The sequence below is a fragment of the Momordica charantia genome (genome assembly GCF_013281855.1).
Source record: "Momordica charantia cultivar OHB3-1 chromosome 8 unlocalized genomic scaffold, Mcharantia_2.0 BLBB01000008.1, whole genome shotgun sequence".
Lineage (NCBI taxonomy): Eukaryota > Viridiplantae > Streptophyta > Magnoliopsida > Cucurbitales > Cucurbitaceae > Momordica > Momordica charantia.
Window position 1 is genome coordinate 19734807 of NW_028275166.1, and position 72089 is coordinate 19806895.

The following is a 72089-nucleotide window of genomic DNA, read 5'->3' on the forward strand; positions in this document are numbered from 1 at the left end:
TTTTCTCCATTCCCTATAGATCGATGTCGAACACTCCCACAAGCGTGTTCTCGGTACCCAGAGGATAGCACAGAAAGTCTATTGGTGGTGTTCGTTGGTTAATCCATTGAAGAAAAGTTCTTCAAAGGTAAACATTTTTCCCCTATATTTCATCTTTGAACCTTTGATTTTGTGTCTCAAAAATGATGAACAAAGATCCGCTTCCGCTAAAGTATCCTAGCTCGTCTTGCTTGTATTTAGAGAATTAGGCCTCAAAATCGTAATATGTTCCTTGTTAAATTGGAGAACGAGTTATCTAGTGAGTTAGAGAAGATATTTTTACAAGAAGAAATAACTTGGTTCCAAAGATCTAGATGTGAGTGGATCTGGTTTGGTGATAGAAATACAAAATTTTTCCATAAAAGAGTCATCATTGCTAGGAAAAGGATTCGTATAGATTCCTTGAAGGATAGTAGTGGAAGTTGGGTAACAGAGGAAGAAACACTGAGAAATTTAGCCTTTCAACATTTTAAAAATCTTTATGGCAGCCAAGATCTAGGGGGGGTGTTATCCACGACAACTTCATTCCCTTCCCTCCCTGTGGATGCAAATGAGAAACTAGTCAAAGAAGTTTCCTTGGATGAGGTCAGAATTCAATGTTCTCCTTGGGTGCCTTTAAAGCGCCTGGTCCAAACGGATTCCAAGCCGTCTTTTATCAGCAAAATTAGGAGCTTGTTGCTCCTTCAATACTAGAACATGTTAGAGATATTTTGGAAGGGGGAAAAACGATTGACAAGGCCAATAACACTTTTATAGTTCTAATACCAAAAGTGAAACACCCTGAATCGATTCTTCAGTTCCGACCAATTAGTCTTTGTAACGTTTCTAACAAACTTGTTACTAAGCTGATTTCACTACGATTGAGAGAATATTTAGGAAATATTGTCTCCCCTAACCAAGCTAGTTTTGTCCCGGGTAGGCACATCCAAGATAATATTATTGTAGCCCAAGAGTTGATTCATACAATGGACAAATTAAAAAGAACTAAGAAGTTTATGTTAGTTAAGGTGGACTTAGAAAAGGCTTGTGATAGAATTCTTGGAGCTTTCTGAACGAAACTCTTGAGCTAGTTGGCATTCCATCCAAGTTAAAGAATGCTATTATGGACTGTGTATGCTCAGCAAAAATGCGGGTTCTATGGAATGGGGAGCCTACGGGCGCTTTTAAAATGCATAGAGGGGTTAGGCAAGGGTGCCCTCTATCTCCTTATTTGTTTGTGTTGTGTTTGGAAAGATTATCACATTGTATTTTTGACTCTGTTAATACAGGTAGATGGAGGCCTATTCGGGTAGGTAACAGGGGACCGATGATCTTTCACCTAATGTTTGCGGATGATATATTATTGTTTGCAGAGGCCAACTTTCAACAAATTGAGGAAGTGAAGTCAGTTCTAGGAAATTTTTGTAATGCTTCAGGACAAAAAGTTAATAATTCTAAAACAGTCATTTATTTTTCAAAAAATGTTCCATATGAGGCTCAACAACAGATAGCAGAAGTAGGAGGGTTTAATGTTACATCTAATGTTGGGAAGTACTTAGGAATTCCAATTATACATGGAAGATTTAGAGCATCGGTCCTTCAGGACATAATAAACAAAGTTAATCTTCGTCTTTGTAACTGGTTTGCGGCTTCTCTATCTTTATCAGGGCGCTCGACATTAGTTAAATCGGTCCTTCAGGATTTGCCAACATATGCTATGCATATTTTTAAGTTTCCAGTAGCAGTTTGTAACAAACTTGACCACATTTGTAGGAACTTCTTATGGGGGCATACCGCTCAAAAATCTAGAATACACCTTCTTAATTGGAATTTGGTCACAAAGCCAAAGTTTGAGGGGGAACTTGGATTACACCGATTTAAAGAATTTAACATAGCTCTGATTGACAAAATTGGCTGGGGGTTAATCAGCCGACCAAACGATCTTTGGGCTGAAGTGCTCATAAATAAGTATAAAGGAAGGTAGAGGGATGGGTGGAGCTTGGTTGTAAAGCAAGGAGACTGTTGGCTCTGGAATTCTTTAGCTGGAGCATGGAATGAAATTAATCGTTGGATGGGTTGGGGAATTGGGAATGGTTGTACAGCTAAATTTTGGTTAGATAGATGGGTCAATGGGGAATGCATTATAAAAGCTATGGATGGGAGTGATGTTCCAGATTTTGAAAGAAATAGACCTATTAAGGATTATGTTTTAGAAACGGGAGGCTGGAATTGGGAAATCTTTGCAAATAGAGTTAATCAATCAGTATCGTTAGCTATTGCAAGTATAAATCCGCCAGATGAGACAATCAATCTACCTGATCACCCAGTTTGGATTGGTTCTAGGAATGGGGACTATTCGGTGTCAGTAACATATAAAAATCTGCTATCTTTGGAATCTTCAGTTTCAGAAAACAAAATATGGAAAACTATTTGGAATTGGGAAGGACCATATAGAATATGTTTTTTCTTTTGGCTTGTAGGGCATGAAAGACTCCTCACTAACCATGAAAGGTTTAGAAGGCATATTAGCATATCGGATCATTGCTCGTTTTGCCCACAATTGTCGGAAACATTAATTCATGTGTTGAGAGATTGTGTTATTGCCCAGAAAGTATGGGCAGAATTAGTTCCCGTTAATTTCTCTAATAAATTTTTTAATTGTGACCTGCAGCAGTGGCTTTTGATCAACCTGACGGAGACACCGATTGAAGATTGGCCAAAACTTTTTGCGATCGAGTGTTGGTTACTTTGGTCTTGGAGGAACAAAGTTATTTTTGATCCAACGTCAAAATGGCCAGAGAACCCAGCCACAATAGTTCAGAGGACATCGGAAAGATCTGGCCAAGCTTAGAGTTTAGCCATGCCACTTTTGAGAAAGCAAAAGCGTCGGTGGGTGGATATTAGTTGGAAGCCTCTATCAAGAAATTACTGGAAATTGAACAGCTTATGCAAATCCAGGAAGGGCAGGAGCAGGTGGGGTAATCCGGAAGTCTGATGGAAGCTGGGTGAAAGGTTTTCAACAAAACCTTGGTTTTGCTACAGCAATTACAGCAGAATTGTGGGGAATACAATCTGGGCTTGAGCTTGCCTGAAAGTTGGGTTGTAGAAAACTTCATATGGAATCAGACTCAGAAATTGCGTGTAATCTGATACGCAAACACACTCAGCCCACGACATTATTAAAGCCTTTCCTTTTGAAAATTTTCCAGTTGATAGATAGGGATTGGGAAGAATCGATACATCATGTTTTTAGATAAGCTAATTACTATACAGATTGGCTAGCTAATAGAGCCTGTAATTGTAACGCCCCGCGTTACTCAGGTTAGCTTGCCTCGAGTTCCGGGAATTTTTTTTATAACAAATTAGATTTTATTTATTTAGTTATTTATTTATTTCATTTTATTTTGTTTTATTTGATTCATCAGTTATCTTTATTTAATTTAAGTGTGGCATCTCGGCTAGTGTGTATTGTTACGGAATTAGTGGCGAGTTAGTAGCGTGTAGTTATTTATCAAGTTATGATTTAGTACGGATTTCCGCTATGTGCCACTTGTTTTGGGTCATTGGGCCATTTACGAAATTATATTATTGACTTGTTTTAAAAGAGGGGTTGGGTAAGTGGGCCTTAAACAAAAGGAAAATGACCCAAGCCCAAAGGAGCTAAAGTTGTAAAACAAAGAAAAACCCTAGCCTTATTCTTCCTCTTCCTTCTTTTCCCTCTCTTGTTGAAGCCGCCGACCACCCCCCACTTGGGTTCCTCTTCTCCGGTGAGCAACTCTGTTCGGGCGACGCGACGGTAGCGGCGACATCGAAGCAGCAGGTGCAGCGTCGGGCTCGGGCAGTAGCAGGCGGCATCGGGCAGTGCAGCAGCAGCGCCGGAGCAGCAGGCGGCGTCGGACAGCGCAGCAGCAGCGTCGGGCGTCGGACAGCAGCTGGCGTGGGCGTCGGGCAGCAGCAGGTGGCGGCGCGTGGTCTCGGGCAGCAGCAGGTGCGGCTGGGCGGCGCGTGGTGGCTGCTCACGGTGTTTCCCTTGATCCGACAAACTCCAACGACTCGAATAGCTTAGATCCGGGAAGCCCGGTAATTTTCTTTGACCCACCCTTGTTTGAAGTTAGATTTGGATTACCCACACCTAAACGAAATCGATTTGGAATACCCACACCTAAGCGAAATTGTTTTGTAGTAACGGACATCAAATCGAAGCCGTTGGAGGTCATTTTGGGCGTTCTCGCTGCTGTAAAAACGTAGACAGCAGTGTTTTGGGTGGCATCCGGTGATTAACCTCATCCGTTTGAAGCCCGATTTACGCTACCCACCCCTTTGCAAGCTAGATCTATTTTACCCACACCTACACGAAGCCGTTTTGCGGTAATGAGACCCGTTGAACCCTCTTAGAGTTGTTTTCGAAAGCTGAACAGTATATTTATGTTGCTGTATTTTTCTGTCTTTGTGCGTAGGTGTGAGTTCGACGCAAACTTAAGGACGTGGTTGGGTAAGTAGCACCAGGGGGCGAGTGCGTGTGTTATCTAGCGTTAACGGAATGGTTTTGATGCTGTTTTTCTTGTTAAAATAATTTAATTGAGCATGTAGGGATTGTTAGTTTGATTGTTGCCGTCTTTCTATTATTGAATACTTCTGAGGAAACATGCTTCCTGTTTCTATTTGTTGTAGGTGACTAGTAGGTTCTGAATGGTTGTAGTTAGAAGTAACTGGCTCATGACGTTTTGCAAATGTGATGTAAATGAAATGCTCGCGTTGTTAAACTGATAATTTAGTTTATCTTGTTCTGGTTGTGAGTTGTGGATGTATTTTGTTTATTACGAGGAAAAGCATGCTTGTGAACGGTGCAGTGATTTAGAATGTGGGAAACTTACCTGTAGGTGGGCATGGGTGGGTTAGTGAAGTGGTGAAGGGTGAAGGGTGAAGGGTAAAGGGACGGGTTGATAGTCCGTTATCTATGGGTTCTGACCTGAAAATTTCATATAAATCGCTTGGAGGTTCAAGCCTTGAGTAGTGGCCTTGGGGATAAATGACAAGGTCGAACGTCAAATTTCTGTAAACGGGTATTGGGGTCTTGGGGATAAATGTCAAGGACCAATACGCTGGGAAGTCATCGGTACCTTGGGAATAAACGGCAAGGACCGGTGCACAGTTCAGGCCTTGGGAATAAATGGCAAGGCCGAACGTCAAGCTTCTGTAGAGGAGTATTGAGGCCTTGGGGATAAATATCAAGGGTCAATGCGACTCGATGAGTTAGACTTGAGGGATAAAAGTAGAGTGGCGTTTGCGAAGTAGTGGTGCTTGGCCTTGGGAATAAATGGCAAGGTCGAACATCAAGTACTGGAGAAGGAGGAGGTACGGTGACTTGGGAATAAATGTCAAGAGCCGTCATGCCTCGAGAAGTTAAGCGGGGAGTAATACAGGGGGGTGTAGAGGAAGGTTTAGTACCATGAGACAAGGGCTAGTGAATCATGGGTTGTGGTCTTGGTAGTTCCGACGCAAGGTTGTTGCATGTAAATGCCTAGTTATTGTTTGCTATCTCTCACTGCTTATTTGATTGCCTTGCTATCGTTTTATTCTTTATGCCGTGATTGTGAGTATGATTTTTGTGTTAGATAGGAAGTGCTACTTACGGAGTACCTTATGTACTCATCCCCTCTTTTACCCTTATATGTTTTCAGGTGCGAACAGGGTCGACCGCGGTGATGACGTGGAGAGAGCTTGACCGAGGAAGGATCACTAGCTTAGTTAGTGAGGATAGAGGGAAGGGTCGTTGAGTACGAGTAGCATTGAGATTTATGTTATCGCTAGGTGTGAACCGCGAAGGAAATTTTGTATTCTTTAGAACTACTTTTGTTTGTTATGGATGTTGCTGGTAAACGCGTCACTATTGTCGTTGGAGTTTAGGTGTACGGTTGTTTTCATTTGTTTAAGAAGTTTTGCCACTGAGGCGAATATGAGATGTTGATGTTTTTAAATTGCCCACGGAGGGTGAAGTCCTGACAGTTTATGACATTTATATTTCCGATAGAACGTATGAGAGTCGAAGCTTTATTTCATTTAAATTATTTTCCCAGGGAGTTGTTTATCTCGTGTTTAGAGTTAAGGTTAGCCAGGTGAATTGTTTAACGTTGCCTAGGATATTATATAAAATCCTGGGGCGTTACAGTAATCTACCCGTAGGATATCACGTGTGTGATGAGCCTCCAAGAGGCATTCTACATCTGCTGATGGCAGATACATCTGGGGTCGCCATGCCCCGTCTTATAAACTTTGTGTAGCATTATTGTGTTGGGTTTTTTTGCCCTGCCTTATGTTCGAAAAAAAAAGATCTGCTTCCGCTCCGGGATTCACATCCCATTAATTGGTATCAAAGCCAAGTTGATGTTCTGATTTTTTGGGAACAAAATCGGTGTTCTTTGTGGGTGTTTTCCTATTTTCGAAATATGGGTTTGCGGGTTGGAAATTTTTCAATTTTTGGCATGTACATAGCAATTTACTTCTTGATTTGATCATGTAATGGCTCGGTGTTTTGGGCATTGTGTTTCTCTATCGAGTCTGTAAGTTCGGGTCGCTCGAAAGCTATTCGTGGCGTCGGATTGGGCGAAAAGTTGCATAAAACAGCGAATAAGACGAAGCAGACCCCGCAGGCAGCGCAATGGCACTGCAGGGACAGCACACAGTGCCACAACGCTGCATTTTTTTAGCCGTACTTTTAGGGTTCATCTTTTAGAGTTGTGAGATAGAATTGCAATGTATTGAGAGAGAAAGAGAGTTGAGACATTTTTTTAGCCGTACTTGTAGGGTTCATCTTACTATTATATTTATAGATAGAAAATCCTAAGACCATCAAGATGTCTTATCCTTTTTAATATAGGATATCTTTTCCTGAATCTAGGGGAAATCCCAAGACCATCAAGATATCTTCTTCTTTTGAATTGTAGAAAATAAGGATTTTTCTCATCCATAACATTAGCCCACACTCTCAAAATACATAGTATTAATTTTGAATCTTTATCCAACATTAACGTATATTTATATAATGTATCAATATACATTATATACATTCCATCATATAAACTCATTGTATAGGATACCCCCACTTGCATGTCCCTACATGAATGACCTGAATAAAGTTGTTTGTAACTATTACAAAGTGGATGTATCCATAGTGTTACCAGAATAAGATACCCAATCTTATCCATGTACTATAGACCATTTAGGTTATTACTGAAACATTATCCACTTGTATATCAAATATATATTGTATATATACTGTATATCAAATTATTTTTGTTCAATTAAATAACATTAGATCTTAGTTTATTGGAATACGAGTAATGCAAAGAAACAATAAAATAACTTTTATTAATAATAAATAAAATGTTTACAAATTACAAACTCATGAGTTCATGGCACTAAACCCAACAATATCCTACTTGTCCTTAAACGAGTGGGACGTATATAAGTATTACAATAAACTAGGGCATACAATATACCCAATGACATCTTCCACTTGCCCTAGACTAAATGGTACATGTCTCGTAGATCTAGATTCTCTAGGTGACCATCGAACACTTTAGCCGTGAGAGCTTTTGTAAACATATTAGTAATATAGTGTAATGGGTAGGGACATGTTTGGAACAACTTCCAAGTCTATCAGGAACTTCCAAAGCTAGACAGATTTTGGTGTATATGGAATATATACTGTATATGAATTATATAGTGTATATCAAATATATAACTTGTATATCCATTATATACTGCATATCGGTTACATACTGTAACAGTTACATAACGTAACATCGGATGTTAGTTTATTGGATTTGGGCTAGTGCAGTTCTAAAAGAAACTTCAATAACACCTTTATTGAATAAATATTTCTTTTACATTTACAAACCATGAGTATAGGGCAGAAAACCCAACATATGCGCGCTATAGGTCTTAAATGTGCGACGGTGCTGTCATTTTGGCTGGATTTGGTGTCAAATATAATCATGACAAAATCTCTCTTAAATCACAATTACAAATTATTTCATCTATTTGACTTTTCCGTGGTAAGGAAATCTTCAAAATAAAATTAGCTTCCTCCTCACAAAAAATTACACGTACAATATTTGTATTCCATTCTCCTTCATGTTGCAAAAGGCACACAAACAACATTATTCGTCATTTCATTTTGCCATCTACAGCCCTTAACAAAGAGATCTTTGTCCCCATATTATACTCCTCTAAACATAGGAAGGATGTGTCCCTAATTGAGGTCTCATGAAGTTTTCATGGGCAAAATATTTTCCCCTCATAACTTTAGCAAGCAACTCGTTGAATCGTCTTGATTTTCAAGTAATCCCCAATATTGTTTTGTTAATATTGCTTGGTTGAAGATGCTTACATCTTTGAAATCCATCTCTCCTTGCTCATTCCCTGTGCACAACCTTTTTCAACTCCTCTAGTAAATTTTGTTAGTCTTACTTGAAGAGCCCCACCAAAAATTTGCACAAATAGATTTTATATCTTTGCACAAATTCATAAGTAGTTTAATGCAATTCATTGTGTAGTTTGGAATAGCTTAAGCAATAGCCTTAATCATAACTTTCTTTCCTCCAACAGAGAACATTTTCTCCTTCCAACCCTGTAGAACATTCCAAATTATTTCTTTAAGATAATTAGAAATCTAGCACCTATTTCAAGAAATTTGAGATGGAAAACCCAAACATAGCCCCGAGGAGGATGTGAACGGGATCTTCAGCTCACCCCTAATATGGGTATTCCTACTTACCATGTAGGTGGACTTCTCAAAGTTTATCAACTGACCAGGACCTTTTCGTAGGTGTGTAGAATATCCTTTATAGTGCACCAGTCTTTTTTGGTTGCCTCGAAAAAGATAGAGTTATCATCTACAAAAAAAGTATATATATATATGAGTTATAAAAGGACAATGTTTATTTATCTGCAAACCTAAGTAGTTTCATGAGTGTTCCTCTTCATTTAAGAGAGCAAAGAGCCTTTTCGTGCAAAAAAGAAATAGATGGGAAGATAAATGGTCTCCTTGTCATAAACCTCTTCTTTGGTTAAATGTCTATCTCCGTATGCCATTAAGAAGAATCAAAAAACTAACAGGTTCAACACAGCTCATGATCAACTCAAGCCATCTGCTAAAAAACACCATCTTTTCATCACTCCCTATAGGTAACTCAACTCAATCCGATCGTAAGCTTTGCTCACATCCAACTTCATGTCTACCATCCCTTTTTTCCCTGTTCTTCTATTATTTAATGTGTGTGCATCTAAACTCAGTCATAGCATTATCCATAATTAGTCTGCTCGAAAAATAAGCTAACTAAGTATGTGAATAACCTTTTCGAGAACTCGTTTAAGTCTGTTAACTAGGACCTTTGCAATTACTTTATAGACTATGCAAAGACTAATAGGCCAGAAATCTCTCATGCACGTAGGCTCCGTCCTTTTGGGGTGAGAGCTAAAGTCTTCAAAGCTCCATTTGACCGTTTAAGAACTTCAAACACATATTTATCATATCACGACTCACAATGTCCCAATACTTATGGTAAAACATCGCTTCGTAACCATATGGTCCAGGTGACTTCAAAAGGATGCATAATTTAAGAGCCACCTAGGTGACATGTGATATTCAGCGACTCTGCTTGGTGTTGTTGAAAGTGGTTTATCAGTGACGTGGTCTTATCATCGTTGAACGTTTAAAAGACGTGCTATTAGAGACGTTCTCAGCGACGAACCACTAGATGTCACTAAAACCTTTTAGCAACATTTTCGGGTTTTCAACAACTCTTTCCTCGCATCTCTGAAAACATATTTTCTTGTAGTGCCTCTATTTCATCCTTCAAAAAAAATTATTATTAAAAGTGCATTGTCCTCGTTACTTATTATTGTTAAGCATATTTAAAGCAACCAACATTTGAAGCAACGAGTTTGTTTTTTTTTCCCTTTATTTTTATTGTTAGAAATTTGTACAATTTGTGTTTAATTACCATGATAGTTTTTTATAGTTTTTAGGGGTTAATGGACAAATGGTGTTTGTTGGACACAACTTTAAGGGTAGTGGTCTTTTTAGTGGTTTACTCTAATAAAGTTTTCATTTTTGTAAATCAAAATTATTCCTTCCACACTTTCTCTCTTGCTTCCATTTTATTGTTCTCTTAGCTTTCATTAAATTCCCTTTCTTTGTTGCTTAACTCGAAAAATTTAATTATTTCCCCGTACACTTTCTTTCTTCCATGCATTCTATTGTTCCTTTAGTTTTTCATTGCATTCCTTCCCATGTTACTTAATTTAAGAAATTTTCTTTTTTAAATAATCAAATTCCTAAACCAAAGGTAAAGAAAGGACTACGCAAGGGAAGATAGACTATTTCCTTGTGAGGTGTTGGAGATATTACATTGAACTCGCTTCTCTATTTGGAAGCGAAAAAAGAGTGTGGAAACCTTTTCTAAAGAATTATAGTACCTCATTTAATATAATATTGAAATTTCGTAAGAACACCAAGGCATCTGAAAGAGGTAGTCCTAACGCTACACATTTAGCTTGAAAGGATAACAATCTATCACTTAGTCAATCTGAACATAACTTAACTATTTAAGATACTTATCTCAATCTGAGAGTTGTGAGCTCGAGTCCCACCCTCATATGTTGTACTAACCAAAAAAAAAAAAAAACTAGCACTTGAGTCGAAGAATGGTCTTCACGTATCATCATTGGAGTGTTAGGCCTTACCTTAAGGATTGATCATGAGAACTTGTATTGAAAAGCAACAAGGAAAGATGATTTGGCCTAATTCAACGTATGAAAGGAAAAGAATTCAATCCATGAAAGAAAAGAAGAATGAAAGCAAAACATCGCCAATTAACAATTGGATATTTGCCAATTGACCAAGAGGCAACTTCCATACGATGTGCGTGCCTTGCGCGCCCATCCATATCACTTTACCCTAACATGTTCCCTTGTGTACACACCATTAGTGATATACAAACCATCCAATAGAACAGCATTAGTGCCATTGGAGTGTTTGCGGGGCACTGATATAGCGTGCGCTTTGTGAACCACGCCACATTTTGTTACATTTAATTATTTATTAATAATCAAATTATGAGTTTCTTTTTATTTCAATTGAGAATTTATGATTTGAGAGGGTTTTACTAAATTGTGAAGAAACCTATTTGAAAAGAGGTTAAGGATTTCTTTATTTAATTTTATATTAAGTTACCACTTCTAAAATTCCTATAAATACCTCTCATTTCCACCACTATTCACATACAACCTACAAATCATACTTTATTCTCTACTCTCTCTATTTCTTTATTCTCTAGTTTGTTATTTTAAAAGAAGTTGGCCAAAATAGGGGTGTTCTTTCTTTTGGAGTTTTGAGCTCAACCTCTAACTGAAGAGTGGTTTGAGCTGCATAACGTTTAAGTTGGTTTGTTGTATCCTGGAGAGGATAGGTCATAGTATACCTATTGAACCGGTGGTTCATAAAGAAATACACATCGTAGAGCGCTTGAATCTCCTTAAAGAGCGAGATACTCACGCCTCAACCTAATTGATTATGCCTTTGTTTCTCAATATATATTCGAATTATCTTTGTTGTTTATAATTCCCCCAACTATTTTTAAGGAGATTAAACTTCAATTTGAAGGACAAATCATCATGGAGTCTACTATTGAGAGATGTAACGAAAAGGTTTGAGAAAGTGTTGTTCTACCTTAATCTTCTCAAGGTCGCCTATGTCCTCACAGAAAAAGAACCTAATGAAAATCAATACTAAAAGCATGACTGTTGAAGACTTCATGGAACACCAAGAGAAAATCGAAAAGGATGAGAGTGTTGAGTACAATTGTCGATGTTATGTTTTAAATTTTCTTCCTTATCAATTTTATTATTATTGTGATACTAATTTAACATCTGCCAAGACAATATTGAAAATTTTACAGAGTAAATATGATATCACTGCAATAAATCTTGCTTTCAATGATGATAAAAAAAAAACATCACCGAAGAAATAATGGACACAAAAAAACACGCTCAAATTTATTATTATTTTTTTTTTACAAGCAACCTTAAACGGCCGTCCAGAACTTACATTAAAAACTAGTTTTAATATCGGTTTTAACCCGACATTAAAAGTTCACTCCTTATTTATTTCAATTTTCTACTAAAAAGGCAAGAAGGCAAAATGATTTAATTCGATAAGGAAGTGGTAATCCCATAAAGGTAAGTATAATCTGTTCTATTGATAATTTACCTAATCGTCAAATTCCTAGCAATAGTCATTTAGAGACAAAGATGAGCTATTTGAAAAAAGAATAGTAAACCTCAGTTTCCAAAGAAGAAAAATCCAAGCCAAATTAATTAGAACTGGACACATCCTCAACACTCGAGATCAGTTTGTTTTGTTTGTGGCAAGAGTGGCCATGTTGCTCGATTTTTCAGATTCTGAAAATATGAACCTGTACCCCAGGCTAATGTTACGGAGTCATTTGTCGCTATGATAACTTTTATATATATATATATATGATCCAAAGTTTTGATGGATGGATGCCAACAAACATGTCAATTATGATAAACATTGGTTCAGAGTTTATACTCCTTTTAAGGAGCCTAAAATAATAATGCTTGGTGATTCTCATACCACAAAAATTATGGGAACTTGTGAGGCTAAGATAAAATTCACCTCTTGAAGGGTTTTAATTTTAAAAGATGTGCTTTATACAACCTTCATGAGAAAAATATTGATATCGAGCAATCTTCTTAATAAGGTTGACACCGAATTGATTTTCAACTTCGAGGATAAATTTTTTAAAATTCTCAAAAGCATCACTTTTATTTTTTAAATTAAATAAATAATAAGTATATTTAGAAAAGTCATCAATAAAAGGGATAAAATATCTATTTTCTCCTCTAATTAAAATCTCTTCAAATTCACACAAGATGTGTATGAATTAAATCTAATAATTCGACAATTCTCTCAACACCTTTACGAGGTCCTTTTGTAATTTTAACTTTCCTACATGTCTTACATTTCTTAAAATCATTTTTTAGACTAAGAATTAATCCAAGACTACTCATACTTCCCACATATTTGCTAGATATATGGCATAAACAAGCATGCGGAAAAATTAAAGAAGAGACATGTAAATTGAACTAGTAGATGCTTTATTAATATTCTCAAGGTTCAATTTGAACATTCCTCTTTTTCGATTATCACATATTGATTGGATTCTAAAGCCAACTTGCTAATCAAGTAAGGCAAACTATTCCTTAATTTTACAAAATATAATCTAAGGAAGATAAAAAAAAAAAAAAAATCTTCCTAGTTAGAAAATATATTGCTTGCCTAAATTTAAAGAACTAATTCTCAAAATTAATCTAAAGAGAATAAAACAAGTTAACAAATTAAGGAAAATATTTGTTAGGGTTGATTTTTTACTACACAAATGTGACTATCTGGACATGTTTGACCATAAAAATGAACCATTTTCCTTCATTTTTAATTAAAAGGGTTTACATATTCTTAAAGTAGGATATGAGTAGAACATTTCATGGGTAATTTGCAATCTATGGTATTGTGAGAAAAATGGAAGAAAAACGTGGTCAAAGTTAGAAGAAACTCACAATTTTCTCATGTGCATGCAAAAAGGCGCCTAGCGCTTTTTTGCAACTTTATCCATCATCTATCACACAAGCACTTGACGATACAATTAGAGAACCCTCTAATACAATCGAGGTCATGAACGCGTACTTGAAATACTTATCTTCCGACAATTCCATTTCAAAAACAGTACCTGCATTCACAAATTTCAAAGCTCTTCATACTTGCATAAAAGAGTATAGGAATCTTTTGGTGATCCCATCAAACGATTCAATGCTGTCTTTTGCAAGTCATGCCTTTGCATACCTAATACTGACCCGCGGTACCTTCGCATGTCGTTAATCATATCTCTTGATCTGTATTGATGACTGATATCCTCAAAATTCGACTTAAACAACTGACCAACCACACAACTTCTAGCTTGTATGTCTTCGTGGTTTAATAACTCACATGTTGATTTGTAGACATCAATTTACTTTGAAATGATGAATGAGTCACAACCTCGGATCCTCTTTGCACGCAACCCCCATTTCTAACTTGCATCATTGCATCCGATGGTGTACGAAGTCTTTGTAGATTTTTTTACACAAAATTCAAAGTTCGGCTTTATCGCAAACACTAGCAGCTTGAAGCGTTGTTCTACCTTTGAACGAAAAATACACCCAACAGCAATTTCATCGACATAATCTACTGCATCCGTAGTTTTAATATTCTGCGTAGTTTAACTAATCCCTAAATAGTTTGACAATGTGCCTTTGTACTTACTGAATGCACCTTATAATAGGTTCAGCTACATTCTTAAGTTGATCATCAATCCCATCGTCATACCCATGTTCACCCTCGTACTCAGATTCCATCTGATCATCCTCATCCTTAGCCCCATCATCAATTTCATCTTCATGAAACTCATACTCGACCTCATTCTAAATCTCATACTCAACCTCATTCTCTTACAATTCACAATAATATGGTGGTTCATCATTACCTAGGTTGTCAGTCAATGGCCAAAAGATGGAGCATTCTTACTTAGAAAGTATGCAAATGAAGATGATATTTGGGTTTTCGAATAAAATGGTATATTTTCTTGATTGCTCCCACTAACATATGTTTTTTTCGGTACGATGGATAGGTACAACGACACTTGAGGAAGGGTCTAGAGGGTCATTCAAATAGAATCTTAGACTAATATCATAAAAAATGAGGTGCTTAGGGACTTCGTATTGTAGTTCAAATTTATATCAAATCTATAACAATTTTAAACTAATCTTATTCAATTCTTGTAAGCCTATACAATGCATTTTCTAGGTCGGCATATGTTGTAACGTCCCGTATTTTTTTATATAATATTTTAGTAGTTTAAATGTATAAACTAGAGAATTGTTTTTGTTTTTAAAATTTTTTTATCAATAGAGATTTTTTTCTAATTTAGTTTTTTTTTTTTTTGTTCTTTGTTCTTATCTTTCCAAAAAATATATATATAATTAATTGAAAAAATGAAAAGATTTAAAAAAAAAATAAAAGGAAAGAAAGATAAAATAAATTTAAAAAAACGAATAAAAAATGGGTTGGGCTTAGAATTAGTTAAAAGAGAATATTACAAACCGTAGATTATATGGTTAAGTTGTCATAAGTTTTTCCGTTTCCTCTCTCTCAATTTTCCCTCTCGCAAAATTGTTTTATTTTCTACTCCCTCATGCACACGTATCCAACGTCAATCCGGTTGGACCAGTAAATTTCGTAGACTGAGCCAACATTTATTTTGGATCGCTATTGAGGTAAGTGGCTCTGCATTCGGAATGCCTTAGGGTGAGGTTGAAATTTTTATATGATGTTTTGAATGGCTATAGTTTGTGAATTCAATGTTATGTGAAATTATTGTGCTGCATTACAGAATGTTTAATTATGGGACCTCATGCATGATCTCGAATGTGATATATATATATATATATATATATATATGAGGACTTAGGTGGGGTAAGACTTGGCTGTCCTGACTATGTGCCAACTACCATCAGTTTGGGTAGGGTCTTTAAGAAACCCAATAATTGAGTTGGTATGTAGGGTTGGGTTAATTGTACACCCTCACCAAAAGGAAAAGGAAAAGGAGAAGAATTTTAATAAATAAATATTTAGGTCTCACATGTTTATGTTGTATGTGTACATGTGTACATATCTGACCCTGGTTACTTACTATGTATTCTTAACACTCACCCTTTTCTCGTTATCTTTTTCTAGGAAATAATAAAGACGAACAAGGTGTGTGACGAGGATGTCTTTAGCCAATGCTATGGGTTTTCGCTTCTACATTAGTTTCATGTTTTTTTTTATTGTATTAAGAGTTATCAATCTTAATATTATGTTTTAGGTAAACTATTTATGGGATCCCAAATAAAGATTTTTTTTAATTTTATTTTATAAAGTTATGTTATAAGATTGTATTTTGTTTTATTTATTATCATTCATTTTTAAAATGCTTTTAAAATATTGAAAGCATGTAGTAACGTCCCTTAGAAATTTAAGTCTCAAAAAGTCAGGTTGTTATATATGTTATCATTTCATCGATACCTAAACATCACATAACCCCCACCCTCGTACACAGTTCTTACATCATTCTACTTACCACCATAGATTACAAATAGGTGACGTCACGCATTGTGCAAGGAGAATAAACAACAATCAATAATTAATTAGGGTTTAGGATAATTAATTTATACTTTAGAAAAATTTCTCAACTGTGATGTACTAAAACTCGACCAAGATTCTTAATTTTACAAAACTCGATTGGGTTCCCTAATTAGCTCCCTCGAGTTTTAGCAACTCCCCCAAGTTTCTTCTGTTTCATATGCAACTGATTTCGAAAAAAATTTCTCGACTACGATCTACTAAAACCAGACCGGGATTCTTAAATTGCAAAACTTGATTGTGTTTCCTAAGAGACTCCCTAGAGTTTCAGCAACTCCCTCGAGATTGTCAACCATTAATATACAACTCATCCTAGATTTTACCAAAACTGAAGTCAGTTAAAATTTGTGCTGTAAAAAACTAACCCAAAATTCAACTTAAAAAATACAACTCATACTCTAAACAAATAAAAAACTGACATCCTTCAAAATGATGAAGATGACAAAATGTAATCAACCTTCAAAATATGATTCTCGGAGTTCACCATTCAAAGAATCTACATGTTGCAAAAATTGATTTCTTCCAAGGGTTACAAAAACGTGAAAGATGTGGATATTTTAAGGCTCTAAGAAGATTTTGTTTTCTACCATATGAAAGAGAATTACAAAATCCATAGAAGAAATTAATGCTCCTAGGAAAAGTTGGTGAGTAATAAAATTGAAGTCAGTCCAAATCATTAAGAAACTCAATCGGGTTTGCTACAATCTAGGTATAGTTTTTTCATTACTTCAGGGTTCCAAATTTCAAACTTTTGCATATAAACTAGGGCAGTTTCATCTTTTTAGCCTCTTATGTGTTAGAAACACTTAGGGTAAAAAACATGAGACTTTTTATTTTGAGTCATTTGAGCAAAACCTAAAAATTTTTAGGTTAGTTTGGTCAAATTCCCCAAAAAGTCATATTTTATTTTTATTTTTTTTATAAAAAGAAAACTATTTTAAAATAGGAATACCTGCACATTAACTTTAAATCCAACTCACGCCTCCATTTTTGAAATATCTAGGTAAGAAAAGATCATTTTTACCACCAAGTACATCAGTACAAACTTCCACGTACTTCGATTAATCTCACAAGACAACCACCTGACACTACTACCGTTAAAATTTGGATAAGTATTATAATTAGAACATTTTCACAACAAAATCAGAAAAATCTCAATTAACCAACCTGACAAATATCAAAATGATTTAAGAATTCTTCAAATATTTCATTCTGAAAAAGACATTGAAAAAGATCCATTAGGAGATTTTGGTTCCCTGTTTTCAAAACGGAGAGTAGTATTTGTTAAGACAAATCCACGTTTGCTTCACATTTTTATAAATCTAAGTTTGCTATAGTAAATACTATTCTACCACCAGGTTTGCTACAGTAAATACTATACCCCTAACTTTATTTACACTCCCCGAGTTGTTACAGTGTATATTTTGTTTTCATTCTCCATTCTAAAATAAATTAATTTTTTTAATTAAATATATTAAATATGAGGAAATTAATTAATTATAGTTATAACTATAAATAAGTAAATCAATTTAATTAAAATTACATGTAATAAATAATTAATTCATATATCGACAACTTTTTTCTAGTTTTTATTCCAAATGATCCAAAAAATCTTTTTTTTTTTTTGTTCTTGGTATCTATTTCTAACCTTTTTTTTCATTTTATATAGTTGTTCATTTTGTTTCTACCATTTTTATTTACTTTTTGTTATCACTATCACATTTGTAAGTTCTAACAAGAGTTTGTAAGTTCTAACAAGAGGTTTTGAGTTCGATCCCCGCTTCCACATGTTGATAATTAAGTAGTCAATTTTTTTTAGAATAATTAAGGAATCAAATTTACTTAAGATAGTATACATAGTGAAATTTTAAATAAATTGTTGATAATATTTTCTTTAAGGTAAAATTTATGTTGAATAAATTTGTATGATAAATACTTATTTTCATTGGATAATTGAATATTTATTTAAAAATTAATAATTAGAAAAAAATTGGAAGGCCAAATGTATTAAAAATATTTTATATATCTTAAGTATTTCCTAATTTTATAAGAAAATTGACTTTTGTAAAATAATTTAAATTATTTTAATTAAATAATTAGTTTATAAATTAAATTTTTTTAAAAAAAAATTAGAACACAAATTTAATAAAATTGATTTAACAAAATACAAAACCTTAACACCAATCAAACACATAATTACTAACTCAAACTTAATAAATCTATTTCTTACGCCAACTAAACAAAAACTTAACAAACTTAACAAAAAACTTAACAAACTTAACAAAACAACGAACCAAACACTCATTGGAGTTTGTGCTAATCATAGGAATTGCTCCCATTTCTTTCTTCTAACTGATCAAGAAATTAGACAAAAGACCAGCTAAAGTAATGAAGAAAGAGTTGTTAACCACGGCAACCAATATAATTCATGAGATTAAAACTCTATTATTATGGAGACACGAGGGAATAAACCAAAAAAGATAGGAAAGGAAACAGAGAGAGAGCACATTCCCCTTCTTGAAACCTATTTCAGAATCTTTTTGCCAAGACTTTATCCAACCATTTGAAGTCAAATATTACTGAAGCAAAATAGAACATAATTGTACAGAATATTCATAGTCGTTTTGTCCAGTCAAAAGGCTCCCAATCTTGCAAGAAGTTCGCCACAGCATGCTTTTGCACCTCAATAGATTCGTATCTACGTCGCCGGTGCATATCTTCCTCAGCTAGCTGTAACATACCTCTGATGACATTGAGGCCAAAACTGGTCTTGAAATTCTTTTCGTCATCTATCACATGCACAAACCCCTTGTTCAACCCAAATTCTACGTGGAAGTATGGAAAATGCTCTGGAATTGATCCACGCAGTCCCTTTTCACTTGTGTCAATTAGTTTTTTGGCATTGTGCTGGCTCCACTCTTCCTCTGCTTCATCAATCGCCTGGAATAAACGAACTTCTTGAAATTATTGTAGGGAGCAAAGATACAGATGAAATAATCCAAGAACACAAATAAAGTTAGATTTAATACATTTGAAGTTGAATGAAGATACATTGACACAAAGTTAAATACAATTGATGTTGCAGTGCCGAAAGATTCAACGCAAATGAAGTTTACGGTGCCAAAGGTATAAAAATGTCACAACGTTGAGAGCATCTATTTGAGATGATTTTCTATATGACCATGCTAGAAAATACAGATGGTAAGCAACATCAATGGGAGACAAGTCATAAACATGGATGTCAAGATAAATTATGTTCCATATGATTCAAATTTGAACTTTAGCTAAATTATTACTTCCGCATTTATATTATAGGCTTACAATCTAACTCAGCATCAAGTTCTGATTTAATGCAGACTTATTTTTGGAGTACAAAAGGAGGAAGGTGATAGACCCCAAATCACTAAATACTATACACATAAGCATGTGAGAAAATGGGGAGCCACGTAAGCGTAAGGGGAGAAATTGTGGGTGGGCCCTAGGAATATTGTTAGTTAGAGAGAATGAGGTGTACGGTCTGTGTCTATGGAGGGGAGAGGTTAAAATAGAAGTTTGTTGAGGGGGAAGGGTATATTTTTTGACATTGTGAATTCTGTAAGGCTCATTGAGTCTGAGGGACAGTTGGGGAGCTCTCAAAATCTCTCTTGTTGATGCTCTGTTTGCTAAATAATATTTAGCCTTAACAATTTGGTATCAGAGCCAAGTTGGTAGGGAATGGTGGGAAAGATGGAGGCTAGAATGAATACCTTGGTGGAGAATTTTGCAGGATTACAACACACAGAGGAGCGAATCAACCAACGTTTGTCTCAATACCGGGAGGAGATGGGCCGCACAATCGAGCAAAAATTGTCCGAGGGATTGGACGAACTGTCCAAGAGGCTGGAAACAATGGTAAGGGGAATAAGTCACGGTGGAGTCGTCGGAGAGAACCCAGACTGATAAAGGTAAAGATCCGGTGAGAGTGGAAAAAGACGAAAAAGATACCCTTCCCCCTCAACAAACTTCTAACCTCTCCCCTCCATAGACACAGCCCATAAACCTCATTCTTTCTAACTAACAATATTCCTAGGTCCCACATACAATTTTCCCCCTTACTGCCTACGTGGTTCCCCATTGTCTCAGACACTTGCGTGTATAGTATTTAGTGATTTGGGGTCTATCAGAAGGCAATTAATCCTCCCATACCAAATGAGTTCCAAAAAAAGATTGAAAAAAAGCTTCAATTGGCATAATGTTCATGAACAAAATATAGCTACAAAAGGTAAGATAGTACACCACAAATAACTCAAATGCTTAATAGTATCCCAAGGTCTGTTCTATTCTCTCCAATTTTCCTTGTTCTTCAATTTCTTTCCAACTGTTTTTCCCACGTGGAGATGCTTTAACTGCACACATCCAAGTTAACTAGCTTTCTGTTTGAAGGGGTGCCCACTAAAACTATTCCACACAATCATTAGCACCCTTTGGCAAGCACCAAAAGTGATTGGAAGCTTTCTACGGTTGAGCCAGCATTCAAGAGTACAGTGACAATAATAAAGAAAAACGTGGTTCCAGGCTTTTCAAATTCCATCTGCAAGATAGCCCCAATTAGGACAGATAAAATGTTTGAAGACGTGTTTCTTAATACTCTATCTGCAGTGCTTATTCCCATCAAATCTAAGGGCACATAAAAACCTGAACATTTTAAGGGAACTTTTTTGCCTCCAAAGGTATTCAGTAAGGTGGGCAGCAAAATTTACAAGACCATAGACTAGCTCCTGGATTTGTCAAGACCCCAAACAATCAGATCCCTCCGTTGATACATTGGCCTCTGACAAGAACAGAGGCCGGTTGGCCCATTCCTCCTGCCATCTCTCATTTCAATTTCACCTGAATGAGAGATTCCTTATTTTTCCACCAAAAAGCTTATTGAATCAACCAATTGGAAGGGAAGGCTATGAATGCACACTTTCAATGGCTTTACCATGGTGCAAATGTGTACATCCTTTTAACAGTTATAGTTTAAATTCTCTTATATCCAACTGGAGAAGTTTTCTATAACTTCATTTGGATAGGCCTTTTTGTATATTTCATGCTATCAATGAAATTTGTTTCCTATCCAAAAAAACTGGACACTTTCAATGGCTGATGAGAGGTATCCACATATCCTCCCAAAATACTGTTACTACCGTTGTCCAATTCGCAGACTTGGAAACCACTCATCATTGTGCTGCATTTGTTAAGTTATTGTGGGTCATTGAATAAGGCCCTTTATCCAGCCTATAGGTAACATTAGTCATCTCTTTTCTTACGTTTTTTCTCTTCCCATTAATTATATTTATTTTCTTTCCCTTTTATACAATTCATTTCCTTCCCTATTTCATAGGATATATTTAGGGCTGTATATTCCTCTCTAATAGAATTATAGAAACAAGCAAACATACAACATTTTTCTCTCTCCTCAAATCACTTCAGTTTCTCATTCTTCATGGTATAGAGCAACTCACTTTATAACCACACTCCAACCATGTCTAAATTAACAGCCAATGAGAAATCAACTACCACACTGGGAGATCATCCTGCTAGGCAGTTCACAAACAAAAATAGTGAATATGTTGACAACTCCCCATTTGTTTCCGTCTCCTTCTCACTCATTGCTGTATCTCGATAACCATTGATCAAATTTAAAAAAGATGCCCATCCAACCTTGTCTATCCCAGAGGGGAGCACATAAGGTGATTTTTCCCACTATTGTTGTCCAACTTGTTTATCTCTGCTAAGTATCTCTTTTGTTGTTTAGTTTCTCAACCCAAATGACGTAGTCGCCATTCTATGATCCTTGAACAATTTGTGAGTCAACAGAGAATTTAAGAGAATTGAATGTGTCTACCAGCCAAAAGCAAGGGAGCACCACATTAAGGAGAGGGATAATGTAAAGTTCCTTCCGATTTCCAAGATTCTGGCTGTTTCCTTTGAAATATTCATCAACACATATTGTGAAAGATTTCTTGTTGACGGGTGTGGACCGCACTAAGTAGACCCAATTTTTCAGAAGGGGTGGCAGCCATGGGAGAGGTGGTGAGGGGAGGAGTCAGTGGGGAAGGGGAGAGAGAGTTACTTTTCGCGGATAGCTTGATTCCATAGTAAGATGATAAAAAATCTAGAAGCAAAATCAGATAATAATAAATTTGGCAATATAGTTTCTATTAAATGGACTTATTTCATTCTACCCTCTTGAATTTTCTTCTTTCTCCTCGTATATACTTGCAATTTTGTCCATCCTATGATCAAGCAATGCTATAATTTAATCCAATATGATGGTACACTTTCTAAATGTGCACATGACAAACTATAAAGCAATGTTATGTTTTAACCGAATATGATGCAACACCTTGTTGAATGACGGCCACAAGGAAAGCTAAGAGAACAACAATAATAAATTGGAACGATTTTGGATGGGACCATGAACAAACGAATAAAACATTCTCACCTTCTTAAAATATAGAGGAGCCTCTTTCGCTATTCCTTGGGGCAAAGGAATGCACTCAATCAAGCAATGTCGACGTTGTTTCGCCAAACCCACAACTGTTTCTAGAAAAACCACATCTCTCTCTTGCTTTGCAAACATCATTATAAGACACTTCTTGAAGTTGCGAATTTCCTCCCACACAGTTTTGTCCACACTTCTTGTAGATGATTCATGCTGTAAAGCAAACAAGTCACAATGAAATTCCTACTGAATAATCATGTGAGGATAAGGTAAAAGAAGAAATCATTGCAACTTCTAAGAGCATTCTACAAATTTTGGACAAAATTTTTACATATAAGCTTTTTTCTCTCTAGGGTATTTGGACCATTGTTCTCCATGAAGAGACATTAAGCATACTTAAGAAAAAAACATTTCCCTGTGTGTAAAAAAACATTATTATTTCATACTCATCAACCACAGTACAAACCACTATGAGTTATGTTTAAAACCACAAACACAGGACAAAGAGGACTAGATTTTAGGACTAGGTTTTAACTTACTTGAATAGGTAAAATGCAGCAATGACCAGTAACCACAGGTTCCCATTGAGGCAACATCAAGTATGTGTAATTTGCTATTGACACAGTTAGATGTTTTGGCCGGTTCGGATTTTCAAAGCAAAAGATGCAACGTTCTTCTTGAGTTGCCATATGTCTTTGACGAATATCCTTCCCAGATAGCTTATCATCGTTGCTTCCCCTTTTTCTCTGTGCCTTTTTTCTTGGACCATCTTCATAATCATATTCATCATCTGCTCGACTAAACATGCTGTACTGCTTGTTCTGCATTATATTTTTAGCTAGATAAAGATCTGCATCATTCTCCTTTTTCCTCCTAGATGTATCTGGAAAAGGTTTTCTAAACAAAGGGAAAGTATGTATTAAAATGACAGTGAAGAAATTTCCAAGGAAGAAAGGAATAAGCTACAATGACCACCTTATTGTTATTTCAAAAATTGATACCAAATGAAAATAGGAAAATATACCAGAAACAAAAATAAAAGTATAAATCATTCCATGGACCACAATAATAAACTATCAATGCTAGCAAGTCCCCATAAATTTCACATACAATATTTGTTTCCTAAGGATGAATCTCCAATTTCTATGTTTAAGTTACACATATTTTAGTGATCAAATAAAATTTTCACAATAAAACAAAAAAGATAGGCTGGTTAGTCAGGCATGTGAATGTGAGGAGAATTCAAGAATTCAATACCTAGCTGTGCTTCGTTCATTTTGCGGCTTAACATAATTCCCTTCAACACTCTCTGTCGCCTTCATATTTTGTACTTCTTGCTGATAAAAGTAAATAATAATAAATTAAAAATTTTGAACAAGAAGCTTATACCCGTAAAAGCAAAATCAACCATGTTAGCACACTCAACTGTTATTATTTGTACATATCCCAAGCCAAAGGAGGTAACATTTAAAGTTATCTCATTTAGCAATAAAATCACGTTAAGTTCAAAATACATACAACTAACAAGGGGAAAAAATTAGACAACAAAATCAAGGTAGGTTGACTTGTACAGGGACATTGCAGAATATAATTTCTAACATCTTTTACCCTCTAATTAGCTGTTTGGTACATAGGATTGAAGGGTGGAAATGGGTAAAGGTTTCATATTCCTTTCATTAGTATGGTTGGATATGAGAACTGTTAGAGTATATAGATTAGTATATTTTATATTCTTGTATTAATATTAATTTGTCATTTACCTTCTCCTTATAGGATTAGGTCAACACTTGTATATTTGTCTATATATATAGACTTTAATAATGAGAATATAGAACATTGGATTCTCTCCAATCTTAGTCTCTACATGGTATCAGAGCTCTAGATTTCTTGCCCATTAGGGTTTTGTGTCCGTTGGGGTTTTGATGCCCATTAGGGTTTTGATGCCCATTAGGGTTTTGTGCCCATTAGGGTTTTAATGCCCGTTAAGGTTTTGTGCCCGTTAGGGGTTTTGTGCCCGTTAGGGTTTTGATGCCCATTAGGGTTTTGTGTCCATTAAGGTTTTGTGTCCATTAAGGTTTTGTGTCCATTAAGGTTTTGTTCATTGCTATCCAACACAAATCACCGCCGCTGCCGCCGCTGCTGACCGCTGCCTTTTGCTAATTTGCCAGCTGTTTTCCGATTGTTGTTCGTAGGTTTCATCTCGCCGCCAAACGCCGTCACCGTGTGCTTTCGTCACCGCCAGTCGCCACCCGTCGCCTTCGCCCCTCGGGTTGTCGTGGGGTATCACTTAGGGTTTCTGGTTTCAGAAAACACCTGATCCGGTTCAAGTGGTTTAGTTCAACCGGTTTGGTTTCAAGTGGTTTGGTTCATCCGGTTCAAGTTCGGTTCGGTCTGGTTCGTCACATTCTGGTTCAGTTTGGTTGATTTATACCGGTTTTGGTTAGATTTGGTTTGGTCTGGTTTTGTCGTTTTGTTCAAATAAGTTCGTTTGTTTATTATGGTCGAGAAGAAATCAATCGTAACTTCTGAGGTGATCCCAATGATATCAAAAAAAATCACAAAACACAAGTTGAATAGATTATTTGTCTAACAAGTTGGGCATGATTAACATATATGCACCAACTTGAGGGGGAGTGTTAGAGTATATAGATTAGTATATTTTATATTCTTGTATTAATATTAATTTGTCATTTATCTTCTCCTTATAGGATTAGGTCAACCTTGTATATTTGTCTATATATATAGACTTTAATAATGAGAATATAGAACATTAGATTCTCTCCAATCTTAGTCTCTACAAGAACAATCCTTTCTTTGACACCTGATATACCCATGAATAATGGGCATTCTAGACCCTTCCAAATTTGTGGGTTTTCTCTATGCCTAGAAGTAAACTTTGCATGCATCTCTTTTTTCTCTTTCTTAGTTAATGGTAGAACTCACTTCTCGTTGACAAGAAGAGAGTGATACATAACTAGGGGAAAATTTTCCATATAGATTTCCAATCCCAAGCCATATGAGTTGAGCACATCACCAAAAGTATTTCCTCTATAATAGCATTAATATCATGTCTAAATGACTAAGTGTGGGGTACTACAATGATACTCCATGGAAGGATGTAATACACAATAAAATAAGAAAATGACGTTCATAGAGTCTAGAACTTGTCCTACCAAAAGCTTTTGGGCTTCATCGTGTTTTCCTTTCATTTGAAGCTGAAATGCCTTTGCAGCCAACTGATTTGCACTCATTGCATCCTTAGCTGAAACAGAATCTTCGTTGGACTTCTCAGACTTTGAGAAAACCAATTCTGATTGCACCTTTGTCTTTGTTGGATCATCATTAGCATTTTCACTTTGTTGTATGAGAAATTCAGATGCAAAACTTCCATCATCTGAGAACTTATTTAAACTGGACATGGCTAATGAAATGAAGCCAGCATCCTTTGAAGAGGTATTTTGACTTTTTTGCTTTCCCCAAGACAAAGAATCTCGAACTTTAGGTTCCCTCATTTCAGGGTGTCTGGAAGAGATGTCTTTCAAGTAGTCCCTCGCAGAGCTCTAAAGTAATGTATCAGATTAGCAAGGTAAGTTTAAATCTCTTCATTTTGAAGAATAAAATAAGTTTCAATCTAAAATATGCAGCCAAATATGCAAAACAGATTACTCAATGATTTCCAAGTACCTTTCCAGGATCACTTTCATTTTGACTGTTGGAAACTTGATCATCATCGGCCAGCCCTCTCTTTCTATTTCTTATGGCATGCAGATGAGAACGTGATGGTGCCACTTTACCGGATGCTACTGAGACAGCAAGTTGGCCGAGAGAACCCCAACGTTCTTCAACAACCTATACAATTTCAACTTATAAGAAACCAAAGAACAAAACTTTGAATTAAAATATGTATGAACTATGAACAAAAACAATAGTAAAAATAAGCATGCCTCTTCAAGCTTCCGTCCTTCTCGAGCTGCTTGTTCCTCAGCACGCTTCAATGCTTTAAGTCTCCAACTAGCACCCCCATCCCCAACAACACGAGGTGGTGGAACTGTGTCTGTATTTAATTTGGTCCCATCACTCGCCTCCGGATAACCAGTTCCATTTTCTTTAAAATATGGATTCAATTCCTTGGGATTTACCATATTTATCTGGCAAGAAAAGTAACTTATACATCGTCAGCTAACATCTATCTAGTTAACCATATAGTTTTAATTAAAATTCAGAACATAAAGCAGAACAAAATGTAAACACGTCTCAATTTCAATAAGCAGCAAAGGGGGGAAAAACTTTTTGAGCATGAGTCCACTAGATATCACGTGTTCTAGTCATCTTATTATGATGAGTAAACATGAATACCAAAGATGAATATACAGAAATACCAAAAGCAAGAGGAAGAAAACGTCTCTAAAAATAAAAATAAGATAAAAAAAGATAATATTTCAAAAGGTAAAAGACTTCCTTCCTAAAGATGTTAAGAAAGGAGACGAAAGAACATAAATCTTATTGACATATATATACAGCTAGCCCTATATATAGCTGCCTAGCACGCCACATGCATGCTTTTCAAAAAGGCACCCACCCTAAGGTTCACAACTAATAAGTTTATATATATATATATATATATCTCGGAAAAAATAAAACAAAAGTATTTTAAAGGATACTTCTTCTTTTGTTTTTAGTATATATATATATATATATATATATATATATATATACTAAAAACAAAAGAAGAAGTATCCTTTAAAATACTTTTGTTTTATTTTTTCCGAGAAACTACTCTTGCATTGAGAAAAATAAAAGAAAACAAAAGGCCAATATAAAAAGGAGAAGGCCCAAAACAAAAGGATATAGAAAAAATAACAATCTATAAAAAAACAAAACGTTGCACAATAAAAAAAAAAAAAAAAAAGAAAAGCACTACAATTGCTGAAAATAAATGAGAGAATGATCACAGAAATCCTTGGTTACAGAAACCAAGAGGCATTTGAACCTAGTCAAGCCCAAAACTCTCCAATGACATTTTAACCCTGTAAAGGCAATCATTCCTCTCAAGCCAAATATTCCATAAGGTAGCAAATAAAAGTTCATTTCTCTAGACAATCTCTCATCAAACCTCTAATTTCTTAAATCTTTTATCAACTTATTATCCATAATAGTAAATCTTTTCATATATAAAAAATTTATTAACATTTTGTTCCAGTTTCTTATTAAAAAAAATATGTGCCTCACAACTAAAGCTCACTGTTTTTCTTTACTTAGCGCTTAAGCCCTAGACAAGAGTGACAGAAAATCAAGAATACAAATTATATCAACCTATAATAACTCATCAAACACTACCATTTGTAACTTTTTAAAACAGAAAGGCCAAAGTTTCATGCTAAGGACGCTGTGCGAAAAGACAGGAGCATACTTCCGTAGGAGCTTCATATTGTTGACTATCAATAGATTCATTTGAGCTTCTATGCATACTTTCTTGGGGTTTAAGCATCCAATCCAACCCCATTTCTTTTTCTAACAATTTCCTTGTCACCTTTGGAAGAAGTTTCTTTGATGTCATCTAAAAATTCAAAGAAATTTTGAAATCCCCGAAATGTTCTAAAATATGAAACATGACAATGAAAGAGAATGAGATACATATCGAACATTTTCTCACCAAGGATGCAATTTCGACTCTTTCTTTTCCTCGCCCGTCTTCTTTCACCTTTTCTACTCTCTTTTGGTTGCTTTTCAATGCTGCCACTATCTGTTGAGGATGTTGAATAATCCTTTGACGAGTCCCGTTTCTTCCTCCCAAACTTCTTATTTTTTGTATTTTGATACTCGTCATCGTCATCGTCATCATCTGAACTACTGTAACAAGTCATCTTTCTCTTACTTTTTTGTTTCTCATTACCCTGTTTGGAAGAGATAAAACCATAAAACAAACACCTTGAGTGGCATACTAAATAATTGTACGACAAAATTACATTAACCAAGAGAAGACCTTAATGTAGCATAAGCAAACTTAAAGATTAACAACCAAGTTTAATGGTTCTTACTTCGTTCACTTTTTCACGAGGAATAAATTTGACTCCAGAAAGCATTTCCCAACCTATTCCAAGAAAAATAAATAATGTAAATTACTCATAAAATGCTTCAAAACCAACCACAAAGTTAAACATATAAATGTTCTTCACATAAACACAAATGATTTAGCCTAACCATTTGATCAAGTACTAAATTCATATCAAACTTCAAGTTCAAATAGAAATGTCACTTTTTTAAAGACGGAAAAAGAAAAAATCTTACATTAACAAAAGACGACGAATACCAAAAGGGGAGATGAGATATCCCCATGAACCAATGGGTTACAAAAACGAATCCCAATTGGTATGTATATGCAACTATTAAATAACCATTAAACCCAAAAGCTTAAGTGGTTATGCAATGTTTCAAAAGGCGAACGAGGCGTGTGCCTTGAGGAGAGGTGGAAAAAAAAGGCCTCGATACCTATGCCTTATATAAATAAAAAGAGGAGGCGTAAGCCTCTATTCATACGCCTTAAAAGGCTTGACAGGCATAAGCCTTTTATTTTGACCGGATGAATTTTATTTTGACTGGGCTTTGTGGTGATGGGATTTTAATAGCATCCTCGATCACCGTAAAAGACTAAAACTGAAAAGGCTTATTTGCCTTGGAATCTCAAAGATCTAGGAAGATTTTAATATAATATTATCATTACCATTTCGAAAAGAAAAGTCGCAGAAGATTTGAAAAGGAATTGGAAAAAAAACAAATAAAACCCATCCAAAGAAGCACAGACAGTAGAAGCAATTCAGAATTTCAACTTTCAAGCGGTGATAGGAATCAAGCGGTGGTGGTGGGGCTACAGCAGAAAAGTATGACTTTTTCTTTATTCTCTCTTTTTTCCTCTCCATGTTCACGTTTCTGTTAACTTTTTTTTTTTATCTTTTATAACTTGATTTGGTTGCCAGTTTCAACTTTCAAATTTGTTCTTTCCTTCTTTTTTTTCTTTCGTTTAACTATCCTTTTTATTTTTACTTTTTAAGTTTTCTTTTATTTATCAATCCTATTTTAGTGCTATTTTAACTTTGTTTACTTCAGTTCTGTTTTTTTTCTCTCCTTTATCTATGTTTTCATTTTTGTTTTATTTTATTTGATCTTTTCTTTTGTTTATTTGTTACTTACTACCGTTTTGAATTCTTTTTCAATTTTTTTCTTTTGTTTATTTCTTTTTCTTTTCGGTTTTTTTATTCTGTTTTTTTTTCCTTTTTCTATTTTCCTAATACTTTCCTCGTTCTTGTTATTTAGATGGTTGGAAATATTAAAAAAACAAATAAAGGGGCTAGAAAAGATCCAGCATGGAAGTATGGTATCGAGGTGCAATAGGAAAATTCTATGTTTATCTGAAATGCAATTTTTGTAACAAAGTTATTAAAGGAGGTGTTAAAAGAATGAAAGATCATCTTGGAGGAACACATAAAAATGTTCACCATGTAATAAAGTTCCTGACGAGGCTAAACAAGAGATTCAAGATTATCTCAAAAAAGGAGAAATGACTAAGATGACTAGTCAGAAGGAATTTGAAGAAATGGTCGAAGGAGGTGCATATTATCATAGTGCAACTTCAAGTAGTTGTGATATTTCTTAGAGAGGAATTCGAGGACCAATGGATCGATTCATGGTGATTGATGTTGGTGACGTTGATGCCGATGGTGGAAATAAGGTTCAAAATCAAGTCACTCCTACAAATGCGAAGGAGGCTCGTAATTCTATGTGTATGGACATTGGGAGGTTTTTTTTTTAAACGGTATTTCATTTAACGTGGCTAGAAGTCCTTTTGTAAATATGTGTCGATCCATTGGTTTTTTTGGTCGAGGTTTGAAACCACCAAGTATGCATGAACTAAGTTCATGGATTTTGAAAGAGGAGATGAAGACTACACGTAATATTGTGAATAACATACACAAGACATGGGTAAACACTAGAGTGTCGATCTTATCTGATGGTTGGAAGAATATGAGAGGAAGAAGTTTGATTAACTTGGAACGGTATTTTTGAAATCTATTGACGCTGCAGATGCTGTAAAGGATGCAAATATGTTATTTCAGCTTCTGGATGACGTAGTAGATGAAATTGGAGAGAATCTTATAGTTCAAGTTGTGACCGACAATGCATCAAACTACAAGTCGGCAAAAAAAAAGTTGATGGAAAAACGAAAGCATTTGCATTGGACTCCATGTGCTGCCCATTGTCTCAATTTGATGCTTGAGAAGCTTGGTGAACTGCCTCAACATAAGAATGCCTTGATAAAAGCAAAAAAAGTAAGCAACTTTATCTATAATCATGGATGGTGTTAGCATTGATGAGATCTTTTGCGAAGAGAGGGCTTGTTCGTCCCGCCACCACCAGATTTGCTACTGCTTATTTGACATTGCAAAGCATTTGCCAATCTAAACAACCATTACAAGCAATGTTTACCTCTAAGCAATGGCAGGATAGTGTGTGGGCAAAAAAGCCAGAAGGGAAGGAAGTTAAGAGAATAATTTTAAGTGACAAACATTTTTTTCCGGCTGTGGTATATGCAATTAAGACAACTAAACCTTTAGTGGGAGTTTTGAGAATGGTTGATTCTGAAAAGGGTACCTGCAATGGGATTTATATATGGTGCTATAGATTCAGCAAAGGAGGAGATTGCCAAAAATCTTGGAGGGGAGGAAGCAAGCTATAAAGAGATATGGAACATTATTGATGAAAAGTGGGAATTTCAACTTCACCGACATTTTCATGCCGCAGCATATTTCTTGAATCCACATTTCCAATATGATGATAATTTTTCCACTCATCCGGAGATCAAGTTGAATTTATATACATGTATGGACAACATAATTGTCGATGAAGCTGAAAGAGTAAAAGCTGATCTTCAGATTGATTCATTTCGAAGGAGGGAAGGATTTTTTGGCTTCCAACAGGCAAATAGCATCTTGCAAAAAGCGATCTCCAGGTAAGCATTGTGATGATGAAATATAACCTATTATTTTTTTAGTTTTGGTTTCCTAACTTGATATGATATTCGACAATGTAGCTGATTGGTGAACTCAATTTGGTGATGGCACACCAGAACTAGCTAAATTTGCCATCAAAGTTTTGAGTCTTACTTGTTCAACATCTGGTTGCGAGCGTAATTGAAGTACAGTTAATCAGGTTTATAGAAAATTTTCCTTTTTAACTTGCAATCAATTGTTTAAGACTTTGGTTCTAAATTTAGTGATAAATTATGTCTCACATTGATAGGTGCATACAAAGAGAAGGAATTGTTTGAGTACAACTAAGTTAAATAACTTAGTTTATATCATGTACAATAAAAGATTAAAGGATAAGCACTTGAAGCTAAAGGCTCTCAAAGAGGGAGAAGATCTATTGGTACTAGATGATTTGGTGTCTGATGATGAGTGGATTGTTGAGAACACTAGGGATAGTGAATTTGGAGTTGATGCCTTTATTGAGCATGATGATGATCCTAACATCAATATTTTTAAGCTTGGAGAAGGAAGTAGTACTCAACAGACGTTAGTGATAAGACAAAACAACCAAAATCTAGAAGGGATGTGACTTATGGGAAATTATTTTAATTTTAAATTTTAATGTTTTAACTTATAAATTACATATATTAACTTAGGTTCTAACTTTTAAATTTACAAAATTTATTTCGTAAACAGATAAAGGGAAGATGCCGATGACATTGGTTGAAGAGGAATGGGTGGATATTGAAAATGACAATGAAAATGAGGATGGAGCAATTAGATATGACGATGACTCTATGGAAGATCCTATTAGTGATAATGATAATGATGTCGTGGACGAGCTTTAGATTTTTATCTCAAGAAAGTTGGATATACTATCAAGATTTTTCTTTTTGTCATTATTATGTGTGTTTTATGCTTTTATAGGAACATTATAATATTAGGAATACAAAATTTAATGTTTTATCTTTTATGAATTTTATTCTTTTTATCTTTCCATTTGAAATGAGGCTTATGCCTCATACCGCCTCAAGCCTTTTAAAACCTTGTGGTTATGACAAATTTAATCATTTATCAATACTTTTAACATTATGATGTAGGACATCAGAATTTAATAGGATCTTTCTAGCCGTTAGAAGGTTGTTAGTTGGTCAGCTTGGCTGGAGGTTGTTAGTAGTTAGTATTTTAGTTACTGTTTAGTATTCTAGTATAAATACTTGAACTTTTGTTAAAGAGGGCAGTTATTATTTTAATAAAAGGTTTCTTCCATTTGATTCATCAAATTGGTATCAGAGCTCCTCGTGAAAGAAAGACGCCTCGGGTTTCAACACAGTTCAGCCCGGCATTGATCCGGAAGCATCCCATTCTCCACAATCTTTTGATCAATGCTTGCAGTCAGTGGAGTTATCAGTAGAAGAAATTAAGAATGGCGTGACCGAAATGCAACAAAGTTGGGAAATGTGACCAGACAACATGAGAGGTTGACTTTACACTAATAAGAACCTCATAACCATGAGGAACCTAAAATTGCAGGAAATAATAATGGTCATTTTGTCCAAGAAGGAAGAATTCAACCAGCAAGAAGATATGGTCAATTATATGCAAACCCTGTTTTTCAAGAAAGGTGCAAGAACACCCTCATGAAAAAGCGTTTGAACAAGACTCTAATTCGCAACCACGGAGACAGCAACAAATGAGAGACAATTCAGATTATAGAAATGAAGATCAATCTTCCAAGCTTCACTGGCAAAATGGATGTAGAAGCCTTTCTTGATTGGATCAAGAAAGTAAAATACTTTTTGATTTTATGACTACACTGGAAGAGAAAAAGGTCAAACTTGTGGCGTTCAGACTCAGGAGTGGCGCCTCAGCTTGGTGGGACCAACTGCAAACAAATAGGTGGCGTTATGAAAAGCCCCCCCGTTCGATCTTGGCCAAAGATGCAAAGGCTAATGAGGAAACGGTTCTTGCCAATGAACTATCAATACTTCTTTACCATAAATATCAACATTGTATGCAAGAGGGAAGAACTATAGCCGACTACATGGAAGAGTTTCTTAGACTAGGTGCAAGAAATAACTTGGCTGAGAATGAACACCAACAAATAGTCCCATTTAAGAATGAAGAATTCAACCAGCAAGAAGAGTTTCAGTTAAAAATATAAGTACAAAAAACATATAGCTCGTAAGTTCTAATCTATTAACTATCTAAAGTAACATCTATTGGTTACCTAAAACAACATAGATCAATGGGACTTGGGCTCACAAATCTAACACGAAGATGATATGGGTTTCACAGATTTGGCTCTGTTCCTAGCCATTGTTGGGGTTTTTCAACGGGTTGTTGCTACGCAGAGGTCTCATCGCACGCTGGAGGAAGTTGTTGTCGTTAGGTCATGTTCCACCGCATTGGTCTGTCACTGTCTCAAGAGGAATCGTGCAAGGGATCAGATGTGGAAAGACCTTCATGCCACCATAGGTTCGTTGCCGAAGAAAAGGGTGGCCATGGGGTCTTCATGGGGTGGATATACCTTCTTTCAAAAGGGCTTCCACTTCATTGGTGAATGTCTTGTTGGAAGATATTATTTCTTGAAACACCACAAAATCCACTACGTACTCATAGAATTGGGGGATTTAACATTTTTTATAACAAACCTAAAATTGTATAAATCACAAAAAAAAAAAACACAATCTATGGGGAGGGGAAGAGAGAACCTCTCCCTAGAAGTTAACACAAGCAAGCCTTCTAATTTTGAAGGATCATGGAAAGGGAGCAGTTACAAAAGAATTTGCTATAAGTATAGCACCGCTAGAAGTTGTAAGTTATACATTACTCCAAAATATAGCTAAATTGTAGGAGTTATCTTCTAAAGACCTATGGTTCCTTTCTAGCCACAAGTTCCATAGCAAGGCCACTGTTTTTTTTAACAAGATAGACAAGGATCTCCTGGTCTAACCCCTCTAGAAGCCCAAAATTTTACCTCAAGGTCTTCCATTGATCAACACCGAGAAGTTTGTGTTTGATACACAACCATTCATCCACTGTCTCCATCTTTCTCTGAAGCCTTTTAGGTGCAAACCATCCACTATCTCCATCTCTCTCCAAAGCCTTTGAGGTGCAAAACAAAGTCAAGATAGTCCCAATCAACTTTGTCATAAGCTTTATCAAAATCTATTTTAATGGCATTCCCGTTCTTCTTCTTGGTTAAGTAGTCATCCACTGTTTCCATAGAGAGGAGGATCACATCTAGAATTTGCCTTCCTTTACAAATGTCATTTGGGAGGAATCAATTGTTTCATGGAGAACTTTTCTCATTCTTTTAGTAAACACTTTTGCTATTATATTGTACAGGGAGATAGTACGGCTTATGGGTCTAAGCTCATTTACCTTTTAACACTCCCTTTTCTTTAGGTGGAGGCTGATATAGGTATCGTTAGTCCTTTTGTTGATGATACCATTTTCGAGAATTCATGGAACACCATGATCAAGTCGGCTTTGGTAGTGTTCCAAGCCTTTTTAAAAAATTCGCCTGTGAAGCCATAAGGACCCGGGGCTTTTTTACTGCATAAATAGCATTTAAGATTGTTATATCTTGAAAGACTCTCTAACCAAGTTGGTGAAGTACTGCTAATGGACCACCAAAAAGGTTCCTCAAGAACAAACCTCTGGTTTGCATTTCCTTTGTAAAGGGAAGAAAAGAAGCAAAGGATTTTGTGCTTGCTTTGAAAGCTGCATATTCCCTCTACTCATAAGGATTGAAATGGAGTTCTTACTGCTTCAAAGGGAGGCCCATCTGTGGAAGAACTTAGAATTTCGGTCACCCTTCCTTCATCCACTTTGCTTTAACTTCTGACCACATATACGTTGTTCTTTAAGAATCACATCAGACAAAAGAGCTTTAAACTTAGCTCTCTCTCTTATTTGAACTTCATTTAGAGGTGAGAACTCTTCCAAAATGTCTAGGTAGTTTATTTAAGAGACCAAGGTGGCTTTTTCTTCCCTAATGTCTCCAAGACCTCCTTATTCCACTTTCTGAGATTCTCTTTGAAGTTCTGGAGTTTAATCATGAAGTTGTAGCTAACCCATCCGCTGCTTGGGCTCTCATTCCACCATATTTTGAGGTTTGATAGAAAGAATGGTGATTGAGCTAAATATCCTCAAATCTGAAAGGGCTCGAACCCCGAAAGAAATCACTTGATCGTAAAAGAATAGGGAAATAATAAGAGGGAGTTTGTTGAAGCCTCAAGGCTTTAACCTCAAAGAATATGTCTAGCCAGCTTTTGGAGACGAAAAAGGGATCTAGTTTGGAGAACAAGGGCTCTTCTCTCATATTTGATCAAGTGAAAAAATCATTGAACAAATCAACTTCACTGATACTACTGTCTTGTATCAAAGCATTGAAGGCTTTCATACTTTTCTAATTCTCCCCTTGAAGGTTTTGTTTTCAATCCTACTAGCTACGTAAAAATCTCCTCCAATTCACAGCCCTTGAAGGTCTCCGAGCTCTTTCCAAAAATCTTTCCTTTCCCTATAGGGAACCGGACGATACACACTGGTTACCCACCCTTTGGAATTGTCATCTATCTCGAACCAAACTGAAATGGAGAAACAAGCCCTCACATCTCTAAAGCTTTCACTATTTTCTCTTTCCACATCAGAAGAATGCCTGCAGGAGCTAGCTCCTATAGACTCTAACGTCACCTAGCCAACAAATCTGGAGCTCCAAACTTCTTTAACGATTTATCTACTAATCTGGAGCTCCAAACTTCTTTAGCGATTTATCTACTGACGATGGGAAGTTTGGATTCTTGAAGGATAACTATATCTAGATTACTAGATTTTAACAGATCTTTGATGACTCTACACTTCACCTTTGAACCCAGGCATCTAATATTCAAATAAATTACCTTCTACTATTCCCTTACTACCCCGTTGTTCTTTTTTGGGATTAGTCTCACCCACATCGTTTTCCCTTGAGCATTCCACCATCTCCTTTAAAATTGGAAAATTAGATGGGGGGTGGGGGGCTGTTAGAGAGGAGGTTGTCCCTCTTCCTTCTGCTCTGCTCACTATCTGCTTTTCCTTTTTCACCATCTACTTGCCTTCCCCGTTATCTGTGATTAAAATGGGTGGCTTTTATAACTTCTTTGGTGCTTGGTGCTATATATCTTGAAGGTTGCCAAACTCTGAAACTTAACTTTCAAATAGATTATGAATTCCTTTCCTAATCTCTTCTTGAGTTGGTCCACATTTTCTTCTTCTAAAAAAACTTTAAACCCTCCTCCCAAAATGGTTTGCTAGATGTGTAGCTCTCTGGTTCAGTGTCTTCTATGAAGCCTTCTTCTTCGATTTCTTGCATCGGCTCTTGACCTTCTTTACCCAAAGCCTAGATGACTATGAAGCTTATTGGCCCTCAACCATTTAACTCAATGCCCCAATACTTTCCTCCAATTAGACTCATTGCATCAATCATCGACTAGTTTTACCCAAAGCCTCAACACCCAATAGTGATGTATTAGCCCTCAACCATTTTTACCCGAGACCTTAATATTCATCCACTTAATTCAACTTCTCCACAATATTTCTAAAATTCACAACTTCCCCAAATCTCACACATAGATCCTAACACATGCTTTCATGCTCACATCTTAACAATGTCAGCACAGCAACAATTAATTACAGCCAAACCAAAATGCAACAACAGTAAAATATCCAGCCTACTTTACATTCTTTACAATACACATTCAATCAACCAGAACCAATCGACAAGGTATCCAACATGCTGTTCGACATCATAAAGAAATTATGATATCTACACAATAAGCACAAGAATGCAATCCAAACGGAACAACCAGCATACATCCCCACAAATAAGAGCTACTTACAACGTCCTAGCGCGCTCTTAAGCTCTAACCAATTGGTTCCTAAAACATAGAGACAAATCTCAGAGTTAATCCAATCGAACCACTTGAAACAGAATTAAGGTTTAATCAATTGGTTCCTAAAACATAGAGACAAATCTTAGAGTTAATCCAATCGAACCACTTAATTGAAATAGAATTAGGGTTCAAACGAGCCGTTACCTACAGACCCACACCAAAAACAGCTTGCCTCCTTGCCGGGTTGATGTTAAAAATGTTTGGCAGTACAAATATGACCCCCGATCAAGGTGGGGGTTTCTCAGATTTAGAGTAATTCAGGTATGGGTCATCGCTGAACATCGTCGTAGTGGAGAGATCGTCGCTTGAATCTGAATGTCGCAGGTCTCGATGTCGCAAATCTATTGGTACCGCTAGTCACCGTCGTACAGGGGAGCCGCTGGTCATGGGCCACTCGCTGCCTTCAAGTCATGGGTCTGCTACCACTGCAAGGAGTCATAGGGTCGAGGGGAAGGTCGGTGCGCCTGTAACGCCCTAGGACCAAGATTCGGAATCCGGATTTGGTCCTAATCGTCCCGGCATTCCCCTACATCCCCTAAGACCCGGCCGCGCCACCGTCTAGTTCTAAACTACTTAGAAGAGCGTAAACTATCCCTACAAACTAACACGAGTCCTTTCAGCATGTTTTGTCCTTACTCACATGCTTCCTAGTAAAGCATCTAGGAGGTTACCCAGCCAAAGATTGCTCTAAGTCAAGCACACTTAATTTTGGAGTTCTTACGATTGAGCTACCGAAAAGGAAGGTGCACCTGGTTGGTATAGGTAGTGACTATCAATTCTTTTAAGCCTTTCTTGACCATTCTTCCATGATCTCAGGATCCCTCTCATTCGGATGTGGTATCGGTTCATTCACGTACCCCTCCTCCCTAAACAAGCGTCACATAATAAAAATATAAATATATTTAAACATGCAACTTACATGCCAACTCATCCTCGCACCTCAACTCACTAGTTTGCTTTTCTGTTTCTCAAATGCTTACTCCTTCGAGTCGTACCGACCCCAGACCACGCATAGTCAAGGCATCAACACTTCTCTAAACTCACTAGTTCTCTTTCTTGTTCCTCCGAGACCTACTCCTCGAGTCGTACCGACCCCTGACCACGCATAGCCAAGGCATCAACACTTCTCTAAACTCAGTAGTTCTCTTTCCTTTACCTCCAAGACTTACTCCTTCGAGTCGTACCGACCCCTGACCACGCATAACCAAGGCATCGACACTTCTCTACAGCGTTTGGCGTTCTACCCTTGACAACACATAGCCAAGGCCTCAAACTATTGCACCAACCCCTAACCATGCATAGCTAAGGCATCGATGACTTTGCAACATATTGCCCCTTGTCCTTTTCCTCTCAAAGCCCCAATACTTGTCTTCCACGAAGACTCACTGCGTCGACCCCTAACCACGCATAACTAAGGCATCGACACTCATCTTTATCCAAAATTAGCGTATCGATCCCCGACCTTTGTACCCGGAGCCTTGATACCCAATAAGTGACGTATCAGCCCCTGGCCCTGAAACTCACCCATTCACTTCATAAAGAACTTACGCTCTCACCAGAGTCCTACATACTACTAAGCTATGATCCATGCAACAATCATCTCATAACAGTCCAGTATGCAATATACAGAAAACAAACATACGTAAATACCAATCAACATAAAATAGCCCAACTTGATCCAACAAACTACAACGTGTATAGTTCACAAAAGAGGCACAACCAACAACTTAATCAATATATATTTAACAAATATGCAGCATACTTCAACACAACAGGTTTCTCACAAATATTCAGTATGCTTTCAAAATAACAAATTATAGTACGAGAACAACTAACACAATTTTAAGAACATAACAACAAATTCAACATAGTCATCCAAGATTATGTGTTTACAATTTATTCACACAACCACTTGTATTTATAGGATATATCAACAATTATATCAGCAACGATATCAGCAATGACGTTTACTAAATGATACAACCACAAACAATCATGCAAATATCACACATAGGCACACGAGCAAACAGCCAATTCATATGAGCACACAACAACCAATCCCTCAAGTAAGAAACTACTTACCACACGGGTCCTAACACACCACTAATCTCGTCGAAGGATTCCCTAAATCAAAGCAACCAATTTTGAGTTAGAAGCCAGCTCAAAAACACTTAATTTACTTCGAAACTAAGTTTAGGTGAGTCGTTACCTACTAACTCACACTAAAACCTCTTGGATTAGGAGTGGGTCAACGTCGAAACAATGCCGAGGGAGTGGGTAACATGAATTTGGCTAAAGCAAGAGTGGGTCAACCTCGAATGTTGCCGGAACAAAAAATAACACCACGAAACTTGCTGGGCTTCACAAATCTGGGCTGTTCAAGGTCGTCGGAGGGATCACGTCGCCGGTCACAGCAGAACAGCGCCGGAGAGAGCCGCAGATATGGTTGTTCGGCCGCTACAGGTGTCGGATCTGCTCGAATCTCACCGCCGCAGGCCTACTGAAACGTCGAGGTCCGAAGCTGCTGCCGTGGGACGCCGGATCTAAAAGTGAATCGGGCTGTTCGGCGAAGACGCGCCACCGCGAAGGATAGATCGCCGGAACGCTGCAAATTGTCGCGCAGGGGAAGGGGTGATGCCACCGCTCGACGATGGAGAGCCGTGAGTGTTGCAAGGGAGTCGTCGAAAATCCAATCGCCGCAGCTGTTGGTTAAAACACGCCGAATCTGTTGCTGCTACGCGGCCGCAAGTGGTGGTGTTGCTCTCTTGGACGGTCGCCGTATTTGGCCGGAGGAGAAGAAGATCCGGGGGGCGGCGGCTTGGGGAGTGGAAGAGAAGAAAGAGATGAAGCCTAGTTTGTTTTCTTTCTTTTTCACTTTTCTTTTCTTTATCTTTTTATTTTCGTTTTCCCTTCTTTCCTTTTCCAAAAACCAAATAATGCTAAATACCTTATAAATAAAAGGATTTTTTTCCAATCTTTTGTAAGAATAAACCACTTTAAAATGCTTTGAAAAATTTATTGGAGAGATTAATTAATTTTAAAACCTAATAATAAAATTTAAAAGGAAAAATTAAATTTCATTTAAGATTTAATTAAAAAACTCTTTCCAATATGTCAATTACGGAAAAGAAAGTGATAATTATCACTAAGCTATACTCGCTTTGGCGTAGATGGTTATTTATTTGATATTGTGTATTAGAAATTTTGTATAATCGAAATATCAAAAATAACAATTACTAGTATACTTTTTTTTTCATTTCTTTGTAGCTAATTATAAATAGGTTAAAAAACACTTATGGTCCCTGAACTTTCACTCAAGTAACAATTTAGTCCATGAATTTTAGTCCATGTACTTTCAATTTGGTAACAGTTTAGTCTCCGAACTTTAACATGTAACAACTTAGCTAGTTCTTGTAGTTTAAAGTTTGTAACAATTTAGTTCTTATCGTTATTTTTTTGTTATGTTTATTATATATATAAATCGATAAATCAATGAGGGTCAAAAATATGTTTATAAATTGTAAATGTTAAATCGTTATATGATAAAAATTGACACTTAATTTTGCTAAGATTTTTCACGATAAGGACTAAATTGTTAAAAATTTTGAACTACGGGGATTAAATTGATACATACTATAATTCAAAGACAAAATTTTTACATATTTGAAAGCATAATAACTAAATTGTTACGCTAAAGCGAGCACAACTCAGTGTAATTGACATATACCTCCAATCAAGAGGTTGGTATGTCCCACCACTTGATTTCATCCCTACAATTTAATGAATATCATAAAAAAGAAAGAAAATTTTGATTCCATTATTTGATTCACAATCATTTGAAGCAAATGGCAAATCAATTATTATTTATCAAAACCTAAACTAAAATAACAAAATAACAAAGGGGACGCATATTTATAGGCCAAGACCAAAGACTTTTACAATAATATTGTAAAATAAAATAAACCCTAAAATCTTAAGGTAAATAAAATAAAACAAAATAATTGCAAGATATTTCTCTAAATAACACCAACTTGCTAATCAAGTAAATGAATTCATGTTTGTCTCAACTTAAATATGAATGAAGGATTAATGCAAAAAAAATATTTCTAAGTTGGAATCTTTACCATTCAGTTGTGATAATATATATATATATATATATATATATATATATCTTCAGTGGCAAAAATATCTTCAGTGGTAAAGGACAAGTGTCACAACCGTAAAATCATCAATTAAAGAAAAACTATCTAAAGATTTGAAAACGTTGAAAACGCATTTCACTTTTTTTAGTACAACAATTGTGGGATGAGAGAAATCGAACCTCCAACCTTGAGGGGAGGAGTTAAGTTCCTTAATCGCTGAGCTAAGCTTATGTGTTGAAGGAAATACGCACATCTCTATTAAATAACGAAATGAAAACAACTAGAGTTTTGATTGTTCAATAGTTACAACACCCAATCTCCCCCAAAATGGGGTTTAACTCATGGGGAAAGGAGAAAATGAAATAGGCAAGGAAATGTTACAACCCATTTTAGAGAAAATAGAAGAAACCAAGATGGAGACAGCAGCTCGCGATAGCAGCAGAGGCTCCTCTCAATCGTCGGCTCCCTCCCGAAAATGGGTGACAGTCTTCCCCGAAAATGGTGAGTTTCTTCTCCCTTGTCTTTTCTAACACCAAAGATTGTTTTCTATTGGGATCTGTGTGTGTCGACTAGGGTATATTGTCCCTTTTATATTGGGCCCCAATTTTAAGGCACCCAGCTGGTGGTTGTGCGGGCATGGTAAATTATCCCGTATTTGGGACAATTACTGCTGTAATTCATGCTCCAGCGATTGTTTGTCAGTTCTTTTACGCTCTGCCTTGAACATGCTTTTCCACTTCTTTCTGAGTTTAGCGCTTTCTTCAAACTTTTATCTTCTTTTTCGGAACCTGCATATAAAAGCCAATGACAAGAGGATTCAACACAATTTTAAGCTAAAATGTTCAAGACATGGGACTTTAGCCCGAAATTCATTTTCTAAGATTATTCTTTTAGAGCTAAAATAAACACATTTTAAGATTTCGTTGTACAAAATTACCCAAAAAAGTATTAGAATAACTATCTTTTGGGGAGTTATCATTCATCTTCTTCTTTCTCCCTCTCTTCCTTCCTATTTTTCCTTTTCTTCTCCCTCAGATTACAGCGACTGCTCTCTCTCCTTCTCTCCCTTTCTAATCACAATGACAAAGAAATATGTTCTCTCTCCCTCTCCCTATTCTTCCTCTTCTTCTCCCTCTCATTACGGTAAAAAAAAAAAAAAAAATCAGTACTCAACATATTTGATTTCTTGAAAATAATCGACAACACATTTAGAAAGCCTAACTTAGTATTTCTATTACTTTCTATTATTTTCTTCTAGAAAATCGGAGCAAGATTAAAGGGAGAGCGAAATAGAACGAGATTTGAGATTCTAAGTGAGAGGGAATTTGAGCAAGAGCGAGAGTGAGAACGAGGTGGATCTGAGCGAGAGCGAGAGGTTTAAGGAGATATGGCATCCAGAATTACAGTAAAATCAAATTCATACCTCCGTCCAAAACCAGGACACCTTTTTCTCTCTCACCTCTGGATGTCTCCCTTTTCCACCGTAGAAAATCTGAGGAAGAATGAGTAGAAATATTTTTCTAAGCAATTTAATTTGTTGATCTGGTAAATCTTAAAGAAATTAGCTTTCATTTTCAAGGTGGGTCTTAAGCAATTAAGCAGCAAATTTGAGAAAGAATGGATAAAAATCTTGTTCATAAACCATTTAATTTGCAGATCAGGTAAGCTTGGAGAAAGGGGTCTTCAAATTCAAGGTGGGTCTTCGTTTTCTCGTATGACTTGGGAAAAAATAGCAGAAATAATCATAAAGGAAGGGGAGGGAGAGAGAAGATAAAGAGGAAAGGAGAGGAGGGAGAGAACATAAGAGAGAAGAGAGAAGAGAAGAGAAGAGAGACGAGAGAACATGAAGAATTAAAGAGGGGTGAATACCTATTTCACACGAAAATGACATAAGCAAAAGTGTAAAAAATATAAGTTTTCAAAAGTAGGATGACAAAAACTAGTCCACTTTATTATGCATCATAAATGTATGTTTAATTAATTATATGTTGCATAAGAGTATGTCATAGAGTTTAAAATCCCACCATAGGTTAAACATGATCATGCATCATATATGTATAAATGTTATAATGTACAAAAGCATAATTTATGTTTCATGAGTAATTAATATAATTGTTATGTTAATTAAATAAAAATTATTACATGAAGCATGACATTACTTTAGTAAATATAAATGTTATATTTATGCATGTCATAGTTGTAGATTATAGGTTAATTTTTTCAAAAGTGTGCCTATTTGTAAGTTACCCCAAGGAAATGAGAGGTGGACACTTCTTCGATCCACGAGAGAAAAAAGTGTTTGGATCGACAAATGCTACTTTCTTGGAAAAATACCACATGAGGGATCACAAACCACGAAATAAGGTTGTATTAAATGAGATTTCAAATGAAGCTACAAACACATCAACAAGAATTGTTGACAAAGCTGGCACTTCAACGAGAGTTGTTGATGGCGCTAATACATCACATCAGTCACATCCATCTCAATAGTTGAGAATACCTCGACGTAGTGGGAGGGTTATATCACAACCTAACTGCTACATGTGAAAGGAAATTAAAGTTAATTGTATAAGATGCAATTAATATAATGTATGATGATACATTATGATATAAAGTTAATTTTGAATTGAGTTCAAAATTAAACTGTACAGTATGAGAGAATAATGAATTTAATGTGAATTGGATTCATTTTGAAACTATACGTTAAATTTAATATGAATTAGATTCGTATTAAATACTATAGGCTATGAGAGAGATGAATATTTGAATATGATTCTAATATGGTTGATTAATTTAAATTTAATTAAATTAAGAACTCATTTGATAACCATTTTAGTTTCTAGTTTTTTTTTTTTTAGTTTTCTGTTTTTAAAAAGTAAAAACCATATATGTTTGGTAACTATTTTTTGTTTTTGAAAAATAGAAAACATGTTTGATAACCATTTTTAATTTTATGTTTTTAAAAAGTTAGAAAATTGGAAATATATATTAGAGAGAAAATTCTATCAGAGTATATGATAATAGTGTGGAGAGGGAGTGAAGATGTACTTTTCCATTCTCCTGCTCGTTAAAATCTTTAGTCTACCATCTCCACATTGTTCTTCAGTTCGAGAATCGAGAACCAGGTTAAAAAATCTTTATTTTAATGTATTTAATGTGAATTGGATTCATTTTGAAACTATACGTTAAATTTAATATGAATTAGATTCGTATTAAATACTATAGGTTATGAGAGAGATGAATATTTGAATATGATTATAATATGGTTGATTAATTTAAATTTAATTAAATTAAATATGATTTAATTAAGGACCCATTTGATAACTATTTTAGTTTTTGGTTTTTTTCTTTTGGTTTTCTGTTTTTAAAAAGTAAAAACCATATATGTTTGATAACTGTTTTGATATAGCCCATTTGATATCTTCATTTCCGAGAATCAACAAATTCGACTCCGCATTGTTCACAAAATTTCAAACCCAACTCGGTATTATTAAAAAAATAGAGAAATCAGAACCCAGTTAAGATGATACGGATCAACCCCTTCTTCTTGTGCCAAAGATCTTACCATTTCCGAAGGAACTGGAGTTACATCTCTTTTCCATTTCCATTCCAGAGTTTTTATGTGTTTCCACGCCCCTTCGAGACCCCGAAAATTGAACAACTTTTCTTAGGAATACATTAAGTAATAGTACTCCCATACTTCCTAATATAAGACCTGATCCCAACAAGACGACAAGAAAATCATGTATCGGTCCAGGCAAATCCATTGTATTTTGCTTTTTCGTTGGGACTGGTTCTTGTTTCTATATCTTTATTCTATATTCTAGCAAACACCCAGTTTGTAGCTGTTGTGCAACTACTTATTTACGTGGGAGCTATAAATGTTTTAATCATATTTGCGTGATGTTCATGAAGGGTTCAGAATATTTCAAAGATTTTAATCTTTGGACCGTTGGGAGTGGATTTACTTTTCTGGTTTGTACAGTATTTTTGTTTCACTAATGACAACTATTGTAGATACGTCATGGTATGAGATTATTTGGACTATAAGATCAAACCAGATTCTAGAGCAAGATTTAATAAGTAATAGTTAACAAATTGGAATTTATTTATCAACATATTTTTTTCTTCCATTTGAATTCATTTCGATCATTCTTTTAGCTGCTTTGATCGGCGCAATTGCTGTAGCTCGACAGTAATAAATCTTTATAAATAGCATAAATTAAACTTTGTTCTATGTTATCACACACATTCCCTTTCATTTATATTTGAAGATTGTTTGTGTCTAAAATAAGATAATTGTGTCGTTGTGCCTGAGGTGTGAGGGCTCTCAGCCACATGGATAGTTCAATGTGCTCATCAGCGCCTGACCTTGAGATGTGGATCATCCAAGGTTTGTTTTTCAAAAACAGAAAACAAAATATGTTTGGTAACCATTTTTTGTTTTTTATTGTTAAAAAGTTAGAAAATTGGAAATATATATTAGAGAGAAAATTCTATCTAGAGTATATGATAATAGTGTGGGGCGGGAGTGAAGATGCACTCTTCCATTCTCCTTTAAAATCTTTAGTCTACCATCTCCTCATTGTTCTTTAGTTCAGGAATCGAGAACCAGGTTAAATAATCTTTATTTGGGGACGAGGATATTCGCAGGAAAAATGACCGGTTTTGTAATTAATTTTAATTATTTTAGAATTAAAAAAAATTAATAGATATTTATTAATTAGTTTTGGAATTATTATTTACTATCATAATAATTAGTTTAAAAAATATTTAATATTTTATTCACAATTTAGTAAATATGTTAATAAAATATATATTAATTATTAAAAAAAGGAATTGAGGACGGGTTTGGGATATGCGTTTCCTATTATTGGAGGAGAGACCCAACCTTACGTTAATTTTTGTCATCCCTGAGGGACATGAAAATACAAGTTTAGATTAATGAAAATAAACTTTTAAACGAGAAATTTTGGAGAGATAAAGAAACAAATTTAGAAAAGGAAAATTAGTGAAATAAAATTTAAAGGCAAAAAAGAGACAAATTTTAGAGAGAAAAAGTAAAGTTGAGATTAAAAGATACGTTAAAGGAAAGAAAAAGAAATTAGAAAGAAAAAGAAAAATTATAATGAGAAAAAATTTAAAGATAAAAACAAGATTTGAAATATACTTTTTAGAGAAAATAAATAAATAAAAAGATAAATAAAAGCTATAATGAAAGATAATTGAACGAGAAAATAAGATATAATTTTCAAAGGAAAAATAGATTAAGAAAAAAAAGAAAATTAAAAAAAATGAAATTGTAGAGAAAGAAAAGTTCAAGAATTAAATTTTTAGAGAGGGAAATAAGAGTGATCTGTTGGAAAAAAAGAAAAAAATACATAAAGATGAAAATTTTGGAGAGACAAAAACAAAAATAAATATTTAAAATATGAAAATTTTAGAGAGAGAAAATAAATATTGGAGAGAGAAATTTAGGAAGAATACAAATTTTAGAGTGAGAAATAAATTTATTAGATATAAATACGAGGAAGAAAAAAAGTTGGTATTATAAGAAAAAGATTAGATTTTGAAAAACATAAATAAGTTTTTGAAAACTATTTTTTTTTTAAATTTACATGGAATTTCAAAATAGTTTTTTTTTTTTTGAAAAATTGAATTGGTTACCAAATAACCCTGTTTTTAAAAAACTAAAAACAAAAAACAAAATTAGCGAACGAAATGGTTATCAAACAACCCTAAATTAATTAAATTAATGGATTATATTAATTTGATTAAATTAAATTAGATTAATAAATTTTTTCGTAATTAATTAAATTTGATTAAATTTATTATTAATTTAATTAATTTAACTATTTAATTTAATTGTTAAAATAAAGAAAAAAAGGGTAACCTAAACTTCCCAACATTCATGCTCGGAAGTGGTGAGGTGGGAAAGCTGTAACTTCCCCTTCACTGTCCATTCCTTGAGTTTCTTTTTTGTTTTGGATGATGAGTTTTAAAACTCTTAAAAACAAAATCCCTCTCTCAATCTCTCAATCTCCCTCCCAATTTTAAGAAAGTTCTCGCAAACCGAATTCTAAATATCAAGAGAATATCATGGTGGCTTTGTGGTGGTATCCATTCATTCGTGGGAGAAGGAAACCTTGCTAAAAGACGGTCTTCAAATGTAAGTTTTTATTTTCCCCTGCAGAATTTCTTAACCTTTAATTCTATATTAAATTGAAACACCTACGTTCACACGTGCTTCAGCTAGGGATTTGATCCCTTCACAATGGAGGTTGAATACGATGCTTCTTGTGAAGTAGCAAAAGAGGTTGTATGACTTAAGAAGTTCTTAATTGAATTGGAAGTTGTTCCAAATATAAACTTGTTCATCATCCTTTATTTTGATAATAGTAGTGCTGTGGCAAATTCTATAGAACCCTGAAGTCACAAAAGAGGCAAGCACGTCTAAAGAAAGTATTATTTGATATGGGAAATAGTGCAACAAGGGGACGTGATCGTCCCAAAAATCGCTTCAGAGCATAACATTTGCTAATTCATTTACGAAGGTTCTCACGGCTACAGTGTTTGAGCGCCATCTAGAAAGTCTAAGCCTACGAGATATGAACAATGCAGTCTGTGAGAGATTTGTAATGGGTATAGTGTATGCCCTAGTTTATTGTTTGTAGTATTGTACTTTAACTGAAAGATTGTTGGGTTTTATGCTTTAAAATTGTGGTTTGTGAAATGTAAAACAAATTATTTATTTAATAATTTTTTTTTAATTTTAGAATTGTATTGACCCAAATCCAAGACGAAACAATTCATCGAAGATTGGATTCTAGTTTCAAATTCAGACTTCTAGTTTCCGTTTCGTATTACGTTCGGCTTCGGGGCTTGGGCCTTCAGTATTCTCTGACTCTCTGGTATTTCAATTTCCTTTCTTCTGGCTTCCGTATTTGTTTTGTTGGTCATCGGTGTCGTCGTTCTCTCACTCTGCAATTTGGGGTTTTCTGCAACTCGTCTAAAGTCCAAATGATTTAAACCTAAGGGAAACACCAAACCCAACTTTTAATTTTGGTCCCTTTCCAATTTTCAATTTCCACATCCAAACAGTCAAACACAAACCCAACCCAATTTTAGTTTTACTGCTTTAAATTTAATTCTAATTCTGTCGGTTAGCGTGTTGTAACTGTAATGTTCTCTGTTAGTGTTGATTTATTGTTGTTGAGTATTGAGTATGACCTTTGTTTTATTCTTTAATTTTACTATCTTAGTGTTTTAATTTTTACCAATTATTTAATTTTAGTTTAATTATTTTTATATTCTCTATACCGTTTAAAAAAAGAAGAAGTAATAGTCACAAGTCAGTGAGTGCTAATAATTTAAATTTTAAACTTTGTTGAATTGAAACTTTGATTTTTTTTCTTAATTGTCATAGGTCATATCATATCTATATCATGTCAAATTCAGTGAGCAACGAAAAAAATGAACATGTTTGTGAGGATGAGAATGACGATATGGATGAAATTCATGAGATGCCACCACCACCACCAGTCGGGCCCGAAAAAAAAGAGGAAAAAGACTTCAATGGTATGAGATCACTTTACTAAATTGCTTGATTGTACGGAAGATAAACCACAAGCCAAGTGTAATTATTGTGATACTATATATGAATGTCATATAAAAAGGAATTGGACAGGGACAGTGAGATTACATATTGAGAGTTATTGCCAAAAAGTCCTTATGCAAATAATTAAGAAAGATACATCCCAACAAAAATTACTGTTTAAAAATAATGAGAATATACGAGTGAACACCACAAATACCTCACTCAAATGTGTAGCTTTTAGTGTAGAAAATGCTAGAAGACTCCTTGCTGAGATGATCATAATCAATGATGTTTATGCAGAAGTTTGCACAATGGTTCTTCACGAACCGAGCTTGAACCCGGCCTCCGGTCTCAATCCGAACACCTAGAGTGGACCTGCACCAGAGGGTAGAACACTCCGACGCCCAAGTCAGTATAGGTCGGACTCCGTATTTAGTTCGAGGTGAGATTCGATACCTGAGCGTAAAATGAGGCCATCTATTTATAGGTGGTGGATCCGACAGTACTCACGACCGGCGGTTATATGTTTTTTCTCATGTCGGACCTGTGGGCTCTGAGTAGATCGAACCCCAACCAGGTCGAACCTTGGCATCTATACTTAGCCTTTTTGGATGGGCGAACCCGATCACCTTGGCAGGTTCGAGGTGGACCTGGGATAATTTATTCCTTGAATTCCAATGAGTGTCCTCCACGCGTCCAAGGTAATTTTACCCCCAAACATTGGCCCCCTCTCTATCAGGTCCGATCTCGATCTGGTAGAGAAGTTTTACTCGACTCAATTTTGGACACGTGGCGACTTCTAATTTCTAGATAAAATGTAACCGTTGTGGAAGACGTTTCGATCTGCCAGGCTGTTGGGGCATTCAAGTACTCCATCGTTACGAATCTCGAGATGATCCTAGCCGCTCGTTCATTACACGTGTACATCGTAGAGGTTTTTCCGATTAGCTATAAATAGTTTCGGGACTTCAGGTCAAACCTTACGTTCCCTGAATTTCTGGAGTTCAATCTGAAACCAGCTCGAACCCTTCGTAGGTCAGTCATTTTCCTTGCTTTAATCTTATCTTCAACTATAGTAGTTTTCATGTCTTCCCCCTCCAGTAGTGATAGTTTAGGTAGCGTAGGTCGGACTATAAGTAGTTCGCCCCCCAAGCCAAGTGACTCTGGAGAGGACTTAGCTCTTAGGTTAGAGTCCGAGCTGGAGGAGATAGAAAACTTTAGATTTTCCGACGATGGGGAGGATAATGATGCTTCAACCTCGGGCCAAGGTTTAGAATATCCTTCGAAAATGCCTGAACATTACCTCGGACCCCTCTGCAGGGGGTTTAGTATTCCGGATGATATTATCCTTAGGATTCCGGAGGAAGGGGAAAGAGCTGACAATCCTCCAGAGGGATGGGTCACTCTTTATTTAAAGATGTTTGAGTACGGCCTCAGACTTCCCCTTCATCCTTTTGCCCAAGATTTCCTAAACTGAACTGGACTTGTTCCTGCTCAAGTGGCCCCCAATGGGTGGGGTGTCATTTTTGCCTTGGCCATTTTTTTTTTGGTTGTGAGCTCGAGACGAGGACGAGGCCGAGCTACTGAGTGTTGACCAACTTCTTGGGTGCTTTGAGGCTAAGAGGATAGCTAAAAAACCAGGTCGGTATTATATGTGCGCGAGGAAGGGCGCGGGTGGTATAGTCAAGGGGCCGACCTCCATGAAAGGATGGGTAGGTAAGTGGTTCTTTGCCTCAGGTGAATGACTGGCAAAGGACGAATCAGGTCGTCCCTTCTATGACGTACCTGTTAGGTTTGGGAACCTAGGTATGAAGCCCTTATGTTCCCACCCTTAAATCTTTCTGTTTTACCTTTCTCATATCTAACTTGGATCTTTTGTCTTGTGCAGTGTCGATCAAACCAATTCCCGAGCTCAAACAAGCCTCTTTCGACACCCTCAAGTATTACGAGGATCACTTTCCAAGGGGTAGGAAGATCGGAACCTTGGTGACCGACAAGCTGCTCCTTGAGTCTGGGTTGTTAGATTACAACCCCTTGGTACGTCCAGTCGAAGCTTCAAGGCCGAACTCCGAGCTTGGTAAGTCTAGCTCGGCCTCACTTCAATTTTTTTTATTTCAATTTCAATTTCTGACATTTTGCTTTGTCTGCCTTGCAGCAATGGTGTGCGGATTCTCCGGCAGTGTGAAGTGCAAGTCTAAGGGCCGTGCTCACGCCCTTAAGGCTGTTCAAAGCTCGGAGCCAATAACTCCTGCTGTGGCTCGACCTGCAGTTCAAGACAAGGCTGGACCATCTTCTGAAGCTCCAACTCCGGTGATCGAGTTGGACTCTGCTGGGGAGCGCTCCAAAGAAAAGCGCTCGAGGAATGAGCCCGAGGCGCTGAACGTGTCGCCTCTATGCGAGGTGAGGGAAGACTCTCCTTTGAAGAGGAGAAGGAAGAAGAAGAAAACCACCTCCTCCTCGGAGGTTGGACCTCGTGGGCCGCTGCCCACAAGTCATGCCGACTTGGTGGACGACCCCAAGGCGAGGATAGGGGGGACGTCTGACGTACCCATGCGGTTTCGAATTGAACCGTCAAGCTCTGGGGTGAAGGATCTGGTGTCTCACATCTCGGCCTCGAGCTTGGATCGCTGCCTCCGCAGGGCGTCCAAATTCGTGAGTGACCCAGGGTCCGTGCTGTAGAGGACCATCCACAACGCTGCCGAGGTGAGACCTGCTTTTGCATCTGCTCTTATTTTTTATTTTCTCAATTTATAGTTCGGTCTAACCATTGTTTTTCTTTAACTTTCACAGGCGTTCGTCGCCTCCATTTATTCAGCGGTTATGATCAAAGCCGAGCTGGATGGGAGGGAGGCCTTGGCAGCAAAGGAGAAGGAGAACTCTTTTGCTGCCTTAGAGGCTGCCACCACCATGAAGGGCGAGCTACTGAAGGCTCGTTCCGAGGTGGATATCCTGAAGGCCGAGGTGGATGCCAAGGCCGAGCTTCTGAAGAAGAAGGGTGAGAAACACAAGGCCCACCTCCTAGCAGCCCATGATATCACCAAAGGGCTGGAAAAAGAGAAATTCCAGCTCCTGAAGGAGAAGGACGACATGCTCCAGGCCCTCGAGGCGAAGGACACAGTGGCAGGGCATCTTGCTGCCGAGCTCAAGGAGGTGAAGGAGCGCCTCAGCAACGGAACTCTTCTGGAGGAAGCCTTCAGGCAGCACCCAGACTTCGATGGGTTTGCCAAGGACTTCAGTGACGTGGGCTTCAAGTTCTTGATGAAGGGCATTGCTGCCGATATGCCTGATCTTCAGATCGATCTCAGCGATCTTAAGAAGAAGTACGCTGAAAAGTGGGCCTCTGGACCTAACAATACTCCAGGCCCCCAGTCGCTGGTGGAGAAGTATGTCAGGGAGCTGGACTCTGACTACTCCGACATGGAAGGTGAAGACGCTCCGAGTCAGGAGCTAGCTGATGTCGGCACCACGCAAGAAGAAGTTCCCTCACAGCAGGGCGGATCTCAGAAGATGTACCTTCTGGGCTCCCAAGGCGAGCTGTCCTCTCACCTCGAGAGTAGCTGAGGCTTCTTGCTTATTTTGTGTGTATTGTTTTTTGTACGTTTCAGGGTAGAGCTGCAAGGTCTATAAGCCTTGGCTCTGTCCTTCAATTAATGAATTCTCATTCCTCAAGTTGATTGCAATTCTGTGCATCTAGCTCTGTCTCTTTCTTCCATTACTTTTTCCTTACGCTTTTGAATCTGCTTTTGTAAGTCAAAACCCATGTATGAATAATTTCACCTTGCACCTCTAACTCGTAAGTTTAAAGGATTGTGGGATAAACTCTTTTCACATCGCACCTTTTACTTGAGGTTTGAATTTGAGAGTTTCTTTTATTGATCTTTAATATTTCTCCTCGAACTCGGAAGTCCAAAAGATAATATTAAGCAATTTGAACTTTCTACATCGCACCTTTAACTTAAACGTTCAAAGGGTTGAATTTTGAGTCCATATTTAACATTCACATCGCACCTCAGATCCATGGGTCTAGAGGATTGAATTTCTTGAACCTCCCACATTGCACCTTTAACTTAAACGTTCAAAGGATTGAATTTTGGTTCCATAATTAATATTTATGTCGCACCTCGAACCCGTGGGTTTCGAGGTTTGAATTCGATCAAATTTTTTACTTACCTTACCGGTTTATAAGTCCTATGGGAGTCTGTGGCCCCCATTTAATTTCTGATCGAACTCGGAGTCACGAAATTAAATAACTCCGTTTATTAAAAGTTCTGCCCCTTGAAAATTTTTACAAGTCCATTTTAGGACTATTTTGACATTTCAAGGGTAATAGCGCTTCAAGTGCTCCGCGTTCCATGGATGCACAAGCACTCTTCCTTCCAGATCGGCCAGCATATACGTTCCAGGTCGGACTATGCCTTTAACCTCGAATGGTCCCTCCCAACTCGGGTCAAGGGTGCCCACATGACTCTGAATCTTCCTTAAGACTAAATGTCCAACTTGAAAGCTTCGAGGTCGAATTCGGGCGTTGTAATGTCTGGCCATTCTGTTCTGATACTCTGCTAAGTGTAGCTGAGCCATTTCCCTTTTTTCTTCCAATAAGTCCAGGTTAAGGAGTAGCTCTTCTTCGTTCTTCGCTGGCTCGTATTGCTCTACCCTGTCTTTTGGTATGCAGATCTCAACCGGTACAATAGCTTCAGAGCCAAAGGCTAGCGAGAACGGAGTTTCACCAGTTGACTCTCTCGGGGTGGTCCGATATGACCATAACACTTCGGGTAGCTCATCGGCCCATCTTCCCTTTCTGGAGTCCAACCTCAGCTTAAGTCCTTGTTTTATAATTTTGTTTATTGCTTCGACCTGCCCGTTGGCCTTCGGATGGGTAGAGGACGAACTGAGATGACTTATTCCCAGGTTACTACAAAAGTCCTTGAACTTTGCATTGTCGAACTGCCTTCCGTTGTCAGTCACGATAGCATTTGGTATACCAAAACGGCATACAATGTTTGCCCATATGAAAGATGTGACTCTGGACTCCGTGATGTGGGATAGTGCCTCGGCCTCGGCCCACTTGGTGAAATAGTCCACAGCGACAACGACGAACTTGGTTTCCCCTTTGCCCAGGGGAAAAAGACCTATGATATCTACTCCCCACTGCGCGAATGGCCACGAGGCCGAGATGGGGGTGAGCAGTTCGGGGGGTTGATGGATAATACTTGCGAAGCGCTGGCAGTTGACGCAGGTTTTCACAAATTGCTTTGCGTCTTGCTCGACAGTGGGCCAATAGTACCCTTGTCGAACCACCTTGGCCGACAACGATCTAGTGCCAGAGTGGTTCCCACACACTCCCTCATGGACTTCCCTAAAGATGTAAAGGCCTTCTTCGGGAGTTACACACTTAAGTAGAGGCAGGGAGAAGCCACGTAGGTACAATGCTCCATCTCGGAGTATGAACCGAGCTACTTTTCGCGCCATCTTCTTTTGCTCCTTTAATTTTTGCAGCGGATTTCCTTTGATGAACTCCACGATTGGGTCCATCCACGAGGGTGCTGGAGTGTCAGTCTCCATCACATCTGGCTCCAAGATTGAAGGACTGTCTAAGATCTCGACTGAGACCGATCTAGCCAGGTCGGTCTCATATGCTGATGCCAATTTGGCTAAGGCATCTGCATTGGAATTCTCTGATCTTGGAACTTGATTCACCTCGTAGGTCTCAAACCGGGCGAGGTGTGATTTGACCTTGCTTAGATATTTTTCCATTCGGGGATCCTTCGTTTGGTACTCCTCCTTAATCTGATTTACGATTAACTGGGAGTCATTAAAGACCTTGATGTGGACGGCCCCCAGTCCTTTGGCAACGCGCAGGCCTGCTAGAAGTGCTTCATACTCGGCCTCATTGTTTGAGGTCCGAAAATTGAACCGTAGAACATACTTGAATCGCTCGCCACCTGGTGCGAGTAAGAGGATTCCTGCCGCGCACCCTTTCTCATTGGAGGATCCATCAACATAGATCGTCCATGGAAGGTCGGACTCGGCCGACTGAGACGGTGGGGTGAGCTCTGCGATGAAATATGCCACTACTTGCACCTTCAATGCAGTTCTGGGCTCGAATTGGATGTCGTACTAGCTTAGCTCCATTGCCCACTTCATCAGGCGCCCTGATGTTTCTGGCTTATGGAAGATGTTCTTCAGGGGCAAGTTGGTAAGTACTACGACGGTGTGCGCTTGGAAGTATGGCCTAAGTCTTCGGGCCGAGGTGACCAAGGCGAGGGTCAGCTTCTCCATTTGGGGGTATCTAGTCTCAACCTCGGTCATGACTTTGCTTGTGTAATAAATGGGACTTTGGCGTACTCCCTCTTGCTTGATTAGGGCCGAGCTGACAGCGCTGTCAGACACTGCCAGGTATAAGTGGAGCTTCTCCCCTGGCAATGGTTTTGCGAGCAGAGGTGCCGAGCAGAGAGTTTTTCAATTGTTCCAATGCCTACTCGCACTCTGCTGTCCATTCAAATGGTCCCTTCTTTCTTAGGACTTTGAAGAAAGGAAGACATTTGTCAGTCGACCTTGAAACAAACCTGTTCAAAACTGCAATCCTTCCATTGAGGCATTGAAGCTGTTTCAGAGTTTTGGGCGCTTCCATCGTAAGCACGACCTTTATCTTCTCTGGGTTGGCTTCGATCCCACGGTTGTTTACCATAAAACCAAGAAACTTTCCCGAGGAGACTCCAAAGGCACACTTGGTCGAATTGAGCTTCATTTGGTACTTGCGCAGTACTCCAAAGGCTTCGGTCAGATCGGAAAGATGCGAATTTGACTGCTTGCTCTTGACAAGCATGTCGTCCACATATACTTCCATATTCCGATCGATCTGCTTGGCGAATATTTTTCACCATCCTTTGGTAGGTCGCACCCGCATTCTTTAGGCCAAAGGGCATCACCTTGTAGCAGTACAGACCTTGGTCTGTTATGAACGCGGTATGATCCTGGTCTGGCAAGTGCATTTTTATTTGGTTGTATCCGGAGTAGGCATCCATGAAAGTGAGTAGCTCGTGCCCGACTGTTGCGTCCACGAGCTGGTCGATCCACGGCAGGGGGAAACAATCTTTTGGGCATGCTTTGTTTAAATTCATGAAGTCCACGCACATTCTCCACTTCCCGTTAGCTTTTTTAACCAATACAACATTAGAGAGCCACTCGAGACACAGAATTTCTCGTATATATTCGGCTTTTAAAAGTTTGTTAACTTCCTCAACAATTACATCACTCCTTTCCTTATTTACAGGTCTTCTTTTTTGCTTTACAGGTCGGAATGATGGGTCTGTGTTGAGGCGATGCACCATAATCTTTGGGTAGATGCCTGGCATGTCCTCGTGAGACCATGCGAAGACGTCCGAGTTGGACCTGAGGAAGTTGATCAGCTCCTCCCTGTCAGTGGCCCCCAGCTTGGTTCCTATGCTTACTTGTTTTTCAGGGCTAAGTAAGGGAACAAGCTCGAGCTCCTCTGTTGGTGGGGAGAATGTCTTTTGCCTTTTCTAGGCAGGTCGGCCTTGGACTCTTGCAGCTCATCTCGATTGGTTTGTTTTTCCAGGGCACATACTGACGACCCTTTAAGCGCGGATGCATAACACTCCCTTGAAGTCTTTTGCTCACCTCGGACCGTGCCTACCCCATTCGGGGTTGAGTACTTTAGGACTTGATGCAGTGTGGAGGGGACGGCTCGGAATGAGTGGATGATGGGTCTCCCGAGGATGATGTTGTAGGCCGACCTACCGTCGATCACCACGAACTCGGCCATCTGTGTTACTTGTGTAGCATCTTGTCAGATCGTGACCGGCAAGTCAATACACCCCTCTAGGGAGACCGATTCTCCAGAGAACCCAACCAAGGGCGTTGGACTCTTCTTCAACTGCGACCTGGTCCACCCCAAGACAAGATACGTTGGGAGGGACAAGATGTTGGCAGATGCACCTCCATCCACCAACACTCTTCTCACCAGGACATGATCGATAAGAGGGGCGATCACCAGTGTGTCATTATGGGGGTTAGTGGACCCCCTCCAGGTAGGTATCATCAAAGGTAATGGGGCAGGTCGGTCTCTGCTCCCTAATGATGCACACCTCGCGCCTGGCTTCGCGAGCTAGTTCTTGTCTTTTATTTCCAGATTGGCCCCCACTTGGGCCTCCGAAAATAGTGTTGATGACTGCAGGTTGGTCATCTCGGCGAGGTGGCGTTCTCGAACGCTTCCTCTCTTCTTTTTTCTCCGCCGAGTTGGAACTCGGTTTGCCAACGAATTTTTTGAAGTAGCCATCTTGAATGAGATCTTCAATCTGGCGCTTCAGTTCCCAGCAATTTGATGTATTGTGGCCGTGGTTGCGATGAAACCGACAATACTTATCTTTGCTGCGCTTTTCTGGGTCACCCCGGAGCTTCTCAGGTCGCTTGAGTAGCTTTTCCATCCCAGTATCCTCAATGTTTGTAAGGATTTCGGAGATTGGGATGGTGGTTGGGGTATACCGTTCATAAGGTCGGCTCCGGCTGGGGCCGCTATCCGACCTTTGATACTCAGCTCGGCCACTGGAGGAGGATGCCCCTAAGTCCTTAGACTTGAACTCAGCCTTCCTCTTCTCTCGGTTGAGCTTTTTCTGGTCGATTTGTTTTTCAGGTCGGCCAGTCTTGGTTCGGAGGAGTTCCTGTCTGTCGATAACTTTTTTCGCCTTTTGCAATACTTCGGCGAAGGTGGCTGGAGCCTCCTCTCCAAGCTTTACAGTAAGGGTCTCATCGGCCAGGCCGGTGAGGAAGTAGTACATGGCTGAGTCATCAGAGCAGTGCGCGACCTTCAGTTGTTCTTCCTGGAACCTTGTGACGTACTTTCTAAGCGTCTCGCCCTCCTTCTGTCTAATGGTGGTGAGGTGAGTTGCTGTCTTTCTGTCATAATGCCGAGAAGAAAATTGACTGATGAACTCTTTCCTCAGCTGAGAGCAGGTTGAGATCGACCTAGCCGGCAGTCTTCGATACCACAAGCGCGCTGCCGGTGAGCGTGATTTGGAAGGCGCGACACTTGATTGCATCCGTTGCCGCTTGAAAGTCCATGAGGCCTTCGAAGACCTCTACATAGTCTTTTGGGTCCTTAGACCCATCATAAGGCTTCATGGTGGGAGTCTTGAACTTTGGAGGGATTGAAGCCTCCAAAATGTCCGAGGTGAATGGCGATTCTCCCAGGTCGCCATCGTCAAACGAGTTCTCTTTCTTCTCGCACCTAGCCTTAAGCGCCTCGACTTGCTCGCCGAACCTGTATTTTATCAGGTTGAACTCTTCCCTGGTGATCACAGCTTTAGGTGTTAGAGGCTTATGCTTTGATTGAGCCTTGAGGTCGGAGTTGGAGAACTCTCGAGAGTAGGATGGAGAGTCTTCCGGCTCTCGCGATGCTCTCTTCTTCTTATCAACAAGGTGCTTTCTAAGATCGTTATCCCGCAGGCTATAATCCACCCCCTCATTGTTGGGAATGGGCTCACGGTCACCAGGGTGGAGAGATGGAACTTGGTCTTCCTTCTCTCCGGGTAGACCTGGGACTCTGGAGGGAGACGCTGTTCGGTTAGCCCGCGTTGCCTCGGCATACATTTCTTCCATTGTGCGCAATCGATGACGCATATCATCCAACTCGCGTTGGAGGGTAGCCAGAGCCTCAGGGTCTGCCGTCAGGACAGCCCTTCGGGAGGCCTTTCTTGAGGTCCCACCTCGGCCTCGATTGGCTTTTGAGGGTTTCGGGTGAGCAGGGGGTAACTCCTGGTTCGCATGGCGGGTAGATCTTCGTGGCAGATCTCCTTCTTGTCCTGCTCGGACCTGGTCCTCGACTATTCTCGCGTCGAGGTCTCGCTGAGTGCCGTTATCAGAGTTCAGACCCCTCCGTTCTGTCGTATTAGTAGAGTTTGTTGGCTGCACCATCTTTGCGTATGTTTTCTAGATCGGGATGACTTAAGACGTCCTTCCCACAGACGGCGCCAAATGTTTATGCAGAAGTTTGCACAACGGTTCTTCACGAACCAAGCTCGAACCCGGTCTCCGGTCTCGACCTGAACACCTAGAGTGGACCTGCACCAGAGGGTATAACACTCCGACGCCCAAGTCAGTATAGGTCGGACTCCGTATTTAGTTCGAGGTGAGATTCGATACCTGAGCGTAAAATGAGACCCTCTATTTATAGGTGGTGGATCCGACAGTACACACGACCGGCGGTTATATGTTTTTTCTCATGTCAGACCTGTCGGGCTCTGAGCAGAACGAACCCCAACCAGGTCGAACCTTGGCATCTATACTTAGCCTTTTTGGATGGGCGAACCCGATCACCTCGGCAGGTTCGAGGTGGACCTGAGATAATTTATTCCTTGAATTCCAATGAGTGTCCTCCACGTGTCCAAGGTAATTTTACCCCCAAACAAATGAATTGTCCTTTAAATTTGTGGAGATTGATGGTTTTAGGAGATTTGTGAAAGGGGGCCATTTATTGGAACCGAAGTTTGTTCTACCTTCTAGAACTACAATTGCTAAAGATCTATTAGCAATATACACTACAAGAATTTATTGTTTTCCCAAAGAAATTATTCCCAACGTTAAAAATTAAAAGTCGTGGGGAAAAGTCATATTCTCTCGACGAAAATAAAATCGTAGGGACAATTATAAGTTTTGTCGACGTTTCTACAGAAATGTCTTTATTTGCCAACGTTTTCTACAGAATGTCGGCAAATATTCAATTTCTTCTGACGTTTTAAAAAAACCGTTGGGAATATGAGCGGATAAATTCAAACACACCATTTACGTACTAAATATTCCGATGTTTTAATAAAAACGTTGGGGGCAAGAATCTATTCTCTCGACGTTTTTACAAAAACTTTGGGAGAAGATCACTCATCCCCACGTTTTATTAAACAAGTTGAGAGAAGTAATCTTACCCCAACATTTTTTTTAAAATGTTGGGATAACATAATGTATCCCAACGTTTTATTAAAAGCGTTGCGATTAGTAATCTTATACCAACGCTTTTACAAAAACATTGGGATTAGTTTGCCCATCGTTTTATTAAAAGCGTTGATATATGTGTTATTTCCTCCAATGTTTTGCAACAAACGTTGGGAATATGGATTGATATATTCAATCATACCAAAATTACGCGCTAAATATTCAACGTTTTAATAAAAACGGAAAAGATCCCTTCTCACCACATTTTTACAAAAATGTTGGGAGAAGATCATTTATCCCTACGTTTTACTAAAAAACGTTGAGAGAAGTAATATTATCCCAACGTTTTTGTAAAAATGTTGGGATAACATAATGTATCCAACGTTTTATTAAAAACGTTGTGAGAAGTAACCTTATCCCAATGTTTTTATAAAAAATCGTTGAATATATATTTTATTTCTTACGACGTTTTACACCAAACGTTGGGAATATGAGTTAATAAGTTCAAACACACCAAAATTATGCGCTAAAATTCCGACCTTTTACAAAAAACGTGGGACAAAGTTCTCTTCTTGGGAGAAGGTCACTTATCCCTACTTTTTATTAAAACGTTGCGAGAAATAATCTTATCTCAATGTTTTATAAAAACTTTGGGGGTGTTATTTTTAAAATAAATTTGAAAGTTAGAATATTTTAAAAATTAGTTTTGAAAATAGTAATATTTAAAAAACTAAAACCTTAAACCATGCATGAATTATTCTGTTCTTACTTAACTCAGTATTTCCTAAAACCATGCATGAATTATTCTAGTAAGCATTTTCTTTTTAAAATTTGTTAAATATTGGCTATTTTATACTTTTGTTACGTATTTAAAATTTAACTTAAATTTTATCTTTACATGTACCCTATTTAAATTGAACAATTATTTTTTAAAACGTGTTAATATCCAACTAATTTAAAATGTTGTTTCACGTTTAAAAATCAAAGTTATATTTTATCTTAGAAAAATTATAATTTATGACTCGTTGGGTAATGTTATTGTTTCTTTTGTCTTTTTTTTTAGGGTAATGTTATTGTTTCTTTTGTCCTTTTTTTTAATATATATATATATATATATATATATATATATATATATATATATATATAAAGTTTTCCACTCTTAACAAAAAAAAATATATTGAATCTCCAATGTTCTCAAAATTGTATTTGTTTTTATTTGATTTTGTTTGTATAAGAAATTATAGATAATTAAAACTAAGTTTTTGTTTTCTCTTCACGAGTAAGATTCCAATTATGTTAGACTTTTAGTTTTTGATCTTATAATTATTAAATTTATATTTTAGGTCTTGGATATTTTTTATTAATATTTTTGTAAATTTAATTCTCAATTAATATTAAGAAATATTATAAAAGAAAAACAACTAATCATCATGTTCAAAGAAGATGAGTAATATTAATTTTGATACATCTGAAGAGAACTACCTGCACATTATAATCTAAGAACAAAATATTCTTATTATAGATATTAAAAATTAAGTTTGTAGAGTATTTTTACAAAAACGTTTTTGTCAGCCTCGATATTTACCTTATGTTTATATCGTGCCCCCCTCAAACAAATTCGTGGATCCGCCAATGTGAATACTTATAATAATAAGACTTACCCATGGTTTGACCTCTAATCTATATAACATTTTTTAATTAGATTTCTTATTTGTTTAAGATTTATATTTTTTTAATGTACCAATTTATCAATTCAATTTTTTTATAAATAGAAAATGTTAGGTTTATCCTGGTGTGAAACTATAAAAGGATTGTTATATTATTAATAAATTGTTTGGTAACAATTTTATTTTTTATTTTCTCTTTCTTAAAATTAACCTTATAACTATTGCTTTCACTTGTATATATATACATTTGTCTTGTTAACAAATTTTCAATAACATTTTTTTAAAAATCTAAGCTAAATTAAAAAACTGAAAAAAATAGTTTCCAGAAACTTGTTTTTATTTCTAAAATTTGGCTAAAAATTCAAATGTGTTAGAAGGATAAGTGAAAAAGATAATAAAGAAATTTTGAGAAAACCAACATATAATTTTTATAAATATATAAAATAAAATAGTTTTCAAATGGGGTAAGTAATTTATTTTAGACTTCCAAAAATATAAAACTAACCCAGGTGATCTCTCTTTTATTTAATAATAATAATAATATTATTATTATTAATAAAAGCAAAATATGTTATTATTAAAACTAACCATGATTTATTAAAAACTGAATATTATATTGATATCACCAACTCCAGTCTGCGCCTCCACACTTCCCTCCAACCCCCGATTTTCCCTCTCAAACCCCTTCTTTCATCTTGTCGCTGTCGATCCCCACCAAAGCCGCCACCGTCGCCGCATCCTGCTCCAGCCACCATCTAGTACTCATCATGTATAGCTCTTGTTCATCCATTATTTGGTTTTCTCACTCTAAATTTCCAAATGATTCACAAATTGGAAGCACTTCGAGTGGGAAATTATCTTTTTTTTTTTTTGAGATAAAGATACATATATTTCTGCCACAGTAAATGGCCTTTTGAAGCAGTTGATATCCACCACGTTGTTGTTCTTAGGAGTAAGAGTGATGGAAAGAGTTTCCTCTTGTGTATTTTTGCTGCCCTCGCGTTCTATTTTTTCCTACTCAAGGTAATTTGTTGCTGATCTCATTCTCACTCAATTTTTTATGTGTAATTTGAAATTTGAACATGAAATCATCTAATTCTTACCAGTTTGACTTTGTTGTCTTTATTTTTGTATTTGATCTTGTTATTACTATTATTTTAGTCTCAATATGTTTGTAAAATGTAATGTATGTACTGCTCAATTTCATGGCCTTAGAATATCAATTCATTTACAGGTATATTCTATCAAAGTTTGTTGAAACGAATTGAACTGAACTGCCAAAATATTCCATTTTAAGATGTTTATTTGAGCTCAAAGAAATAGTTACATAAATTGTAGTGAGTGTATGGATAGATAGGATTACTTTTGATATTCGAACAACACATTTGGGAAATCTGTTAAGTTATTTTCAGAGCATGACTATTGACTCTGGGAACAGGACCAATCAATCTTTGTCATCTTTTGGTGCTTGGTCTTGAACAGATTCTTTGCCAAGAAGTTGTTCAAGGGAACTGTTGCAAAAGGTGAGGAATTGAGGAAGGTTCTCTGTCTAATTCCTTATAATGTTATCATATCCTTTTGATGGAAGGGGACGTCTAAATGTGCAGAGTCTGTTACGATTATGCAAAATTTTGGAGTCCAACTTGAAACTCACTATAGGAGGTAACTTTTTCCTTCTGTAAGTTGTTTCATTGACAAGAGCTTTCTTTTTCAAGGCATTATATATAACATTGGACACTGAAGTTTGTTTTTGGGACTTGTAATCCTTCGAGGTTAGTTAGCTTTAGTTTGTTTTTGGGATATGGTAATCCTTCGAGGTTAGTTAGCTTTAGTTCTTCATTTAGAAAAAAGGAAAAAAGGTTATTGGGAACTTCTTAAACCTGGCTTCACGTTGCAATACATTGGCAGTTCATTTAAAAATAGAACTATGAAAAGAAAGTCCAACAATTTTTTTTGTGTGTGAAAACTCTTGTTAATCGAATAGGACACCTAGTTGACAAAATAAGTATATACTACCTACTAATATTTACAAATTAAATACCCACATCCCAATTTCATGCACTCTATGATTTCATAATTTCATGCACTCTATGATTTCATAGTGTGTTTGTTGTCCAACAGGATTAGAATATGGATAGAGATTGGATTAAGCTAAGGATAGGTTTTCAAGAGAGTATGTAGAAGGGGTTTTACAATTTATAGAAGTTGCCAAATTTCATGTTAACGAGTTGGGAAAAACGAGATGACTGTCAAAATGTATTGGCAACTATTGGATATAGTGGAACAAAAATTATTCATTAATGAGATATCTCCTACTTATAGTCAATGGGTACATCATGGAGACCCTTTGAACTTAGATCGATATGTAAGTGACACACTGCCGTCCCATGATGACTTAAGTAGAGAGTGTAATGTTACTAGAGAAGAAAATGAGGTGTTCGATATGTTGAACGAACTGTGAGGTCCAATGGTAGAAGAGGATGAAGACGTAGAAGACTTTGCAAATAAGATGTCGGCACAGGGTTTTGAAAGGGACAATTCGAATGAGTTTGAGGATTTGATGAATGAAGCAAATCAAGAATTGTACCCTGGTTGTACACAAGTCACCTCGTTAGAATTTTTGATCAAGTTGATACATATCAAAATGCTTAATAAGTGGAGTAATAAATCATTAGATATGTTACTCCAATTATTGAAGGTAGCGTTTCCAATTGATATCTAGTTCATTCTATGAAGCAAAGAAAAAACTGTGTGGATTAGGATTAGGATATGATGCCATCCAAGCTTGCAAGTACGATTTTTAATGTTTTGGAAAGAATTTGCCAACCTGGAAATGTGTCCAGTATGTGGCGAGTCTCGATACAAAAGTTGCTCTGGTAGTAATAGTAGAAAGATCCCACATAAGGTCTTACGTCATTTTCCATTGATACCAAGGTTGAAGTCGTTGTACGCATCAAAACATATCGTAGCTGAAATGAGGTGGCATAAGGAAAAGCGGGTTGAAACTGAGGGTGTGCTACGACATCCAGTTGATGCCGTCGGGTGGAAGCATTTGGATCGTAAATACCCTCATTTTGCATTAGATCCACGAAATGTTCGATTGACATTAGCTTCAGATGGATTCAATCCATCCGGTAGCATGAATCATTCATATAGTATATGGTCGGTTATAATAATTTCATATAATTTGCCACCTTGGAAGTGTATGAATGAATCTTATTTTTTCATGTCATTGCTTATACCTGGACCGAAGTTTCCTGGAAAAGAAATTGACGTATATTTGCAACCATTGATTGTAAAGCTAAATGAGTTGTGGAATAGTGGTGTGCGCACCTATGATAGTTTCGGTGGGGAATATTTTAAAATGCATGCAGCGTTGTTATGGACCATTAACGACTTTCCTACATATGGCGATTTATCTGGATAGAGTACCAAAGGGTATCAAGCGTGCCCTATTTGTAAAGAAGAGACATCGTCGATCAGAATACGTGGTATAATATCCTTCATGGGACATCGTCATTATCTTCCAGAAACGCACAGTTGGCGTAAGAGTAAACAAATTCTATTTCTCAATCTCATTTTCTCTCTAATTCTCAATCTCAATTTCTCAAGTTTCAATTTAAAGGGTTTAAGTTTCGTCCAAAGGGATAGCTTGGGTGGCTTGGGGCTACGAGGAATATTCTTAAGGTCTTGGGTTCAATCCACAAGGAATGCAACTCCACCAAAAGAGCTATATTTACTTTAAAGTAATTATTTATAATCTCTCAAATTTTAATTTTTTTTTAATAGTAAAACATGTTGGGAAGGGGATTTGAACTCACAACCTCTTGGTTGGAGATATATGTCAATTACCACTGACCTATATATGCTCGTTTTGGCAGTACGAGATAATTTGTGGATTCTCTTTTATTCTATTTCAAAGTTAAGTTCTTTAGTTCGTAATATTAATAGTTCTCACTTTAGACAAAAATAATATTTAAAATGTTGTAAGAAATTAAAAAAAGAGAAGAAATATTAGAATTTTACCTCATAGATGGAATTCAATATTTGAAATGTTGAAAGTGGCAGTCGCATATAAATAGGTTTTAGATTTTTATTGTATTGAATTGCATAATAGTTCTCGTCATGTTAATATTGTACAACTTATTGAGCTTGATTGGATTTATGATCTTTGATTGGAGATATGAATCAATTGTTTGAGATTTTTTAAATGTTTTTTTCATACTTCGACAAAATATTTTTGTTTAGTATATTCTTCTACTATTTGTCAACTTATACCAAATTTACTTCATTTTTATTTTATGTTTAAGACTTATTCCAATGTAGATTTATTTAAATATGTGATTGAAAAAACGAAAGAAAAGTTTAATAAATATCTTGATGATTAACATATTACGGTTTTGCTTGGAATGTTTTTTATCCTAGATATAAAAATAATTTTTTTCTATACTTTTTCAAATTTATTGTTTGATACTAATACTGATAAAATTAATTATACCATAAATTCATTTCATTCTAAATTATATGATTTTTATAAGAAAACTGCAAATAATTATTTGCCATTGTTGGTGCATCTTCTTCGTTGTCATCTATCTATAATATATTAAAAAGTACGGATGTGGAAGAAACTTTTAGCAAATGAGTATCTACCAACCTGGATGCACTCATATAGTAATATTGTAATGAAGAAATAATTCTAAAAATAGAATATAAATAAAAAAATAATAAAAGCATTGATTTTATTTTTTGTCATTATTTTTGTAATTCTGTTTAGATGTGTTCATATTAATAAAGTAAAAGATATATAAATTTAATTTTTACAAATAACAAAATATAATTTTTTAAAAGAAAATGACTTAAAAATGTAAAATTATGATATGAAAAAAATTATTGGTAACCATTTTAAAAAATAACAAAAATGGTACAAAAAGAAATATATTAAGTCACATATTCTAAAATTAAAAAAAAACTTAATTTGAAAGTATTTTAAATTTTAAATTTAATAATTAAAAATATATTATTATATGGGTCGATCCAAGCTCGATCCAACTTTGACTCATCGAGTTAGGCCCATGTATTGAGCTATGAGCCTAGGTTTGACTGGTCGGGCCAGACTTAATATTTGAGGCCCGTAGAGCTTGGGTGGGCCAAATTTGGGCCATTACTTCTTTCGGTCAAGCCGAGCCGGCCTGACCCAATGACAAGGCTGAGGAAAGAGTAGTGGAAGGTGCTCACATTAAGGAGTGGCAAAGCGTTGCTACGAGCTCATCCCAAAACACTACGAAAATAGTAGAGAACCAGAGAGCATCAAAAGAAGAAAAGACTAGAGAAAGATCTAAGAGATCTAATATTAGTGGACATACAAGGGCTCAAATGCTAGAGCATCGATTGCAGATATACCAGCTGAAACGGTGATTCAGGAGAGAGATCATTATGCACAGATAGAAACCCTACTAGAACACCTCACATTTGCGGACATCTAGGGTTCGAGCTGCATTGAAGCAGAAGCAATCACAAGTGGAGCCTAGAGTTGTTCCAATAGAGTATAGACCAGCACCACTCTATCCTCATAGGTTACAGAAGAAAAACCAAGATGTTCAAGTTAGAAAGTTTTTGGATGTGCTTAAACAACTTCTGTTGGGATTTTCTCTAACTTTAAAGATAAGAGACACGTCCAAGTGTACACAGTGACAAGTAATACTTGGGAGTAATTCCAAGGTCAAATAATCTCAGACTTATACTTTTCAAAATGAATTTAAAGAAGTTAAATGGTTCAAAATGCAATCATGGGTTATGAAGAAAATGGTGATAAAAGTTGTCGTTTGAGATTTCAAATATCAAACAATTTTACAAAACACAACCTCTCTGCTTCTTACCCTAGTTTGATGGAAAATATGGAAAATACATACTTTGGAGAAAAATGTGCCAATCACAATCTGACTATAATTGAGAATCTGAGTTCTACTCTTTCACGAATCAATTTTAGTTTCTGTAGAGCCCAAACTAACCTACAATTATATTTCTATGCGTGATTACAATCATAGAGTGTACTTTTCAACTCATTTACATTTATGGGTCAGAGTGTCTATGTCCAAGACCGTGTTTTATGCGAAGTCTAAATCACATTCCATATTGGTTTTCTATTATTTCACCTAACCTAATCTTCTAAGAGATGAGCTTTGGTGCATAAATCAATTTCTCAGTGGCCAAATAGAATAAAGACGTAAACAAAAATTTTTAGACACCATCCCAACTATGTGCCAAATGCAATCTGAACAAATTTCCGAGCATGTCGAAATCAAATTATTTTGGCTAAGTCATTCCATAGAGAGGTTGAAAACTAAATTAATGCATAATTAAACGAAAGAAAATGCAAGAAAATATAAGAGAAGTAATTTCCATTGAATTAAATGAATAATAACGGCATATAAGGAGTTCTAGCTTAACCTTCTTCTTTTTCGAGTTTGAAGGGAGTTTAAACTCACTTAAGAACTTTAAAAGAATATAATAAGTGAAGAATAAAGGAAGAACTTGAATTAAAAGTAAAACAACAAGAAGTTTGAAAATACAAGGAAATAACAACAAGAAAATAACTCCAACGAACACTAAAGCTAGAAAATGTAAACTAAATCTAAGAGTGACTAAATTTGAGATGGAAAAGGATTGAAATGGGATGATGAACTGTGGGGGGAAAGGCTCACTTCAAAAGGTTTGAACTTCTCATCAAAATAGGAGGGAATGGATTGAGATCCTTCAAACAAACTTATCTCGACTTGGATGGACCAATTTTGATCCATTTAAACATTTGTGAATTGACTCCCTTGCCCTTCATTAAGTAAAACGCACGTTTTGAAGGAGTTGACCACCCAAATTGTGCCAGACGCAATTCCTACACAAAGGAAAACTGTGATTTTCTTCCAATTTTGACCACGTTTTTCTTACATTTTTATCAAAATACCACATATTGCAAATTATCCAGAAATGTTACATGCATGTTCTACTTTAAGAATATGTAAATATTTTTACTTAAAAATAACGGGAAAGGGTTCATTTTTATGGTCAAACAGGCCTATCGAGTTACATTTCTACATAAAAAAGTCAACCTTAACAACTTTACATCAACATTTCATTGGTGGGAGCGTTAGAGCAATTGCTGAATTATGTTAAGTTTTTCAAGGACATCTTAACAAAGAAGAGAAGATTGGCAGAATTTAAACGATAGCATCAATATGATGTTTTACATTTATTAAATTATTATGTTTAAAATTTTGAATTTAATTATAATTTATATTTTGTGACCTATGGAAGATATTCAAAAATAATAGTTTATAAGTATAATTTTAGCGGATAGCGTAGACTCCACAAAATTGGAGAGAACTCAATGGATAAAGTGTGGACAAACTTATTATGGCCGGACGCTCCAAATTGAGAATTATTAATTTTTAGGATATTTTATAAATAAAGAGATATAATAAAATTAGGAAATATGACAAATTTCGTAAACTGATTAGGAACTCTTTTATATAATTTATTTTCTTTCAAATATGATTCCCCAATTAGTTAGAGATTCTTTAATAGAGATAATTCATTTTAAAAATATGATAAAATTAATCTCTACAAATAGGGAGTCCTCTTGGAAGATCCATCATCCTAGTCCAGATGAAGATCTCTCCTCCCCTAAAATCAAAGCTTCTTCCTCTAACATGAGTGGCTAGACTTTAATTATTCTGATATAAGGGTGACTCAGTTGTAAGCTTGGGAAACCTGTGTATTACAAGATTTCTTCTTTTCAAGTATTGTATGTTTCTTTTTTTATTGTTTATGAACCATTGATATTAATTAAATTGACGGATTGATTCATATTGATTATTCTACTACTACCAATGAGTTTGTTATCCATAATTTTTATGAATAATTGAATTGTGTAGCAAGAAGTTGGCTTATATGTGTATATTTATGGCTTTTTTACATGTTACAACTTTCATAATAGACTTTAGGGAAACAAAAGAACATAATTAATTAATTTGCAGCTATGTCAAATTAATTTGTTTTGGTTTAGTCAAGTTAATGCCAAGTTAATATTATTATTTATTGATATAGAATGCTATTGTGTCCAGTTGATTAATTAATAAGATTTGATTTTGATGCTTGATTTAAGTTAATTAAATTAGGAGAATTAGAACTTACCATGACTGTTCCGAGTATAAGTAAACTAAGTTGTTGAATTAAGAAATCAACTTTGTGTAAAACCTATGATCAAGACTACAATTGAACGAATCTCACACATTTGGATTGGAAGTTTCGAAATATTGACTTTCAAATTCAAATTTTTAGTTTATTATTTCAAATTTTAAAATTCAAAACCCCTCGTATTAAATTTTGAGAAATTAGTTTCATTGGTTACTTTAATCAGTAATTATTTTGGAGGACTTTGATAACCTTTACCAGGATTGGTGGCAGGGTCAAGTGAGATTTGGGTAAAAAAGAGTGATGATTCTCAAACCTCTCTTTGACATAGACTTCTAGGTCACATGAGTTAGCAAAAAAATAAAGAATTAGTTAAACAACAAATTATTCACAATTTAAAATAAATAGACCTAGATATGTGTGAACATTGTATATGTGGTAAAGCGAATAAATTTGGGCGGTCGCTCTAATAAGAGAAAGTTAGAATATAAGCATGTCAACTTGTGGAGTCCTTTAAGTGTAGCAACCAATAGGGAGCTAGAAATTTACTATCCATCGTAAATAATTGTACTAGAAAGGTGTGAGTTTATAATCTTAAGAATAAATCAGACACCTTTAGTAGATTTGTTGAATGAGTAACACTTCAACAAAATAAGGCTTTAGAGAGATTGAATTGAACCCGATGGAGAAAGTAAGGTACATGCTGTCAAATTCACAACTTCCTCAAAAATTTTGGGGAAGTTGTTGTAACAACATATGCTACATTATCAATAAAGCTCATCTACTACCATTGATCTAAAAACACTCCAATAGGTTTGGCAAGGTAGTTCCTCGGATCTATTACATATGAAAGTTTTTTGTTGTGTATCTTATACTTATTCAAAAGAGGGAAGGTTATATCTAAGGGCTAAGAAATGTGTTAAGGGATACAAGTTGTAGCATCTAGAACCAAATAAAATCCTAATTAGTAGAGATGTTGTCTTTGATGAAAGTAAAAATGGGATATGTGGAAGAGAAAACTGAGCCTCCAAGAGACTTTAATAGCAACACTGAAGCCTTTTAGCACCACTTCCCTTAACTACTTGCCAATCTAGTCTAGTAGATAAACCTATAATAGAACTTGAGAATACATCATTTACTTTAGATCAGTCACATATCTATGAAGTAATAGAAGAGGAGGAAGTAGAAACTAATCACAATTGTCAATTGGCTAAGATAGAGACAGAAGAACCATTATAGCTCTCACTAGGTATGGATATGCTGAACTTATTTCCTATGCGCTAGCATTGCAAATGAATTTATTAACCAAGAACCTCAAACCTTCGATGAGGCCATAAGTGATGAAAACAAAGATAAATAGTGGGCTGTCATGAGGGAAGAGTATGATTCTCTCATAAAGAATAAAACTTGGATTATTGTTAACAAATTCTTAGATGCTAAAACAATAGGTTGCAAGTGGATTTATAAGATTAAGGAGAAACGTCTAGAAAATAACAAACCTAGGTTTAAGGCTAAGTTAGTTACAAATAGTTTATTCAAAGAGAGGGTATTGATTACCATGAAGTTTTTTCCCATGTTGTAAACACACCTCTATTAGAATATTGCTTGTCTTTGTTGCTTACTTTGATCTTGAGTTGGAGCATATGGATGTTAAAACAGCTTTCTTGCATGGTGAGCTTGAAGAGACCATTTACATATAGACCAACCTCTAAAATTCGAAGCTCCTAAACAAGAGAAAAAGATTGTCTTCTGGAAATATCTTTATATGACTTAAAGTAGTCTCCACGTTAATGATATAAA

The 72089-nt window shown here is 36.5% G+C and overlaps 4 protein-coding genes and 2 long non-coding RNA genes across 11 annotated transcripts in view; 3 read left to right on the forward strand and 3 right to left on the reverse strand.

The window, feature by feature from the left end:
- The first annotated feature begins 3826 nt into the window (after positions 1-3826).
- LOC148209727 (uncharacterized) lies at positions 3827-5996 on the forward strand. The gene is made up of 4 exons (XR_015793107.1): positions 3827-4098; positions 4202-4386; positions 4476-4510; positions 5700-5996. It is a non-coding gene; the product is annotated as an uncharacterized LOC148209727 (long non-coding RNA).
- A 12725-nt stretch (positions 5997-18721) lies between these two features.
- LOC111024861 (CwfJ-like family protein) lies at positions 18722-28621 on the reverse strand. 3 transcript variants are annotated; one of them, XM_022302667.2, is made up of 9 exons: positions 28444-28621; positions 28201-28347; positions 26735-26938; positions 26475-26639; positions 25964-26350; positions 24048-24127; positions 23330-23687; positions 22791-23003; positions 18722-19261 (listed from the first exon to the last, which is right to left on the reverse strand). In XM_022302667.2, exons 1-9 carry the CDS (start codon positions 28615-28617, stop codon positions 18935-18937), a joined length of 2055 nt encoding a protein of 684 aa, XP_022158359.2. In that variant the 5' UTR covers positions 28618-28621; the 3' UTR covers positions 18722-18934. The 3 variants fall into 3 exon arrangements, with proteins under 3 accessions (XP_022158359.2, XP_087983312.1, XP_087983311.1); XM_088127186.1 differs by lacking the exon at positions 28201-28347; XM_088127185.1 differs by lacking the exon at positions 28201-28347 and having other exon boundaries at positions 28434-28574.
- Positions 28622-42128: 13507 nt separating this feature from the next.
- Positions 42129-43736, reverse strand: LOC148209728 (uncharacterized). Of its 2 annotated transcripts, XR_015792995.1 has the most exons (3): positions 43537-43736; positions 43318-43386; positions 42129-42682 (listed from the first exon to the last, which is right to left on the reverse strand). It is a non-coding gene; the product is annotated as an uncharacterized LOC148209728 (long non-coding RNA). The 2 variants fall into 2 exon arrangements; XR_015792994.1 differs by having other exon boundaries at positions 43318-43736.
- Positions 43737-47814: 4078 nt separating this feature from the next.
- LOC148209729 (uncharacterized) lies at positions 47815-53146 on the forward strand. Its single transcript, XM_088127927.1, has 7 exons — positions 47815-48063; positions 48147-48210; positions 48297-48805; positions 49321-49472; positions 49792-51568; positions 51647-52194; positions 52282-53146. Exon 7 carries the CDS (start codon positions 52312-52314, stop codon positions 53050-53052), a length of 741 nt encoding a protein of 246 aa, XP_087984053.1. The 5' UTR covers positions 47815-48063; positions 48147-48210; positions 48297-48805; positions 49321-49472; positions 49792-51568; positions 51647-52194; positions 52282-52311; the 3' UTR covers positions 53053-53146.
- Positions 53147-53156: 10 nt separating this feature from the next.
- LOC148209730 (uncharacterized) lies at positions 53157-56179 on the reverse strand. The gene is made up of 4 exons (XM_088126967.1): positions 56058-56179; positions 54702-55585; positions 54145-54599; positions 53157-53228 (listed from the first exon to the last, which is right to left on the reverse strand). The coding sequence occupies exons 1-4, from the start codon at positions 56177-56179 to the stop codon at positions 53157-53159; spliced, it is 1533 nt and encodes a 510-aa protein (XP_087983093.1).
- A 6544-nt stretch (positions 56180-62723) lies between these two features.
- The window catches only part of LOC148209731 (uncharacterized), a 13741-nt gene continuing 4375 nt past the window's right edge, over positions 62724-72089 (forward strand). The window contains exons 1-4 of one of the 3 annotated variants that reach the window (XM_088127662.1): positions 62724-62871; positions 63005-63125; positions 63541-63625; positions 63710-63764. The gene's annotated coding sequence lies outside the window, so the exon portion shown is untranslated. Of the gene's footprint in view, positions 62872-63004; positions 63126-63540; positions 63765-72089 lie in introns of all 3 variants that reach the window. The other 2 variants (XM_088127663.1, XM_088127664.1) reach the window with 2 other exon arrangements.

Coding starts and splice junctions, on each gene's coding strand:
- LOC148209730 (XM_088126967.1), bottom strand. CDS start 56,179: ATGGTAAACAACCGTGGGATCGAAGCCAACCCAGAGAAGATAAAGGTC. Junction 55,586..56,057: donor AGGATTGCAGTTTTGAACAG/GTTTGTTTCAAG, acceptor ATTCGAGCCCAG/AACTGCATTGAAGGTGCAAG. Junction 54,600..54,701: donor CAACTGCCAGCGCTTCGCAA/GTATTATCCATC, acceptor CCCTGGGCAAAG/GGGAAACCAAGTTCGTCGTT.
- LOC148209729 (XM_088127927.1), top strand. CDS start 52,312: ATGATCAAAGCCGAGCTGGATGGGAGGGAGGCCTTGGCAGCAAAGGAG.
- LOC111024861 (XM_022302667.2), bottom strand. CDS start 28,617: ATGACGAGTATCAAAATACAAAAAATAAGAAGTTTGGGAGGAAGAAAC. Junction 24,128..25,963: donor ATGAAGCCCAAAAGCTTTTG/GTAGGACAAGTT, acceptor TACTTTTATCAG/CAAGAAGTACAAAATATGAA. Junction 23,004..23,329: donor GCTGCATTTTACCTATTCAA/GTAAGTTAAAAC, acceptor TTTGCTTTACAG/CATGAATCATCTACAAGAAG.